This window comes from Microcebus murinus, chromosome 23, assembly GCF_040939455.1.
Source record: "Microcebus murinus isolate Inina chromosome 23, M.murinus_Inina_mat1.0, whole genome shotgun sequence".
In the NCBI taxonomy this organism is placed as follows: Eukaryota; Metazoa; Chordata; class Mammalia; order Primates; family Cheirogaleidae; genus Microcebus; species Microcebus murinus.
This window is the reverse complement of record NC_134126.1, coordinates 9,710,520-9,782,608: the sequence shown is the minus strand read 5'-3', so window position 1 is coordinate 9,782,608 and position 72,089 is coordinate 9,710,520.

The window sequence follows — 72,089 nt, the reverse complement described above, 5'->3', positions numbered from 1 at the left end:
CTATCCCTGCTGTTTATTGTTGTTCCTACTTGTGGGTTGCAATTATTTGCTTGTTTAGTGACTTATGTGAACGGATTTTGTAAAATTTGTGTTCTTTGTCATGTGTAGCCACTTAAGTATCTAGTGATTCAACTTAGTGATTAGTTAATGATTGGACAAAGTTTTCTTAAATTCCCAGAATCAATTAATCTCCCAGTCTTTGCCAAGGGGTTCTGTGACTGTCTGGGGCCATGCCTTCAATATGAGCCAGCAAATTATAATCTGCCTTAGCTTTTATAATCCTGCTTTTGCAGTCTCAATGTCAGTCAGAGGGGAGAGCCTAGGACCCTGTCAGATCTTTCTCGATCATGTACACAACCCTTTGACCGTGACTGGCCTTCTAGGGTCCCAGAAAAATATCAGAGTTTTTCAAAATCCCTGTCAACATCTTAATCAACAGCTTTTTATTTTAAGCTTTTTGAGTAGTTTATTGTTTGCCCCAACTCTTATCCATCACTCAGGTGGCTACAATGTCAAACTATGTGTCTATATTTTCTAAAACTTCCCTTGGGTAGAGGTTTTCAGAACAGGGTGCAGATCAAAGAAAGACAAACCATTCAAGAGTGGTCTTGCAGGGAACAACTACCCAGGTCAAATAGTGACAATTCATTGGCAATGATCATTCGAAAGAACTCCGGTTTCATGTTTCTTCCTTTAATCTGATTCTGGAAATGTGGACTTACTTTTAAGGCTACTGCTTACCTGGGGAACCGAAAATGGGACTAAGACACATCAAAATGCCACAAAGCCCACTGTTCTTACTGAGATGCAGCCGTTTTCTTGAATAAACACTCCCCAGGTTGCTACAAGCTTTTGATTAAATTTCAGGGTTTCACAAAAGCTGATTCTACCAATTTTTTTTATTGCTTTTATGGAGGGGCAAATTTTTGGACATCTTACTCTGCCATTATCATAATGTCACCAAACCATACTCTTAAATGTTAGTTCTATTATTACAGTGTTTGCTTTTTTCTTCAGACATTCCTATTACACATGTGTTCAATATCCTTTGATTGTGTTTTATACATAGTCCCTTCTCTCTGTCTCTGTTTCTCTTAATTTCTTCATTTCAAAATTTAATTTTATCTTCTCTCTCACTTATCTTTCAGTTATGTCTCTTTTTTCTTCAGACACAATTTATTATTTATTCCTCATATTTGAGATAATTTTGTCTTTTTCTTTTGCCTCTTTTAGGAGGTCTCTAAGTCCTCATTTCATATCTCCCTGCTGTTGGTCTATTTTCAATATTAGAATTGCAATTTATAATATGAACATATTTTATCTGTAATCACTTACAATTGTGAAAATATTATAGTTTACCTCAGGGTATTGTATTATAGATTTTCTCAATTTTTCTGTAATATTTCTGCATGCTTTTGAATGTCAAAGGATTTATATTGAAATTTGTTAGAATTTCCTTTTATGAGTTCTTTTGCTTTTTACTTACCTTATTGTTTGTTTGCATGTTATTTTCCTGAATCATCACTATCAGAAAATCATAAATATTATGACGTGGGTGGGCGCAAAGGATTTGAGGTAGCTTTTGTAGTTTCTGTGTTTAACCAACTACCCATCCTCATATGACATCTTCTATTATCCCCTGTCATATTGACCGTTCTGGCTATGGTGTTCCTAGAATATATCAAACATGATCCTGTCTCAGTGTTCAATGGCTTTATCTCCAAATAAATGCACTGCTAGCTCCCAGATTTCTTTCTTATCTATGATTAAATATCTGTAATGCAGAAAGGCCTTTTGTGGGCTAAAATAAAACCTTTCCCCTATGGTCTAGATGTTTAAGTGCTTCAAAAATTCATATATTGAAACCTAGCCTGCAATGCCATACTATTAAGAGATGGAATCTTTGGCAGGTGATTGGGCCATGAGGGCTCTGCTCTAGTGAATGGGGTTAGTGCCCTTATAGCAGAAACTCCAGAAAACTTGTTTATCCCTTCCACTATGTGAAAACACATAGAAGGCAACATCTATGAGGAAACAGACCAAGACACCTTCCTATTCACTATTTTCCTTATCAGGTGTGTGTTTTTGTGCGCATGTTTCTATGTGTGCATTCACCTATCAACACATGGCAGAAAACAATCAAATCATACATATATTTTTCTGTCTCTCTAAGTAAAAGCTTTATGGTGGAAGTGCCTTTATTTTATATATTGTTCCATCAAATCTAGAAGAAGTCAGGCACATAGTCAGAACTCAATAAATATTTGTTGATCAAATGATGAATGTATTATTTTATCTATGTTTAATAGATATGTTTATTTATTTTAATCAAGTATTGGGTTGAAAAATCAAAGATGGTCTTTCTGTGTACTATATTAGTAGCGTTTTTATCAAAGAAAATTATAGTAAATATATGTGAGTTCATATGATAGCAATTTTAATAGATGAACTATATTACATTGAAATGACAGCAATTTAAACATGTGTAGAGTGTTCAAATAGTCAGTGATGTGAAAAATTAAAGCTCTCCTATCTTTGTTTCTTATGGGTATAATTTCAAGAATAAAGCACTGACAAAAAAATGTAAGTTTGTACTTAAGAATCGGAGAGAAATTCTGTTTTCAAGTATCATCCTAGTTAAATATTTTTATTCACTTGGTCACACTAAACTGATTTTTCAGTTATACATTTCAATCTTTGCTCACATTAAATGATATGCTCTGTATTGTAACTCATATAATTATCTCTAAGTCATAAAAAATAGCTAACTCTTATTGCATGTTACAATGTTTAGACTGGTTTAAGTGCTCTATTCAACACTCTTATGAATGGGGGCTTTTGGAGACCCCCATTTTACAGAACAGGAAACAAGAACAGGGTAGTGAATTACTTCGTCAGCTAGAAAGACCTGTCAGCTCTAAGATCACTCAGGAAATTGGTAGAGCAAAGGCTGTGCTCAGACCACCAGACTCCGATGCTTTTTTCCCCTAAGCCTCTGGTGCAGCAGGCCTCTGTTACATCTGCCATATCATGATATTTGCGATAGCAACTGTTGCATCAAGCAAATGCATGGCTTATTTTTAATAATATAAAATCATATGTTCTAAAGTCAAACAACTCCCAAAATAAATTGTAGCTGAATTTAGCAAGTACGTTTAAGCTAGTGAATTATTAATATTTATAATCAATACTTAAGTTTAAGGCTTTGAATAAAGGAAATGCCTTAGAATATTTAACCAATGATCATATTTCCTTTTAATAAATACCTCAAATAAACTTACACAATAAAAAGAAAATAAGTTAAATTTAAACTATGTATAGGTCAGTAATTATATATAGTGCATAGATAAAAATGCCTACTGGGGACATATTACATCTCTGAAAAGTATCACTAATAGAGTGTCAACTGTGATAGTCATGCACTGAAAATGAGGCTAACTTAAGTTTTGTGTTAAATACTCATTATTGATAAGTAACACCACATCTTTAAAATAAAACTGTGCTGTTTGGATGATTTTGTGAGAATATAATCAGTAAAATATTAATGCTCTATGTAGATATAAAGATAAGTTTTTAGACACTAGGGCAATAAAAAGCTCCAAGGGATTATTATCCTGATCATGCCTTCTACTAACCATCAAAACTCAAATAAGATTTATTGGTAAAGTTAGTTTATATAAATTAGTTGGTATAACCTATCCAAACTTGAGTGGAATTCATAAACATAAAGACAATGCCGAACTATATTGAAATGATGTTATATGTGTAATTTCTAAATAAGCTTAAATCACATTTCCTGGTTTAAAGAAATGCCAATCAAAGCACCAATAAGAATATTCCTTTACCAGTCAACCAATGAACCCCCTTGTTCATAGATCACATATCTATCTATTCCTGTGGTCCCCAGGCCCCCAGTCATGGACTAGTACTGGTCTGTGGCCTGTTAGGAATGGGGCCGCACAGCAGCAGGTGAACAGCAGGCCAGAGAGCAAAGCTTCATCTGTATTTACAGCCACTCCCCATTGCTCATATCACTGCATTAAGTCCTCTTCCTATCAGAACAGCAGCAGCATTAGAGTCTCTTAGGAGCACAAACCGTGCTGTAAATTGCACATGGGAGGGGTCTGGTTTGCACACTCCTTGTGAGACTGTAACGCCTGATGCTCTGAGGTAGAGCTGAGGCGGTGATGCTAGCGCTGCAGAGAGATTTGACTGCACAATAAATGTGATGCACTGGAATCATCCCCAAATCATCCCCCTCTGCCATCCCCAGTCCATGGAAAAATTGTCTTCCCTGAAATGGGTCCCTGGTGCCAAAAAGGTTGGGGACCGCTGATCTATTCATCATCCACAATGCAGCCCGAGTGAATTTTCAGAAATGCCACTTCCTGCATGGCTGCCTCTGGTTTTCTCAATAATATCTAGACTGCTTTGCTCCTGGAATGGGTGTCATGTTTCCTATCATATTTATCGGAGTCTCGGATTTGCACAAATTAACTCTATTTTTGTATATCAATCTGATATTCTGAAATCCCACTGTATGTACTTCAATTCATTCTGCATTTTATTTGTTTATCCAGTGGCTTTTTTGATCAACTAATAAATGAAAAATCAGTTAGGTCCAATTAAAGTTTTGTTTTAAGCTTACCTTTTTTCTATTTTCTACTGGCCAGAACACTTATGCCTATGGCGTTACCCTCTCTAGTCCATGAAGAAAACATAGCCCTTCATTTTTGTGGTTGTTTCTTTGTCCTCTGCTATTTGACTAGCCTCACATCATTTTGTGCGTATGTGAAGAGGCGGGAGTGGCTTCCTCAATAACTGAAACTGTCCTCTCAACACAGGTGCTGTTTGCTCCTGGCTCAGAAAGGAAAAGACTTGCAGGTACTGTGGGTGCATGTTGGTGTGCAAAAGCGCTCTGCTGTTGACAATTCCAGGCTTACAGATTCTCATCCTGCCCCACTTCCTGTGCAGCCCTTGGAGTTGCTCCTTGACCAATCATTTGCTTTCTTGTGGCGGGCATATCTTACTTTCCTGGAAAGATTATATGCTGAACTTTAGGATCAAGGAAGGCTTATGGGGTACTTTCATGCTAGTTTCAGGTCCATGAAACCTGGGGCCCTTCCTCTGGGCTATGTCCTGTGAGACAATGGAGTCCCCATCATATTCAGCCTTCTTCTTACTTTCCTCATTCCTGAATCCTCTCCTCTCAGAGATTGAACAACTTTTAAGGTAATATTTATGAAACAATGGAGAGAAACTGTCCTCCCAGGCATATCTTCTTTAAAATCTCCTGCATGGAACACTCAGCCCTCCATATTTCACCAGAGAAGTCTACAATATGTCTGATTTTGTTTGCTGTATGTTTCCTACCAGCTCCATCCTTTTATTAATAGACACACCTTGCCACATGTCAATAGTTTTTATAGGTTAAAAAAAGCATAAAACCGTTACGTGTTTGATGTCTAAATTTAATAGTCTTTCATAAAATTAATAACTAATATTAATCTTATATCTTTTAGAGGCCAGGCTTCCTCAAGATCTGTACAGTATCACTCCCTCCTTACATGGGGAAGGGGGTAATACACACAAAACAGTCCAACTGTCCAGCCTCACTTCCTTCACTTCCTGTCTCAGTCTCCCTCTTTGCCCTTTGGCCATACCCAAGTACTTGCAATTCCCCAGAGAACTAGCAAGTCCCCAACATTCTGTCACTTAAATATGTTACTCTCCTTGCCTGTAATATTCTTGCATTTTTTTCTGCCAAATTAATTTACCCTTTTTTAGATTCTATGTAGAAAAGTCACTTTCCTAGAATTACTTCCATAATTTTCTTTTGTCCCTGCATCACTGGGTTACTTGCACCATACTGCACTGGTCTGTTGAGTTGTCTCTCTGCCCGTTAGGGCCATCATTTCGTTCTGTTATGTCCCCTTGTCTAGCCATGAAGCTACCCATGTCACAGATTATAGTTATTCTTTCACAAGGTAAAAAGTGAAGAAGAAATGCAATGAATAACAATGGGGACGTCAAATCAGTGAAAATTAAATCTTTGTTGTTATGAGCCATTACAATTTTGAAATAGGTTGTTGCTACAATATATCTTAGCCTAAAACAACTGATACAGCAGTAAATATATTGAATTGGTTGATTCACTTAGAAAACAACTTTAGAATATATTTTTAATTAAATAAAATAAAGTGCAATTACCAAAATATGTTAACATTCTTATACCATATAATAATTTGCCACGTCATATCAAAAATTAAGTAAACCAAGATTCACATTTTACATTGATAAGGTTTTTGAAGGCTGCTATAGACTCAATACAGAGAAGCAGAGAAAGAGAGACAGAGAGAGTGAAAAAGAGAGAGAGAGAAAGAGATGTCGAGAAAGACAGAGAAAGCTTGAGAACACTGATGAATTTCTAGGAATAAAATACTAATTTAAAAAAATTATACACTGTGAGAACCAAGAGGAATCTTAGGAAACAGGATGACTAAATATAATACGACATCCTGGGTGAGATCCTGGAACAAAACAATTCATGAAGTTAAAAGTATGAAAATATGAATAAATATATCTGCATAATGTGTGGACGTAAGTTAATAATAAGCTATCAGTAGTTGTTTATTACTGCTGACAAATACACCATACTAATGTAAGAGATTAATAATGGGGAGAACTGTATGGGACTTATATTGGAGCTCTCTGTACTGTCTTCATAATTTTTCTGTGACCCTATAATTATTTTAACATAAAAATAAAATTTTAAAAAGTTGAGGTACTAAGGAAAAAATAATTATAGAATATTTAAATACTTAGCATAATAGATCGTTTGATGAATACATTAGTCAAATAGTTAAATGTGCATTTAGAAAACACTCAAAGTATGTTTTAATATTTTTAAAACATATTCTTAAGAAAAGCTCCTTTCAGTTATTTTCTAAAATATGAACTAATGGAAAATATTTTCAAGTGAAACTAACTTGTGAAAATATCTTTTAAGAAAAAATAAGGGAAAATACTGAATGGTACCTTTATGTTTTGCATAACTAATATATACATTTTTTACTGGAGAAATATTTTAGTTGTTTTTAACAACCTCAATTAGTATAGTTCATATTTTTATAACAGGAGGGCTATAATCACTCATATTTTGAAAGTTTATAGCTGTACTGATAATTTTTCAGCCCACAGTATCTCAAAAAACCTATTTGGCTTGCAATATCCCCAAAGGACTAATTAAATGCAAAGTCAAATAACATTTCTTCTAATATATTCAAACATATATATAAATATTTCAGGTAAAATGAGTCTTTTAAAATAATTTGAAAAGTGAATTTTTAAATATATTAATTATTCCTTTCATTACATTTTTATGCTTTATAATGATATTAATTATTTGAGTTATTTTTTAAGTCTGGAATGTAAATTATATTACTGTAGGTTATATCTTTATTAGTTAGATCTTTTTTCCCCCTTGTGAATTGTATTTTTATAGATGAATCAAAATATTTTTATTCAAAATTTGTTTTGGGTGAGCTAAAATTTTCTTTATAAAATGATTTACATTGCCCCAAATACCCTTTTTCAGAAATTCTATATTTTAAATATTTATGCTGTCTATTATATTTATTTTCCTCTGTGTTGGTGCCTTATCAAAAATAATTACAGGTATGCCTGTTGATAACTATAGTAGCATAATAAAATATAAAATTTTTTCATGTTCCACATGGATTAAATGACTACTTAAGCATCTTTAAGCCCAGTGAAAACTAAACCATATCAGGAATCGGTGGCTACTTGGTACAACTATGGTATGATGAAAGGAGTTTGGCCATTTTCTTAGTAAAAGTGTTTGTACCACTTTAAAAAAACAGGATCTCTATTAAACGTCCTGAATTAAAATATATTTTTATCATAACATTTTGAGCTGAACAAATGCAAAGTAGAGCTTGTGAGCTTTGTATGGAATAAAGCGAAAACTGTTCTGAGAATCAAGTATTTTAAGTTTAATCTTCATCCCGTTTCTATATTACCATATGTAATATAGAAAATAACTCACCTATATTATCAGGTAAGTTATAGTCTCAGGGCATCTCTTTCCATTATGAAATGAAGGTGTGGGAAAATCTCATAAATGATCTTTTAACTCTATAAAATTTAACATACCTTTTGTTTTCCATTATTAGCTGTATTTGTTTACATATCAATTTTACTTTCTAACATAAATTATCTTTATACTCCTAAATAAATTACATTTGTCCCTTTTATCTTATAACTTTTTTATTAGTTTTTGTGCTCTGGTGTACTGCATGCTATTTTATGACTATCAAATTAATTCATCATTTAGCATTTCTTGCTAAATGCATTCTGATTTTGTATGTGTCCATAAATCTATTATAATTTACTGGTCAGAATTTAGACACATGGAAACACCTATTCTCAAAGGGAACTGGGAAATACAGTCTTTGGATGCAATTAGTATAGCCTAAAGATAAGAAATCTGTTAATTTGAGAGAGAGAAAAAAAGAATGGCTGTTATGTAAATAGTGAACATGCTCTGACATGTTTATATACCTATAGATTTGGTATTATAGCCTTCTCTAATAGATGGTAAAGACAAATTCTAGCATGACTGGTAAGATAACTACTTTACTATAGTTACCTCCTAAACATAAAACTAAATGTTATCCATTGTCACTAGGAATTTATCAGCATCTTCAGTAATTAATCTAATACAATCACACATGCTTACCCTCTTTTCTCCTTTGATCTGTCCTTTGACCTTCTAACCAAAAATTGAATCTATTTTGGAACTTCTTTGCATGAAGTAGAACCTAGTTTACCACTAAAGTCCTCCCAACTGAAGCTGTACTTTCTCTCACAAACTGCACATCCCAAGTCTATGATGTGGTTAGTTATCTACTTGTTTTTCATTGCCTTTTCTATACCATTACTATTTATTATTATTTAAAAAAAAATTAGCTTCCTCTTCCAGCCATCATATATTGGCAAGTATTATATTTACTGTTCTAACATTATAATTATAATGGTATCAAATCAAGAGGAAATAACAATCCTCTTATTTATCTATCTACTAATAGAATTTCATAGTGTATAAAACAAAAATTGGTATACACGAAAAGAAAAAGATATACATTTATAAATACATAATTATATTTGGAGATTTATAAAACATCTCTCCCAATAATTAATAGAATGATTCAACAGGAAATAAGTACAAATAAACTAGACTTGAATGGCATTATCAAAGAATTTGACATAATTGACTTTGTAGAACACTAAACCCAACGAAAGAAAAAATACTCTTTACAATTGCATTTGAAACGTTTATCATGATAGACCACATTTTTAGTCATAAAATAAGTCTCAATAAATTTTTAAGAATTCAAATCCTACAGCATAATTTCTATGACCCAAATTAATGTGAAGACACTATGAGAAATATAGCTGTAAAATCCACATATATCTGGAAACTAAACAGCATATATTAATAATTCAAAAATCAAAGAACTAAAAAAAATGAGACAGTAGTTTTGAACTGCATGAAAATGAAAACACTTCATATCAAAATGTGTGAGATGTAGCTGCAGGACAATTTATAGCATTAATTTATTTCCCCCCAGCTGTATTGAGGCATAATTGACAAATACAACTTGTATATATTTAGAGTATAGTTTTTTGTGTGTGTGATGAGAACATGTAAGATCTACCCTGTTAGCAAAGTTCAAGTATACAATGCAGTAATGTGCTATATTAACAAGGAATGAATTCAAATTAATGGCATAAACTTTAACCTTAAGAAAATAGAAGAAAGCAAATTAAGCACAGAAGCAAGCAAAAAAAAGTAAATAACTAAAAAGGAGACAAATAGTGTAAGAAAAGTAAACTACATAAAAATATCTCTCATAAGCATAGACTCAAAGTTTCTTTTAAAAGTCTAATAAGTGAAATATAACAATTCAAAAAAAATCACAATGTAGAAACTGGAGTTTATCCTAGGAATGAATGCAGGATTGTTTTTACACTTGATAATCAATCAATGTAATAGACAACATAAAGTGTCTAAAGAAGAAAAAGAAACATCGTCGTATCACTTGTTATAGAAGAAACATTTGGTAAAATTCAATATATAATCAGAGCCACAAAATCTATAAACCTATCTGTATCTTTCTCCACATTTTCATTTTATGCTTCTATTAAAACAGATGCAGTTTCTCTCTATATCAACCACGAATCCCTCATGTCTGTTCTGGATCCCCTCTTGTCCTTGAGGACACACACATATATATAAGAAATCCTTCTTTTGCATCATTAACCTATTTTTTACAGGACTATTCCTAAATGCCATCTCACTTTCTTAAGTCTTTTTCTCTCCTCAAGAAATCTGTCCTGGTTTCAATTTCTCTATCTTCAGGTAGAATAATTTTCTCTATGAGATCTTAGCTCTTTTCATCACCTTTTCTAGGTCAGTATAGCCAACTCTTCCTATCCTATTTGAAATTATGTCCACTAACCTCTTTTTGTAGATATTTTCTTTATAACATTTCTTATCTGACATACTTTATGCTTTATTTATTTAACTCTGGCCATTTTCTTACCATTCATTATAAAGGAAGTTCCAAGAGGCATATATTTTTATCCCTTTTCCCCATTCTTCTATCATTAGAGGTTAAAGAGTATCTTGTATATAGTGTGCATATTCAAATTAAATGACTATGATTTAACCTTTTAACAACTCTCAATGTACTTGGATACTCTCTTAATTTGAAACATTTCTTTTTTATGAGTTTCCCTTGCACCATGTTTTTTATGTCTCTTTTTAACCATCTTGGAAACTTTCTCTCTCATTTGTAGCTTTTTTGCTTCTCTCAAGTACTATATGTCAGAGTTCCTCTCTCCTCACATACACATCCTCCTTGGTTGATTACTTCAGATAATTAGACTTTAAATACATATTCAATACAGAGAATATCAAATTTTATCTCAATCCCAATCCTTTCCAGACTTATGTACCAAACCCCTCACTTACACACCCCACAGGCATCTCAACTTAGATATGTCAAAAGTGGAATTCTTGACTGTATTCTTATACCTACCTATCCTTTGGTTTCACCCTACCCATATCTTTTTCTCTCAGTCCTGTTAGTCCCAATAGATGTCAGCTCAGTTACTCAAAAGATATTCTTGATTCCTTCCATTCTTTCCATGTCTCCTGCTCCATGAAATAAACATGAATGTGTCTTCTTCCATCATTCTGTTGATATATTATCACTTGAGATACTGTCATCTGCCTGACTGCTGAAATTGCTTTCTTGTTTTTTAATAGCAAATTCATCCCCTATCCAATCCACAAGAAAATCAGATATTTATTTAAAAAATATGAAGCTAACTACAGTCATCCTGGATTAAAATTATTTGTTGGCTTTCCATTACACATCATATAATACCCTAACTCATCCACATGACTTACAAAATTCTGAAAGTTCTGACTTTAAGTATGTTTTCCAACTTTATCTCTTGCCATTTTTCTTTTGGATTATTACATGTTCCCTTGGACATCTTACTTTGAACACTCTTATTTCTACATTTCACATCACCTCTTTCAAATTCAGATCTCAGTTTAAGTAGTCTCAGAAAGGCTTAAGCAGTTCTTAACTGCTCAATTGAAGCAGTTCTTGCTACCTCTTAGCCCATCTCACTATTATTCATTCTCCTCTAACATGCTTTGATAATTTATTTCACATGTATAAAAATATAATTACCATATACATTTAATGGTTTATTATGTCTCCTTTCAAATACAGATTCTGTAGCCAGACAGCCTGGCTCTGAATCTTGATGCTATTACTTTCTGACTAGGTAACCTCATACAGTTTATTTAAGTCCTCAGTGCCTGGATTTTGTATCTATTAAATGAGAATTTTTGCGAAGAGCACAAGAGTTAATAGAAATAAAGTACTAAGAACTATCTATCTCACACAGTAGACATCATGTAAATCTTTTATAAAGGTTGCCACTGAAATCATACTTATCATTAAAAACTACAATCCTAATATTAGAATATTGGCAACCCACCAGGAACTCATGATGTTTTTTTTTTTAATTAATGAATATGTTATTCCACTTAAAGCTTGCACAACCTTGAAAGATGTGTTCTCAATTTTCATATGAGAGTATCAAGGAAAAAAAGTGAATTTCATTTATAGATTCTGATCAGTTATATCAAAAATTAAAAATAAAAATACATTCATTCAGGTAGTTGTTCCTTTAGGCAGAAAGACACACAGCAAGCCAGTGACTCAGGTGGCCAGTCTGTCAGCCCCTCAGTCACTCATTCGAAGGAATTGTGTCAGTATTTGAGGCTAAAGCTGGGGATACAAAGATAAATTCAGTGCTGTGTTAGACAATATCCTTTCTTCAAGTATCTCACAGTTTAGTATCCCATACTATCTCTAACACTTGTGATAAGTGCCTAGATGTACATATGAATAGAGAGTTAGCCGAGCCAAAAAAATATATACAAAATTAAAAAATATATACAAAATTAAAAGAGGCTACTGAGAGGACAGTAATAGCTTAGAAAATGCAGTTTAAGTGGACACTTGGAGACACAAATGACTGAAAATCAAATAAACTTCAGTACCTATCAAAGATGAATAACCGTTACTGGATTTACCTCAACCTGAAACAAAAAATCAGACAAACCTATAAACAATAGTTTTCAATATATTGGAAAATAGGCAATGAAAAAGTTATCCCTCTGTGTTATCATTGAATTGTGTTTCCCCCAAAATACATTGAAGTTCTAATGACAGTGCCATTGAATATGACTTTATTTGGAAATAGAGTCTTTACAGATGTAATCAAGTTAAGATTAGTCGTTTTACTAGTCATTTAGTCATATTATGCAGTCATTAAACTAGGGTAAAATCCAGTATGACTGGTATCCTTATATGAGGATAATTTGGACAGAGAATCTCAATGGGAAAACACAGCCATCTGAGAACAGATGTAAAGGTTGGAGTGATGCCTGTATACCCAGGGAATGCCAATGATTATTAGCAAACATTAAAAGCTAGATGAGGAGAGGAAGAATTTTCCGCTTCTGGTTTCAAAGGAAATGTGATTCTACCAACACCTTGATTCCAGGATTCTAACCTTCAAGATTATGAGGCACTAAATTTCTGTTGTTTTAATATACCCAGTTTGTGGTACTTTGTTACAGTAGCCATGGGAAACAAATACAAATTTTGGTACCAAGAAATGGAGTGCTGCTGGCAAAAATACCAAAAATTGTAGAATTGAATTTCGAATTAGTTTATGTGTAGAGGATGGAAGAATTTTGAGACACTTAATAGTAAAACCCTGGATTACTTCAATATATTTATAGTAGAAATATGGATGTTTGATCCTTTTTTTAACATGGCTGAGAACTTGGTTTAATTGTGTTCTTCTGTTTGATAGAAAGTAGAACTTATAAATGATGAACTTGGATATTTACCTGAGGAAATTTTCAAGCAAAATATGGAAGGTGTAGGCTGGTTTCTCCTTACTGCTTATAGTAAAATGTGGGATAAAAGAAATAAATTAAGAAATGAACTGTTCAGCATAAAAGAGCCAGAACTTCAAGATTTGGAAACTTATTATCCTATCCATATTGCAGACAATGGGAAAGTGTGCCTTGAAGAGACCACTAAAGTTGTGCCTAGACAACAATTTGCAAAAGAGATTAAATGTGTGATTCGTGAATCTGATCAAAAATACCCACAGAAAGCCACTCAGTCTGCAGCAGCCACAGGGGTTCTCAGGGGAGTTGTGGGATTCCCAGAGTTCTAATACCATACAAGCCACACCCTAGGCGAAAGGAGAGTGCAGCAGGCCAAAGTGCCTCTTGCGACAAGGGAAGCAAAAGAGCATCCCCACTTGGGAGCTCCCAACTTGGGAGATGAAGGTGTTTGTGCTCCTCTCAGCAGAGATGCAGGTACAGAGCTGGGTCCTGTAGGAGAAGAGAGTGGGCCCAACCCAGAGACCAAGCAGCACTAGTGAGTGGGAATGGACATGGAGACAGGGACTTCTTCACTCACCTCCCAGTGCTGCAGACAAAGCCACAATTCCTCCCTTGGGGTGCTGGTGGCCGGTACCAGGGGATGATCATTCCAGGGCATTTGGGGGAAGACAACATTTCCTCTGTTGGCATGGCCACTATGCCCAGACTTGCACAGGGCGTGGGGCCCACACCCTTCCCTTCAAAGAGTGGCAGTATTTCTATAGCTACCCTGCCCAGGAAATCTCAGCCCCCCATAAGGGGCTGGATCCTCTGCAAACATTCCCTAACACCTACTCAGGCTGCAGTAGCCGCAGGAGGCTGACAAGTCTCAGGGGAATTGTAGGATTGCCAAAGCTCTGATACTTTGGACAGGCTGCCCTGAGGGGGAAGAAGAGTGCAGCACACTGGGGTGACCCTTGGGTCAAAGGAAACGAGAGTATTTGCTCTCCTGCATTTGAGAGCTCCCACTGGTGAGCTGAGCGTGTCTGCTGTCCGCCCAGTGGAGATGCACTGCAGTGCTGAGCTCTGTGGAGAAGAGGACAATGACCAGGTGGTTCTGGTGCTCAGGTGCAGACGTGGAGATGGGGACTTCTCTCTTTCTGGGGCTCACTCCTTCTAATGCAGCCACAGCTCTTCCTGAGGGGGGCTGGAGTCAGTCCATGGTGGGGAGGGGTGGGGGGTCCGGCGGGAAGTCATTCCAGGGCATTTAGGAATGGCTTCACCCCTGACAGTATGTATGCACATTGCACCTGGGCTTGCAAGTGTGGTAGAGCCCATGTCCCTCCTTTTAAGCAGTGTCAGCTTCCTGCAGTAGAGCAAGGGTGAGCAGTGCAGCCGTTTGTTTTGGTCTGAGGGAAGAGCTTTGCCCCAGGCCATCTGAGCAGGAGCTGCAGGACAGGCATTTCCCACAGCCTTCAACAGCATTACAGCCTGGAAGAAAGGGACAGTGTCTAACTGAATTGAGAGGCAGGAGTCCTGGGACAGTGGCCCAACAGGGAAGTGGATCCCATGTCTGACTACCCAGGTCCTGGAGCTCGTCTGGTCTATCCCTCTTTATCCCTCCTGCCCCTCACCCCCAGAACCTCAGCACGCTTCAACGTCAGCTCCCCCCAATACCCCCATCAGGACTGGTAATCTACTCATCACTGAGACATACAGAAGTGAGCTTAGTGGTCCAGCTCCACCCAGATTTGTCTCCTCCTCCGAAGCTAAGCAGGGACTGCAGGGCATTGGGCATTCCACAGACCACCTCGTTGTCCCAGCAAACCGAGACCCAGCGCACACCCATTGGCTCTTGATGCAATGGCTCTTAGGCATAAGTGCCATCTACTGGCCTGGTGATTGAACTGCAGTTCAATAGACTAATACAATCAGGATCTGAGAAAGCCAATGCAAAATGCTATCTATAACCAACCAAGGAACACATACAGAGCCTTGGACCCCTGAAAGTACCCACAATTTAAGCAAAATTAACAAATACAACATACATAACAGGCGTACTCTCAGGGAAAAAAGTTAAAAAAATTAAGAAGCCCCATCCAAACAGATGTACTTTCAAAAATTAGAAGTGATACCTTAACCAGATGAGAAGGAATCAGTGTAAGAACTCTAGCAGCATGACAAAACAAACTGTTTTGACACCGCCAAATGACCATCCCTTTGCTCTCTAGCAATGGATCCCAAACAAAAAGAAAAATCTTAAAGGGCAGATAAAGAATTTAAAATATGGGTTGCAATGAAGTTCATTAAGATCCAAAGGAAAATTGAAAACCAACACAGTGAAACCAGAAAAGTAATACAGGATATGAATGAAAAATTTACTAAAGAGAAGTATTTTTAGAAATTTTAACAGGATGTCTGGAAATGAAAGACTCATTGAAGGAATTACAAAATGCAGTTGAAAGATCAAACAATAAAATAGACTAAGCCAAAAAAAAAAAAAAAAAGAACTTCAAAAGTTGAAGACAAGGCTTTTGAATTAACCCAGTCAGATAAAAATAAAGAAAAAAGACTTAAAAGAAATGATCAAAATCTACAAGAAATGTGGGATTATGTAAAGCATTCAAACATATAAGTCATAGGTATCCCAGAGGGAGAGAAGAAAAGAGTAAAAATGTGGAAAACCTATTTGAAAGACTCATTGAGGGAAAATTCCCTGGTCTTGCAAGAGATTTAGACATTCAGATACAAGAGGTTTGGTGCACACCACAGAGATACATTATAAGAAAGACTTCACCAAAGCATGTAGTTATCAGACTATGTAAAGTAAATGTGAAGGAAAAAATTTTTTAAATATCAAGACAAAAACATCTAATTACCTGTAAAGGAAAGCCCATCAAACTAAGGCAGATTTCTTAGCAAAAGACTTACAATCCAGGAGAGACTGGTGTCCTATTTTCAGTATTCTCAAAGAAAAGAACTATCAGCTACAAATATTACATCTTGCTAAACTGAGCTTCATAAATGAAGGAGAAATAAAGTCTTTCTCAGAAAATCAAACACTAAGGGAATTAGTCAACACTAGACTGGCCCTACAAGAAACACTTCAGGGCATCTGAAAGCAAAATATCAATACTTACCATCATAAAAACAAATAAAACCAAAAAACCCACAGGTCTTATAAAAACAATTTCACAATTGAGAATACAAAACAATTGGTTTACATCATTATGACAATAAAAGAATCTCACATATCAATATAAACTTTGAACATAAATGGACTAAATGCCCCACTTAAAAAACATAGGCCGGGCGCGGTGGCTCACGCCTGTAATCCTAGCACTTTGGGAGGCCGAGGCGGGCGGATCGCTCAAGGTCAGGAGTTCGAAACCAGCCTGAGCGAGACCCCGTCTCTACCAAAAATAGAAAGAAATTAATTGACCAACTAAAAATATATATACAAAAAATTAGCCAGGCATGGTGGCACATGCCTGTAGTCCCAGCTACTCGGGAGGCTGAGGCAGTAGGATCGCTGAGCCCCGGAGATTGAGGTTGCTGTGAGCCAGGCTGACGCCACGGCACTCACTCTAGCCTGGGCAACAAAGTGAGACTCTGTCTCAAAAAAAAAAAAAACATAGATTGGTGGAATAGATAAAAAAGAAAAAAACCAAGATATGCTTCCTTGAAAAGACTCACTTAACTGATAAAGACTTTTATATACTCAAGATAAAGGAGTGATAAAATATATTCTATGCAAATGGAAAACAAAAGGGAGCAGAAGTAGCTATAGTTATAAAAAGACCTTCAATCAACAAGTTATAAAAAAAGATAAAGAAGGTTATTGTATAATGATAAAGATATGAATTCAACAGAAGATACAATAATCCTTAATATATACACACCCAGCAATGGAACACCAAGATAAATGAAACAAATAGTCGGAGACCTAAGAAAACAGATAAAAAACCAATTCAATAATAGTGGGGGAATTCAACAGCTCACTGGCAGTACTAGATGGAACATTGAGGCAGAAAGTCAACAAAGAATCAAAGGACTTCAACTGGACTGTACAACAAATGAACCTACTAGTCATTTGCAGAACATTCTACTCAACAGTTACAGAACTTCTCAATAGTACATGGACCATTTTCCAAGATAGAACATATGTTCTATCTTGGAACAATTCTCAATAAATTATTAAAAATTGAAATCTTATCAAATATATTTTCAGATCACAGGAGAATAAAACTAGAAATGAATTATAAGAGGAATACTCAAAACTATAAAAATATGTGGAAATTAATTAATCTACTCCTGAATTATCTCTGGATCAATGACTAAAGACAGAAATTAAAAATTTTTTGAAAGAATGAAATTAGTGACGCTACTTATTAAAACCTCTGCAACACAGCAAAATAATTGTTAAGAGAGAAGTTTATAGCATAAACACTTGCATCAAAAAATAGAAAGATGACAAATTAAGAACTTAATATTGTACCTCAAAGAAGTAGAAAAATAAGAAAAACCCAAACCCAAAGCTAGCAGAAGAACAGAAATAACAAAGATCCTAGCAAACCTAAGTAAATTTGAGACTAAAAAACACAATGTAATATGTCAACAAAACAAAATGTTGTTTTCTTGAAAAGATGAACAAAATTCATGGGCCACTAGCTAAATTAACCAAGAAAAGAAAAGAGAGGATTCAAATGAGTTCAATCAGAAAAGAAAACGAAGACATAAAACTGACACCACAGAAATACAAAAGATCATCCAAGGCTATTATGAACATCTATATGCCCATAATACTCGAAAATCTAGAGGAAATGGATAAATACCTGGAAACATATAACCTCAATAACTTGAATAAGAAAGAAATAGAAATTCTGAACAGACCAAGAATGAGCAGAGAAGTTAAATCAGTAATAAAATCAAGAAATTCTAACACACTCTTCCTTCAAGAAATTCTAACACACTCTTCCTTTAATTAATTAATTAAATTAATCCTTCCTTTAATTAATCTGAATACAAGTTTAACTTGAGCAAAAACTTCTTAATTGGAAGCAAGCCGTCAGAGTCAGAGTAGGTGGCAGATGCTAGTGTACTGGTCAACAGAGACAGTGATCATGCTGACGTAGGTGGCAAAGCTGCTATCTCAAGCATTGCCTAGTGAATAGGGTGACACGGGTGGCAATTAAGGGGGAAACACCTATCTGACAGCAAGAGCAGTAAAAATGAACACCAGCAGCAAGATATAACATGAAGTGAAGTAACAGAGGGCAAGAGAGCTAGTTTCTAGAAAGAATAAACAAACTATTTTGCCTAAAATTACCATTGATCTTTGTTAATGGCTTAATAAAATCCACTAACAATGATAGTTTAAAGGATGATAAAGTAACACATTGCTGCAATTAAATATACAATTATGATGATAATTGTTAGAATTTAGTGTTTGATCGTTTTATCTTTCAACTACGTCAGTAGCATATTCACAGCCCTGTGATACTATGAAGCTGTTCAGAACTCTGTACAGGATTACAACACACAGGCAGTATTTTTCTCCATTGCTTTCTTCAGTCACAGAACATCAGGGCCCACCCTGAATTACAAGAAGGAGATGGACAAATTCCTGGAAACATACAACCTCCCTAAGTTCACTCAGGAGGTAACAGAATTTCTGAATAGACCAATCTCAAGCTCAGAAATTGGAGCAGCAATTAAAAGTCTCCAAAAACAAAAAAGTCCCAGACCAGATGGCTGCACCTCAGAGTTTTACCAAATATACAAAGAAGAACTCACACTTATACTATAGAAATTATTCCACAATATCAAGAAAGATGGTATGCTTCCTAACTCATTCTACAAAGCCAATATCACCTTGATACCAAAGCCAGGAAAGGACACAACAACAACAACAACAAAATTACAGACCAATATCCCTCATGAATATAGATGCAAAAATCCTCAACAAAAGTTTAGCAAATAGAATCCAGCAGCACATCAAAAAAATAATTCACTTTGCTTTTCATTTGTGTCAGTTTAAAAATGCATTTTGTGTCTTCTCTAAATGGTAATCCCATATTTATATCTCTTTTATTTATTTTCTTTGCTTCAATTTGTTACTACATACCATCTCGTGCAGGCCTAACAGATTTTGGTGAAAAATAGAAGGAATAATAAAACTTTATACTTGTAGAAATATTCTCAATTACCATCAGTCTTAACAGAAAACTACAAATAATGTAAGGCAGGATGTATTATCCTCATTTTATAAATGAAGATCCAAGTGCTCGAAGAAGTGATATGTCCTGCATAAAGGAATACTGTTAAATTTTGCTATATTTTAAACACAAAAAGTTAATAGAATCCATGAAAGTCTCAGCACAAATTTTATCCAATTCCACTCGTGGAGCTTCACCTACCATCACTGAGATCATGACCTGCCTTCATTTCTCATGGGTATATATATATATACATACATATATATATGTGTGTGTGTGTGTATATGGGTATGTATGTATATATATACACATATATATATGTATATATATATATGTGTATATATGAATCAAGGTACTTACTACTAGGCAGTATAAATGAATCTTGTGCTTTGATTCCCTTTATACTGCCTAGTAGTAAGTACTTTGATTCAACATGGACAACTAGATAAAGAGAATACTCTGTCATGGACATAACTCTTACCTTGCTGAAAAACCAAATTGCTAATTCCTAATGAAATGTGTATGTGTGAGTGTTAGAAATATGTACTAGAAATATATTAGAAATATATACATACATATTTGAATACACACATACATATTTAAAGTACTTGAACTTTTTCAAAGTGCACCTATAGAGAGAACTGTAGACTTTATTTCATTAGAGTAGAACAATTTTATATTCTAACAACTAACACACTCTCTCTATTTTTCTGATATCTAAGCATAATTCAAATTTAATTATGAGAAATTTCCCTGATTTATCTAAGTTCATCCCAAAGATAACTCCTATACATTAATGGTGTCAGTACTCTCAGATATGGGCTGAATTGATTAAGTCATTTCAAAGGAAATATGTTTCTTTGGAGAGTTTGAAAAGACCAGGCTAAATTGGAAAGAAATATAATAAATGAAGTTTTCATACTATTTATATCTCCTTTTCTGTAAAATGTCCTTTATAGAAGTAGTAGATCTAGTCTAGGTACACCATAAAATGTCTAACACCCATTGCTGAATTAAATCAAAGCCAAATGACCATATGGTTAGGTTATTCACCATGGAATACTGCTTTTTAAAATTCTTTTTACTTAGGCTACAGCAGTCCCCAGCCAATCCTGATGCATTAAGAATGTCTGACACATTAGCATATTTTATAATTGGGCTGAGAAATGATGTTACTATTAATTTATTTTTGAGATATTAACTTGCTTTTAAAGAAAGTACTATGAATAAATGTCAGAAATATTTATGACAACACTTATGATTGTTATATCAGGTATGCCCTTGAAATTCTAAGCCACATTAACATGAAGAGTACTGTGCCTTTGAAGAAAGTTCTCTTTGTATTACATCAAGGCGAATTGTAGTTTGAATCATGCTATGGGCCAGGCCGATATGCGTAAGTAAAAAATGGCACAGACCTCCCCAAAATTTACTGCTGCTAATATAATATAGTTAATGTAATGTAATTATTAGTAGTATAAGAAGAATAATTCAGAGGAATTTTTAAGTAGTCATTCATACTGATTTTTTTATGAAACTGTATTACAATTTTATTTTATAGAATGGTGCTTAGCATTTAATTATGCATGGTTAATGTTTTTACTGTAATGATTCTACATAAACTTTGTTTTCTTCTAAAATTTCAAATTATTCATGGTAGGGAAATAAGCCACATACACATCCCTTTCTTGTAGTATCTACTTTTATTAAAAACTTAAAATTATCTTTTACTTTACTTTTTTAAAATAAAGTTTTAAAGTGGCTTAGATAATACCTGTTGATTATTAGACTATATCCAGGAAAAAAGTTTGACACCTTAAACATATGAGACACTAATAAATAATTTATCTATCAATATAGAGTCTGAAATTTATTATAGGCATGCCTGTGGACTTATATAATCTATTATAATTGACAAATTAGATTAAATAAATCAAATATACAGAGAAATGGCCATTGAGATAATTAGACTTAGGTCATTAGAGAGATTTACTTGACTCCTAATATTTGGGCACCAGAAATAATGCTTTCCATAGCTTATATCTTATATGTTTTTAAAAACATACATGCACACTCATTTATAAATCCTTGATAATTAAGCCAGAATACTAAATAAAACAACATTTAAGAAAAATAAAAGTTTATTAAAATAAGAATTTTCACATTTTCATTGTGAATACACAAGGGAAAGGGTTGGGTTGAATAAAGTGGAGGTAAAGAGAGCATTTCTTGTGGTCTTCAAACACACTATTTAAATTTACTATTTTTTAAGAGCTATAGAAAGACTAGTGTTTCCACAGAACACTTTTTAGGAAATGATGACCTAGGATTTCTAATGCTACTGTGCTGTTTGGAAAAAACCCATACTTTTCTTTCTTCTGCTTCGATAGTTATAGACTCAATGGTCTCATAAAATTGGAAAGAATTTACTTATTACATTACAACCCAGAATGACAGATGTTGGGGGGGGGGCAGAGAGAGAGAGGGAGACAGACAGAGAGAAAGGGTGCCCCTGGAAAAATGATGTATTAACCAGAGGATCTTACCCAGTTTTAGCTATATATTTTTTTCTACTCAACAGAACTTTTCTAATGACCTGTCAAATAATTAAAGAAAAAGAGATAACAATGCATAATATATAATGCACATAAAATGCACTTCATTTTGCTTTGCTTTTTAGATCATAAAAGCACCATTGAAGGACCAGAGCATTTTTTTCTCGTCCATGTCCATGGCTTGTAGCACTTTAAAACAATGCTGAAGATCACATTAGTGCTTAGGAGAGTTTTGGACTTGCTACAAGATGCCTAGTTTGGGATATCTATAAAGGAGATTCTGAGGTAAGAGGGAGGTGCAAGGAGCAATGACCATGGACTGGGGAATCTAAAACAAAGGGGGGAAGCTGTCATTAAAGGATGTCTTATTTAGTAAACATCCACTGTGGGTGACCAGAGCTTCAACCCAAAGGGAAACTGTAGGAAATGTAAATTACATGTGTCAGAATTATCTCACTGGATGGATGGGGGAGCTGAGATTTTACACATCAGTCCCTTTCAGGCATTAATTGTGGAATGATCTGAGGCCTGTTCATTTCTAGGCACTTAGGACCTGTCATGTGCTGATTGTCATCTTCTATGGTTGACAAAAGTTCTTAGGCACAGAGAAGAACATACTTGCAGGTGGAAATCCACTGAAGCAAGTTGAAATTTATGAGAGGTTGGAGTGTAGCACTATCAGCCTCTCGTTAAGTCTATTGCTTTCAACACTCAAATCCATCTGTGGCCCATCTTACATTCTTTTCATCCTGTTAGTACCTCTTCAAGGTCATGACCAGTCACAATTTCTAAGAAGGATACTTAGAAGGATTAATGGGCAAGCCATAGTTCCCCCTAAGGCAATGAGTCCTGAGGTCAAAAATAATATTCATTATATCCTCTTCTACCAGACATTTCAGAGTCCCTTTGCTTTCTAACAGAACTTTCCGTGATCTAAGTTGCTTGCCAGTGGGGTACCCCTAGTGAAGTGCTGACAATTGCTTCACTGCTGGCTCCCCAGGTGTCCTTCCAACCTGAATGTTAGTTAGTATGTTTTCTTATGGTTTGTAGACAGATAAGACAAAAGTGAAACTGGAAAACATATCAAAACTTCACTCATTTGTCAGCGACATGAATAACATTTTTGCTGAGTCAAACGATAGTTTTTTAATGCTGGAAATATGTTCTCTCCATTATTTGTACTAATCGCTATGTAGCAGTTATAGACCTCACACATGCTGAGATGTAATCTGGACTTTTGACATTTTCTCCATCAGTTTTTAAAATCTAGACCAAGGATCAGCACACTTTGTAAAGAAACAGAAAGTTCCTTGTTATATTTTCAACTTTCTTGGTCACCTACAGTTCTGTTACATATTGTTCCTTTTTCTTTTTATTTTTCTTTTAGTTTGTTTTTAATAAACTCACAAATGTAAATATCATTTTTAGCTCATGGTCTTTAGAGGAAAAAGGTCACAAGTCAGATTTGGCCTGTAGGCTATAGATTGTTGTCTGTTCCAGATAATCAACAAAACAAAAAATCAAGCTCTGATTTGTACATTTACCAATTTCCATGGTGTAAATACCACTACGGCCAATTTCAAGTTTATCTTGTAAAATTGGAAAGAGAGGTATAGTAGCACCCCACTATATACTATTTCCTGATAAATGAATAAATACATAAATGGATAATGATCTCAGAAGCATAGATAAGATGTAGTGAAACAATTAAGATTATCAGTTTTGTGTATTTATTATCTTTGGTCCTTACATAATTCATTTAATTGCAAGTTTATATGATTTAGTTTTTAGACAATAACTATGTTTAACAACCAGCTCAGAAATTCTTACTATTTTAACGATTCTGTTTCACAAGCTAGTGTGAGCCACCTGCAGCACATTACTGGGAAACCCCAACCTTCATCTGGCTGCAATTTCCCACTTATGTTTATCTGCTGATAAAAAACTAACACTTGCTTCCCTCATGAATCCCTTTATTTTCAAATTTCTTCTTCTCTGTTCTTATCATGTAATAAAAACCTTATATCATCATAATAATCCATATCAATGACCCAGCCAGTGGGTTAACTGTTTTCTTTGCCTATTGGTTTGTTGGCATGGGAACCCCATCTCTCTTAGATAGTAGTCATACTCTTAGGTGTAATAGAATCCTTAATGTTCTCATTATAGAAATGTCTCTCCCATTGAAAATGGGATTTCCAGACAAGTTGTAATTAAAACTGAGGTGACAGGAAGAACAAATTCCCCAGCTGAACTGCTGGGATTAACGGTGAGACAAGCAACTCCAGCTTTTACTCCTTGGTTTCCGGCCCAAGCACTGAAGTGGATATATATGATGGTTAAAGTATATACCATAGTTTGTATCTTGTAGGGCAGTGTACCAATCCCACAGGGGATCATCTTAACCTGTGTCCTTAGAGTAGTGTTTTAATCAGTTTGGGCTGCTATAATGAAATACCATAGATGGGATGGCTTAAGTAACAGACGTTTATCTCAGAGTTCTAGAGGCTGGAAAACCCACGATCAAGGTGCTGGCCAATTTGGTTTCCTGATAGGGGCCCTCTTCCTAGCCCCCAACTTCTCACTGTATCCTCACATGGCAGAGAGAAAGAGAGAGCACACACACACACATGAGCTCTAGTTCTCTCCCTCTATTATAAGAACATTAATCCCATCATGGGGCCACCAGCCCCATGACTTCATCTAAACTTAAGGCCCCATGTCCAAATATTATTTAAATACTATCACGTTGGGGTTTATGGCTCTGTCATATGAATTTTGGCGGGGGACACAAATATTCAGTCTCTAACAGGAGGACATTTCAAAGACTATCAGTGTGGAAGCTTCTGAGTGAAAGAATTTGTGGTAAAACCAAAGGAGAAACCATTGTTACAAGTCCTCCACTGAAAGTGGGTCACCTTGTCTGTGGTGATTCCCAAGCAGGATCCCAAGGTGATAAATAAGACACACTGGTAAGCCCTCAGATAATGATCTGAGTGAGACTTACAAGAAAGGGAGGCGCATTTATATGCAGAACAGTAAATATATATCACTTCCTTCTCCCTGTTGGAAAGACTATGCCATAATCAACCGGTTACCACCTGGCAGGTTGGTATCCACAGTGTCAGGTACAATATCCCCGTCTTAGTCTCTATATGTCTCTATGGTTTAGGCATTAAGTGTCAACAGTAGCTAGGTCTGTCTTCATGAGAGAAAACTCAATGTTGTTGGCCCCATGAATAGCCTCTTTCCCACCACTGAATGTCCATTATTTTTTCACCATTGCTGCTCCATTCATGGGGCCATTATGCCATTACTTTTGTATTAGTGTTAGTTCAGACTATGTATCTAAAGGCCATGGAAATAGCTGGAAATTCCCTTTTATCCAGTAAATGATTCTCTGATAAATGGCTGTAGTTACTTTGGGGGAAAGGTTGGGAAAATTTCTGTTTTGTATGCTTTCTGTGGTGTTACAAGGTCTTTTTTCAAGGTCATCTGGGCTCCACTTAATGAGCTCAGGTTCTGATTTTGGTTCGTGTCTAGAACTGGCTAAGATGTTATGATTTCCTCTTTGATTGACATTGGTTTTAGGTTATATAGACTTCTCATGTGTCTTTGCCCCTAGGAACACCATGGTATATCAGCCAGCTGTTACATCAGCCATGGTATATCAGCCAAATCTTTGAGGGTTACTTTTTCCCCTGGCTTTCATGTGTCTGCCTTTCTTCTGAAAGTAAAATGTTGCTACTTGGCCTCTGCTACTGAATAATCCTCATGCATTCCTAAGAGATAAGTTCTATAACAAGTTCACTACCATCAACTCTGGTGTCTCAGTGATACTCAAGTCCCCATAACGTAGCCATTATCGTGTGTTTTATTGAACAGAATGTCTCTAGTGCTTCCCCGGAAACATGATTAGCTGTCTGTTCTATGGCCTTATGTAATATATTCACACTAGCATGCTCACCCCATTGAGCCTTTTGATCCCTTTTTAATACATTGCCAAATTAATTTTATCATTTCTACCTTATTAATTTTAAGCCATTTATTTTTTTAGGCTCCAAATAGAAATTCCAGCAGTGTATTGGGACTGGCTCCTGGTGTACTTTCCAGTGCATAAAATCCAGAGTTATGGGAGAGTGTGTTTCATCAAGAAATTCTCCTTATCAATCATTATATTCTCCTTCTCGTGCAGCTCCCTTAAAATCCACTCCTAGGCATGGCTCTATAGGCTCAGGAGACTTACCTGGGATGTGAACTATATTTTCTTTTCTGTTCTATTGCTCTCATAATCAGGTTCTGGAAATAGTGTTTCAGGCCAATTTGCCTTCCAGTTGAAGGAAAGGAGATTCTTGATATCATAAAGGCTTTCTGACATTCTTACCATGCTTGGATACAATTGTTGGTGATTTAAAACTGTAATTTTCTTTTTTCGAGGCATTAATGATACCTAACAACAACCACCCAACCAACTTCAAGGTCATACTTACTATTGCCAGCTTATCTTTTAAATGCTAGAGATATTGAGCATTTTTGTTCTAATAATCAATTATGTAGATTTTTACCACACTGCACATTTAAGATTCTTAGTAATCTTGAAATTATAGCATGTTAGAGACTGCCACCATCAGCAATGTTGTAGTTTTTGTCATCAGTTTGGTCAGTTATTCAGCCTTATATGATAATATATATGTAAGCAATTTATTTGGCAGGTGAGAGGAGCATAAGTTTGGAGTGGGGGACTGATAAATGAAGGAAAACAGTCAATTAAGGCAATAAAGTGATCATTATTAAGCTAGTTATGACTATAAGTGATAAGTTTATATCGGTAAGGAGACTCTGGGAAAGCCATTTAAAACCCATGGATCAGCATTCTTTCATCAGAGGAGAAATGGTGGTGGGATATTTATATACCAATTTGTATCAGTCACATTTGAGGGCTCTTCCCAATGTTTGTTAATTCCTAGTACTTTATGCTTGCCATGCTCACAAAAACAGAATGATTTTACATAGTGTTGGGAAAAACCTCAGGTACAGAGATGCATATAAAATACTAACAATATATAATTCTAAATAACTTCTTGTTAATATGGCCCACTGCTACTTATAAATTGTCTTGCATTAAAAAAGTTTGTTTTGCTGAAAAAATAAATAAATAAATAACAATAAAAAGCAAAGAGATGGGCAAAAGTGCATCAGGCAAACAAATGCGAATGAAAAAGATTTATTAATTTTTTATAAAAAAAAGTTTGTCTTTTTAAAAATTCTCACATAGGGTATATCATCTCTTTAAAGCATCTGTCCTTAAAAATTACTTTTGTTACATATAAGTAGTAAGTAATTTTATTTATATAATTATTTTCAGAGAGAAATGCATAATACACTTACATAATGTATATTAATAGAAAAATATGAATATATGTGCAATCTCATAAAAACTAATATTTTCATTATTTTTATAAAGGGATACAGATTTATGAATATTATACTATTCTACTGTGAAACTGATGATTATTGAATATAGTTGCATGGTTTCTGAGATTTCTTTTATAAAAACTTAGAATACATACAAATACAAACCTGTATTTATAGATATTTTGCTGTAATCTTTATTGTCTTTGAAGTAAAATTAGAATAGTCACTCCCATTTTATCAAAAATCAGATACATTAAGAAAAAATATTTGTTATATCTAAACTTACAATAAATTTTTCCAAGATTACTTGAACTAAGTGAAAATAAAGAATTAACTAAACTTTTCTTACTATCGCAGTATGACAGAAGTCTTTCAATATATTAAGATATTTTTTAAAAACCCATTTTCTAATTTCTAGGCATTTTTTTTGTTCCAAATTTTAGTTCTTTAAGGTAACAATATCTGAAGCATTTTGAAGATAAACACAAAGGCAATTCAATGATTATGACTCCTTTTTTACATAATGGAACCATCTTAAGGGATTTTATCCTAAAATGCCTCTTTATATCCTTAAGCATTTTAGTTCTTCTAAAGTTTTCATTCTTATAAAAAAATGAAGAAATGCTATTCTTAGACCTTGAGGAGCTTCTAGCATTATAATAGAGAAGTAGTATTTTTAAAAACTTTAACACTTTAGCAAAAATGACCTAGGGACATATTTTATGAATGTCGCATCTCCACCATTTGTGTTCATCTACCAGGAAATGTGGCTTTCAAGGAATTCATAGAAAAATAATTAAATTTGATATATTACTATGATATATCCTATTATATAAGATTTTTGTTGCAATTTAATGAAAAAATAATTTCTTAAATTTTAAGTTCATTGCTCATTATTACATACTTCAGTGAACTACAAAGAATTATGCATGTTTCATGAAAACACAATTACTGCCTTTCTATTTGAAATTTATGACGAGAAGGAGAAACATTTTAAAAGAAATTAAAAAATGTAAAAGTTGACTTAATCTCTATTGTGCTGCTAATGTACCTGAGACTGGGTAATTTATACTGAACAGAAATTTCTTGGCGCATTGTTCTGGAGTCTGAGAAGTCCGAGGCAGAGGGGCTGGCATCTGGCAAAGGCTTTCTTGCTGCATCACAGCATGGTGGAAGGGCAAAGAGAGAGCAAGGAGAGCAAGGGGCCAAACTCATCCTTTTATAAGGAACCCACTCCCATGATAACAACGTCACTCCTGCAATAACAGCATTGATTTGTTAATGAGGGTAGAGCCTTCATGGCCTAATCACTTCTTAAAGATTCCATCTTTTAATACTATTACATTGGGGATTAAGTTTCTAACCATGGATTTTGGGGAACACATTCAAACTATAGCACAACATATTTTTGAATATGTAAAATGAGCATACTCAGAGTTAAATAATTTTGGAGAAGATATCATTAATTTTTTTATATAATGAGTTAAAGATTATTTTTTGTTGTGTCTCCTTGGGTAATCATTTTTGTACACACATATAAATACACTAAATAACTATTCTCATCTTGTGAAGATGTCAATTCACTAATTGCTTGTGTATGTATAGACCCATATCATTCACAACATCAAATATTCTTTGATATCTTTATTCTAACTAGGGTCTGACTAGGCAGCACTCAAGTAAGATTTGAAAGAGGAAGTAAAACAAAACAAAACAAAAAACCCTGTCTAGCTGTGGATGATAATACTGGTCCCAGTGTCACTTTTGTTAAGGCTAAAGCAATGGTATTAACAATAGCAGTTCCTCAGGCAGCAGTAATTATAATTTCATGGGTCCAGCTTGGGGGAACTAGTAGGTTTATATACTCTGGACAACACTATGATCCCACTTTTGCCCTTTGGATCTATTTCTAAAATAATTTTTTTTCTTTTGTTCTTGACACTGATTGATACACGGAGGTTGAGAAAAAGCTTAATGCTTTTTTTTGTTTAAGACTAAGGTTTCCTTTGTTTTTTACTTCTTCCCTCCTTTCATTTTCCTTCCTTCCTTCCTTCCTTCCTTCCTTCCTTCCTTCCTTCCTTCCTTCCTTCCTTCCTTCCTTCCTTCCTTCCTTCCTTCCTTCGTTTCTTTCTTCCTTCCTTCCATTTTTCTTCCTTCTTTTCAGAGGATCATATATATATATACACACACATATATAAAACAAGAGGTTTGCATAGGGAATTATATATTAAAACTTGGTGTATGCTGCCCACCCTCAAATTAGTGGGTTTATGTCTTCAGATAATATCCATGCTCAGTTTGTTAGTCGTGTTTCAGAAACTGAATGACAAATAAATAAATAAAATAAGATAAAATTTTCAAATTGAAATATATTGTAGAATATAAGAAGAAAAAGGGGACTCTGGGAAGACCCGTGAGCTGGGGTGGTGGAGAGTTGATCTTTACTAATTGCTAAATATTTTCAGAAAATGTAAGCATTTTAAATACTGTCTTGGAAAAGATTTTATATTGTAAATATTTTCCAACTTTGCAGTAAGCAATTTCTACCAATTAAAGTTGATATTTACAGAAATATGAACATCTGGAAAAATTTTAAGTCATTATAGTAAAATTAAATGTGGTAAATATTTCTGTTTCATTATTTGTTTTCTCTGTTTATTCCATTGTTGCAATTTGTATTATAATCTCTGGTTAGGAACACTAATGGTTTCCTAAACTGTGCTTTGTTTCTGATTTAGATGACAACACATTGCATGAATTAGTGAAGGGAATTGGTGAATAAATTATAAACTATTTCAGTATTCACATTTGATTGTAGAATTTGCATTTAAATGTTGTATATGCATTGGATTCAGTTTTCTTCCTACTAGATTTTTATTTTAAATCAGCTATTTCATTTAATTTTATAAAATTTATTGTCAGTAAATTTACTCCTTATATCTATTTTACAGAAAAGCACAGGAAGTTAAGTAACAGCTAATAGGTAGAGAATCTGAAGTGAAACCTTTGCAGTCTTGCTCCAGAGTTTCTTATTCAAGTACTAAGCATGAAAGAAACTAAAAAGAAAGGAAAAAGAAATAGAGAGAGACGGAGGGAGGAAGGAAGGAAGGAAGGAGAAAGGAAGAAAGAGAAAGAGAGGAAGAAATAAGGGAAGGGAGGAAGGCATGAAGAGCATGAAGGAAGGAAGAAAGGAAAACAGAAAGAAATAAAAAAGGAAGAAAGAAAACATATTGAAACAACACATGGAAAATATCCTTAAAATAATTTCAAATTATTAAATAACCAGACATTCAGTAAATATAAATATAATTGAATATGGGCAAGCAAACTTGTCAATGGAATGGATCTTTCAAAATTTGAGTCATTTTTCCAGGTAACATAAAATTTGCTTTCAAATAGATTAAATTTTTTGCTAAGAACTTAATGAAAATATTTTTTTAAAAAAGGAATATGAATTTGAGGAATGAACAATGCCCTTAGAAATCTAGAACAAATTGAGTTGTGAGAGATGCTAGAGGTAACATAAAAGGATTAACTTTGAAGAGCAAGATCTGAAAGGGAAAACAATGCTTTCTGTTCAGCAGAGTGAGAAGGGGTCCCTCAGTCAGGCATAAGCAGTCTCCTTGTTTATTTGGAAAGGCCAAAAATATATATGGTCACATGACCAAAGAGGGCACCACCATGATGCACAGGGCATTAAATGAAGGCAGATGAGGCAAGCATATGAGAATGATACACCTTTCACCTACTTTCAGTAATAGAAGTCATCACTTTGTATTGTTATTATTGATTTGCTTCTCTGATAGCTCCAATGTGTCAAGCTACAAAGACAAGGGAAAAATATTTCTTCAACATATTGAGCTTATTTGTGAATGAGCAAAAGAGGATTGTAATTTGGAATGCACAACTCTGACAAGCCATAGGTGCACCAGGAGAGGGAAGGGAAAGAAAGTTTTTATCGGCAAAAAGGAAGAGTTCATGCAAACTACTTGGAAACAAAATTCATTTATTCCAGAGGCTCAAAGCAAGATTTGGCATCACTTCATTGGTGATAGTGCCATTGCTGAATAAGTGTCCTTTTGAAAGCATGTTGTTGGATTTCTGCAGTCTAAGGAACATCTAACAGTAAACTTTGTCATAGAAATATGTGCAAAACAAGCAAATCATGTAAAGCATGGGATGGGTGAAGAACATGAAGAAATTTTGCATAGTTCTATTTTTTTTTTTTTAAGTCCTCAAGGGAGTTCTTATCTCAGCCATACAATTATGAGCTCCCCTCCTTCATGGACTCCCAGTTTCAATTTGTCTGGATCTGACAAGAGTGACTTCATTTTGATGTCCGAAACTTTCATAAGTGGCATAAAATGTGCTCATTAAGGACAGGGATTTTGTGCCTTACTTATTTCCAACAGCTAGTATGGTTAATGATTACTACATTTTGATTAAAAAAATAGGTGAAAGATTGCATAATTAAAATTTATCTAAAAAGGATTACACTAAGGAAAAGAAGAGAAGAAGAAAGTATAAAGAAGATATTTAATATTAAATACAAAATTATATACATGTATAATATTTCTGAAAACAAAAGTACTAGCATTTTGAAAATTTTATATAATGGTTTATGGATTTGACTCATTCTATGAGAGAAAAAAATATTTCAACTTTCTGGCCCTATGTTTCCTCATCAGTACTATGAGGAGGCTGAACTGGAAAAACTTTAAATTTTCTTCAGCTCCAAATCTCTCTGGTTTCATAATTCATTTTCAACATACTACTATAATGAGCTAGAAATATAAAATTATTGAATAAGGTCTTCCCCCACAAAGGCAAATTTCTATGTTTTTATGCCTAATCTTCAAAAGTCATGTGAGCAAATGAAAAATCCAAAAAGGAAATTAACATGACAATTCTATTTTCAATACCATTGAAAAGAATAAAGTAATTAGGAATAAACTTAACCAGGGAGATGAAATACTTCTATAGTAAAAACTGCAAGACATTCTGAAAGAAATTAAAGAAGACAGAAACAAATGGAAAGACATCCCATATTTATGGACTGGAAGTCTGAATATTGCTAAGATGGCAAGACTACCCAAAACAATCTAAGATTTAATGTGATTCCTGTCAAAATCCCAATGGAATATTTTTGATAGGAATAGAAAAAATTAATTTAACAATTGATGTGAAATCTCAAGAAACTCTGAGACAATCTCAAAAATAACACTGATGACTTAAACTTCCTGATTTCAAAGCTATAGTAATCAAAATAGTGTGGTACTGGCATAAATATAAACATATAGAACAAAGTAATAGAGTAGAGATCCTAGAAATGGACCCTCACATATAGGATAAAATGAGTTTTGACAAGAATTCCAAGATCACTCAATAGGGATAAGGCAGGTTTTTTGTTTTTGTTTTTTATAATTTTTATTTTTTTAACATATGGTGTTAGAAAAACTGTATATCCACATACAAAGAATAAAGTTAGATTTTGAACTTACAACACACCAAATGGACCTCAAAATGGATAAAAGACCTACATGTAAAAGCTAAAACTATAAAATTCTTATAAGAAAAAAAATAGGGAAAAAACTTCACAACTTTGTATTAAAATTTCTTATATGCCACTCTAAAAGCATAGACAATATAGAAAAATCAGTAAATTGGACTATATCAAAAATTAAAACTTCAATTCACTAAAGTACACAATCAACAGTGTACTGAGAGTATATTTTCATATCATGTACCTGATAAGGGTTTAGTATTTATAGTGTATAAAGAACTTCTATAGCTCAACAACAATAGTAACAAAAAGCCTGCTTCAAAATTAAAATGGACAAAGGACTTAAATAGACATTTCTCTAAAGAAAATATACAAATGGATAACGATCACATGGAAAAGTGCTCAACATCACTAATTAGGGAAATACAAATCAAAACCAAAACAAGATAATATTTCACACTCATTTGAGTGGGTACTGTTCTCCAAATCATAAAATAATACCAGTTTCAGTGAGAATGTGAAGAAACTAGAACCCGTGTGCCTTCTTGATGGGAATGGAAAATGGTGCAGCCCCTATGGAAAACAGTTACTGCAGTTCCTCAAAAAGTTAAATACACAATTGATATATGATCCTGTAATTCCAGTTCTAGGGATATGCCCAAAAGCAATGAAAGCAGGGTCTTGAAAACATATTTGTATACCTATGTTCATGGCAGCATTATTCACAATAGCCAAAAAGTATAAGCAACTCAAGTGTCCATTGATAGATGGATGAATAAACAAAATGTAGGACATGCATACATACACTGGGACATTATTCACTCTTAAAAAGGAATAAAATTCTGACATATTCTATAACATGGACAAACCTTATAGGCATTATATAAGTGAAATAAGCCGGTAACAAAAAGATAAATACTATGTGCTAATCATTCCACTAATATGAGATACCTAAGTAGTCAAATTTATAGAAACAGAAAATAGAATGGTGGTTGCGAGGGGCTAGGAGGAGAGGAAAATGGGGAGTTTTGTTATTTTTAATAGGTTTGGTATTTCAGTTTTGCAAGAATAAAAGAGTTGTTGAGATTGGCTGCACAACAATGTGAATGTACTTAACACGAATGAACTGTACACTTATAAATAGTGTATTTTATCTTCTCTGCCCTGGTTAAAAATAATAAAAAATCCTAATAAAAAATAAAAGTTGTGAAAGTGATTTTTTTCTACCTTCTGTTATTAGTTACATTCATTTTTGTCAAATCCAGACATAATTTTAAATGAAGTAGATGTTTTCTTTCTAATGACAATCTGCTCATGTTCTTCTGACCTTTTTCCAATTTATGCTTTGAACGGTGTATGCTAGCTTAGGTTCAGGGTTAAATTATCTGATATGTTTAATCACTTTTTCTGTTTGAAGGGTGAGCTCATACACTGAGGAGAGGCACAAACACTGGGATTTTATGTTTGCTGGTTCCACTTGGCTGAATGTGACCAAGACACAGGCAGCTCTTTCATGAGTATAGGACCGAGACTGGGCAATCTGGTTCTGTGGGGGCCAGAGCCCATCAAAGACAATGCATTGCTTTATGTCTTGGATGGACAGTTGAGGAGCAAAACATAGACTACTTGGAGAAGCGGCGGTTTTAGTCAAAGCTCTTCAAAAGCCTTCAGTGAGTAGAGGGGGAAATGTAGCCCCCCCCCCCAGGACTTCCCCCTTGTATTATTAATGAAGTGGCTTCTGATCAGCTTCTTGAGTAAGGACTGAGCAGCTCTTTTCCCTTCCTATTTCTCTGCCCTTTCTGCACTAGTGTTGTTCTTGACAACAGCACCGTTGGCATCTGGCTTATTTTCTCCTTCCCTGAGGCGCGAGGGATGGTCCACACTGCAGGGTTGAGAGTGAGAACCTCCCTGGGCGAACTCGCCAGACAGTACAGTGAGATCAAGGACTCCAGGGGTTAATGGCAAGCCCTAATGGAGTAATTTTTAGCATTAAAATTCGAATAATGCTTTTTTTTTTTCCACTTAAAAGATAATAGGCATTTTCCTGATTGTACAAAACCTTCTGCAGTTTTCAAAGGGAAGAGCTCTAACAAGTCGTCCCGGTAGGGGACATGTTTTCCGGTCGGGGGTCTTCTCTCTGCATCTACCTGGGGGAACCACGTTAGCATCTCTCAGTGAGTAATTAGCATTCTCCCTGCTGATTTACAATAATGGAAACCTCAAATAGAAAAGGTCAAAATTTGAAAACAGATCATATTAGATTTTAAGCTTTCTTTTGAAAAGCTTCATTCTTTACCTTGCACTGGCCTATGAAGAAATGAGTTGCTCTCATTTCTAGTATTCACACTTTGGTGGAAAATCAGGACGAAAATTAAATCATTAAATCAAATTAAGTTATTTTCTTAGGATAGGTGGCATTTGTCACAAAATTAAGTACACTCTTGAACATTTATGTCTATAAATACTTGTGTAAAATATACATAAATAAAATATCATACTTGGTTCTCTTATACAAAATCTTATCAGATTTTCATTTGAAAGCATTTCATATATACTTAACACAGAACTTATATTTATCTTACATATTAAATAATGCAGAAAATATAAAATTATATTATGAAGCCAAAGATAATATATGATTTTTAAAAACAAGTTATTGACTTGAAATGTATTAACATGTTACACGCTTTCATTAACTAAATAGCATGATAATGCCAACTCATTTACTTTGTTTAAAAAAAATTGCTAAGCACTGGTCATGTACAGAAATGTATGTGAGGAGAAAGATAAAATTTTGTATCTGATTGTCAGTCAGGATTTTGTCCAACGTCTTTCACTGAAATAGCGTAGACTATGTTTATATTCGTGTTTATTTTTCTAATATTAAACTCGTTACAGTTTATTAACATGCTGCTGCAGTGTAACATATATTAACATTCTTCGAAAATATTTAGCAAAATATACATTAGGATTTTAGATTGCTACGACAGGTAATGATGCAGTCTGTCTTCTTTAGGTCCTTTTCTTGAGCCAGTATAAATGATAAATTTGCTTCAGTAAAATTCTTATTTAGTCCTCATAACAACCACTGAGGCACAAAGATTATCATCCCCATCTTACAGACGAGGAAACTGATACAACATGGATTGGTGACGTGGCACACCCAAGATTATAAGATGGTAGACCTCAGCTATTCCAGCTGCAGAAGCTGTGTCGTGAATCACTACATCGTGCTGCTCTTTTCTAGGAGCTAGAAAAGTAAAGAATGTGGGCAATACTTTTCTAGAAAAAATGAAAATCATAAAGTCCTGAGGGTGGGAAAAATCACTACTCTTTGAATAAATTTAATCAGTAATGTTAAGCCAAACAGACATATAAAACCTTATAAACTACACTAAGAAGATTAGATTTTAGCTTTGCAGCAATGGACTTTGCAGAGAAGACATATTCTGCTGTCTGGCAGTAGAAAAAGAAATGTGCCATAGTTAAATTTCATTAAAAAGCAAAATTGAAGAAGGTTTAGAAAAAGGGCAAGGCTATGAACAATGGGTATATTTGGTAAAATATATCTCATTTATATATGTGGGAGAATGTGGCAGAATCAATCACAGAAATTACAGTGAAAAAGAGAGGAAGTACATGCATGCAAAAGATATTGGTGAGGTGATATTTAGGGACTTAGTGACACATAGGCTTAGGAAATGAGGGAGGGAATGAGCAGCAAAGGGTGACTCTTCTTTGCTACCTTGGGAAACTGTGGTAGTAAAGATATGCGTAAGGATCTTAAGTAGATATTAAGAGCTCATGTTCTAGCTCATTCAGACCTGCTCTAATCACAGGTAAGTTAATTAGGCAAGTAACTCAAATTCTTATCTGTATAATGTAGTTATGTTACTAAATATCTTATAGTGTTAAAATGAGAATAGAGTCAGATACTCTATGTGAAGTGATTTACGTAGAATCCAACATGAATTATACAGTGAATATTTGTATTATTAGTACTGTCCTTATTATTATTTTATAAAAGAAATGAATTTAAGGCTTAGCAACTTACCAAAGCCACACAAAAAGTAACCTGCCAAGCAAACACTTGAATCCTTATCTGTCTGAGGTCAGTGAATGAATTGTAGCTATTGATCTGCCTGGATTAATGTTATTTACAGATCAAATAAGATATAAGCCCTTAAAGCTAATGTGATTGCCCAGAAATACACTCTAGAATTTTATAAAAAGATCCCAGGACAAAAATATAAGAAAAAAACGAAATTTGGGAGATGAGAGGAGGAAAGAATATACAAAGCAAATTTATGGGTATCCAGTGTTGTAAAAGGAAATCTAGGATCTTCAAAGATTAGTGTTTCATGAGGAAGGGAAGTGTCATCTGTGTCAAAGGTGAATCAAATAACAAGTAAAATAAGGTTTTAAAAAATATCCATTACACTTAAGCAAGGTTATCGCTAATCTTGAGAGAAATACTAAAGGATACAAAATTGATTACAAAATGCTTTCTGAATAATGATACAGCACTTAAAAGCAGTACTGTCTATTATTTGAGAAGTGAGAATTTATGTGAAGTAGCCAATATTCAATTATAATGGAGAAAAAGCACTTGAAAAATGATTGTTCATATGTCCAAGAAGAAGTTCAACAACAACTTTATTCACGAAAGTGTGAAAATGCTGTTTCATTCTTATTAAAAAACTTATAATGAAAAACTGAAAATAAAATAAAGAGACTTCATCTCGGTGATAATGACTGGAGAGTCAGACATAGTAATATCACATTTCCAATTCAAGTCCTACAAATTAATATTACATATTTGCAGCCATCTGCAGGAGTTGAGTGGCTCAACTTAATAGACTTTATTGTAATGTGTTGTACACATTCAGAACTTCAGATAACTATTTCACCACATCTAAACACTACTGTCAAAATACAGAACACTTTTAAACATATTCATTTATTAAATTAATTTTCCAAGTTATAGATTGCTGCTCTTGAATACTGAGACTATAATTTATTTATTGAATTTCAGAGCTTTGTCAGTCTTGTTATGTTTTTCTTTGTTGCCTTATCAAAGTTGATTTGCTCCTTCCCAGAGGCTATCATCTCTAGCAGAATATATTGATTCTTTCTCACTAGAAATTTTAATTCTAGATGAAATTCTGTCTCTGTTTCATAGTTCTCTAGCTGACTATGTCTCAAATATTTTTATGGACCAGAGTCTGGGTTGTTGATTTTATAAACACCAGTAAGTATAAAGTTTTTCATCATTAAGTATAAGCTTTTTACAAAAGCTACATGCTGACTTACTTCTGATCAATGTAGACTAGTGTGATGCAGATGTTAAAAAGTAAATCAGGTTGCTATATTTATTATAAAATAGACTTTACATTTTAGAACAGTTTTAGATTTACCCCAAAATTGAGAAAATAATATAGTGCCCTTATGTTCCACACAGTTACCCTGATTAAAACTGTATATTAGTATGATAAATATGATATGCATTATTAGCCAAAATTAATATATTATTATTATTAATACAAATCCATGTTTTATTCATATGTATTTAGTTTTACCCAATGTCCTTTTTCCCAATGTCCTTTTTCTGTTTCAGGATGCCTTCCAGAATACTACATTACATTGCTACCATGTCTCCTTAAGTTTCTCTTGACTGTGACAGTTTCTTTGACTTTCCTTGTTTTTGACAACCTTGGCAGTTTTGAGAATTCCTAGTGAGTACTTTATAAAAAGTACTCGATTGGTATTTGTCTGATATTTTTCTCATGATTATAATGGGCTTATGTGTTTTTGGAAAGAAGACCTCAGAGATAAATGTCATTTTCATCATATCACGTCAAGGGTTCAAACTAACAACATGACGTTACTGTTGATTTTGACTTTGAACTAGAGCTATCACGTTTCTCCACTGTAAATTTACATTTTTCTTTGCTCTTTCTACGCTGTACAGTTAGCCCTTCATACCACCATATGCCTGGATTCCATACCCGTGGATTCAACCAACTATGGATTAAAAACACCCACCCCCTGGAAAAAGGATAGCAGCATCAGAACTGAATACGTACAGACATTTTTTTCTTGTCATTATTCCCTAAACAATATAGTATAACACCTATTTACATACCGTTCACATCGTATTTGCTGTTCTAAATAATCTAGAGAGGAGTCAAAGTATATGGGAGAATATGCTTAGGTTATACTCAAATGTTACACCATTTCATATAAGGAAGGGACTTGAGGATCTATGGATTTTGGTATCAGCACAGGGTTCTGGCAGCAATTCCTCGTGGATAGGAAAGGGTGACCGTGCTCTCTGGTAGGAAACCACGATGAGAAGTCCACTCTTGAGTTGGAAGTTATGCTTGACCTCCTCGAATGCTGGAATTCTTCCATAGTAAAAATTTGTCTTATCTTTCTTATTTATTTGCTCATTTAATCCTTTATTTATATCAGTATGGACTCACATATATGTATTTTTTTAAATATTTTGAGCTCAAATCCAATACTACTTTATTCTGTGGTTCAAATTGTTCTAGCTTTAGGCATTGTGAGCTCTTTCCCTTAGTTCATTGGTTTCTTGATCTCTTTGACATATTCACATCACTGATTTTTATTTTCTCTTTTGAGTACTTCCTTACTTTCCAGTCCTTACTGGCCCAGTCCTGTAAGAACCCCTGCCTCCAACTCCTACAATTTCTCCAAGGAGCATAGGGCCCTTTAATTGGAGAATATTATTGGAGGCAAGGTCTAGGTGTTTTTTTGGTTTTTTTCCTACAAGGCTTTTGTTGCTTCTAACTTCTCTTAGCTGACATAGGAATAAAATATATGCGTATATGCTAAAATGTATATATACACATATCAATACATATTTCTAAATATTACCAACTATATCTATAATAAGCTAAGCATGAGTTTATGCCCATATGTCCTACTTTATTATTACATGAATCATTCTAGCTTCCTACCTTTACTCATCTGCACACACCTACTCTAATAGTGAGAAATAGGTCCCAATTAACTGCCCTTCATTTACTTGATTGTTCAGTTAAAGTATACATATAGTTTACTAGAATTGTTAGCCAGTACTTAAATAGATTATAATTTTATTAACTAGATTTTCTTCTTCTTCTTTTTTTTTTTTAAACTTTTCAACTTACTCCACTCATTTCCAAACTTAATTAGGGCAGCACCTTTTTCTCCCACTACTTTCAGTGAGTTTGTTTTGTACATACACTTGTAAAGGAATTAGATTCTTTCTTCACATTCTACCTTCCATTTGGGATCCCCTGATCTTCTAAATGAGTTTTTAAATAAATTTTACATAGTTAGGATTACTCTTCATTCAGTAATATTCTATAGATTTTCATAAATGCATGATGTCATGTATCTACCATTACAATATCAAAAGAGTAGTTTCCTCACCCTAAAATGTTGCCTGTGCTTCATTTAGTTAACTTTTTCTCCTCCTTGTGAGGCTTTTTTCAAGCTCTAATCCTTTATATATCTGTACTTTTGTCTTTTGCAGAATGTCATATAGTTGGAATTACACAGTATGTAGCCTTCCTTACCACACTGGCTTCTCACACTTTATAATACGCATTTGTTTTATCCATATGTTTTTGTGACTTGATGGCTTATTTCCCTTAATTGCTGAAGAGTATTCTACTGTGTGGATATTTCACAGTTTGTTTATCCATCCTCTTTATTTTGTATTTGTTTTCATTTTTATTTATGGTTTGATGAAAATTAGTTTAAGAGAACATTCTAGTAGTTTCCTATGGCTGCTGAAACAAAGTATCATACGCTGGGTGACTTATAAGAACAGAAATTTATTCTCTTGCAGTTCTGGAAGCTGGAAGTCTAAAATCGAGGTGTGGGCAGGACCATGCTTACTCCAGAAGCTCTAGGGGGAAATCTGTTCCACGCCCTTGCCTTAGCCTCTGGCGTGGCCGTCAATCCCTGACATTCTCGTGTCTGCCTTGTCTCCTGACGTGTCTCCCCGTGTGTCTCCTCACGTCATCTTTCCTCTGTCTTCTCTGTGTCTGTGGCTCTTCTCTGCTTATAAGGACACCAGTCATACCATGTTAAGGACCCCGTCCTACACAAGTGTAACCCCAACTTATGTCTTTTTATCATGTAGACTTAGAATATGATTTTGACTCTTTTTGTCTTTTATTTTTAAAGGTTTTAAAGGCTCCAAACTTCCTTTCATGTATTGTTTTACTTACATCTCGCACCATTAACATGCAACAAACTAGCTGTTTAACATTTACCCACAGGATATTAGTAGAAAAATGAAAATTACAATATATTTAATTCTCAATGTTCTTATTTTTTCATCTTGATCAGCAAAAGACCCCTTACTTATGTTTTTTTCATGGGATATTTATGGAAATTGACAATAGTTTTAGCAACATGGTATCAGCATGTTTCGTGGGATAAAAATCATACAGTGTAAGTTCTCTGATAATAATGCCATGATTAGGACCATAACTAGAAAAATTGCATATCTGGAAATTTCAAAATACACTTCTAATTAACCCTGCGGCAAAAAGTAAATCATAAGAGAAACTATTGAATGTTTAAATGAATAATATTGAAAAAAGTGATTGCTGATTGCTTTTAGATATTCTTTATTATACATAGTTTAAATATGTTTAATAGCAGCTTGAAGATAATAAAACAAGCCTTATTCATCATAAACACCAAAGTTCAAAAGGCTTGTTTTATGCACATTGTGTGTAGATATAGTAGCATATAAGCAACCATGGAAAGAAATAAATCAATGCTATTTTATTGTACAATTTCCAATTAAATCAACTACAAAACCAGAATTGCAATTCAATGAGTACTTGCCATTTTGCTTGAGCAGTACACCTTGTAGTCAGCAAGTTGTTTATTTTCCACGTAAATTGCTTTCTTGAGTGCTCTAACAGCATATATTAAAAATAAACAAAAACAGAAACAGAAACCTCAATAATCATAACTTAAAACAGTGGAAACTCTGAAATATTTTCAGGAATTGCTTTTAGTCTAGCTCACATAAAATACTCTTTAATTCTGCTTTATTGCACTTTGAAATGTGCTACAGTGTAACTATTAAAGGAACTTCATAATAGATATTGAATTGAATAATATGAGAAATGCTGATTCAACAGTCATTGTCATTTGGGACATTTATTAAGTTCTAGATGATTTTTAAAAATTGGGCATTAGTCAACCAACCTCTAGTTTTAAAATACTCATTGACTTACATTTTCATTATGTACAAAATAGGTTTAAACTGCTTAGTAAGTGAAGGTTCGTTAATAGTATTGAGTGAATCCTATTTGAAATAACCCCCATTAAAAGATTAAACTTGTATAAGAATACATTTTCAGTGTAAAAAAAATGCTTTGAGAGAATGAAAGGTTTCAACATGAGTATAAGTGCTGAATATCTAAAAGCTAAAAGGTCAAGGAAGTTCACGTTTAAAATTAAAGTATGAGCACATTGCTAGCGAAGATGTTATTTGATGATTTTATTTAAGAATACACATTTTATTTTAGAACAGGTTTAAATTTGCAAGAAAACTGTATGACATCCCACGTACCACATACAATTTCCTCTATCATTAACATTGTACATAAGTCTAGTGCATTTGGAACAATTAAAGAACAAATACTGATACATATTTTTAACTATAGTCTATAGTTTATTCAGATTTCTTTAGTTTTTACCTAATATACTTATTCTGTTACATAATCCCATCCAGGTTACCACATTGCCTTTAATAATCATATCTCCTTAGGCTTCCGTTGACTTTAACAAGTTATCAGATCTTCCTTGTTTTTGATGACTTGGAGAGATTTGAGACGAATGGTCAGATATTTTGAATCAATTTGAATTTTTATGAATATTTTCTTATGTTCAGAATGTGTTATGTGATTTTGGGAGGAATACCACAGAGGCAAGGTACTAAGGTATCCTATCATATGAATGGTGCATAATATCAACATGACTTATCATTGCTGATAGTAACTTTGATCACTTGGCTTAAACAGTGTTTGTAAAGATTCAAAAATGTAAAGTTGCTCTTCCCCACTGCCCCATCATATATACAATGATTTTTTTTTTTTTAAAGAAGTCACTATGTGAAGTTCACACTTAAAGAGTAGGAGGTATGAACTTAATCCTTAAAAGATGAATATCAGCATAAATTGTTTGGAATTTTTCTGCAGGAGAGATTTGTCTTACCTTTCTCGTTTATTTATTTACTCAATCATTTATTTATGTAAGTATGGACTCATGGATATTTATTTCATGTTTTGATTATACTACTACTTTATTTATTTTCTTGTTCGAATTATTCTAGCTTTTTCAGTTGGCTCCTCTGTTCCTTTTACATACTCTAATCTATGTGTCTGTACGTGCGTGCGTGTGTGTGTGTGTGTGTGTGTGTGTGTGTGTGAGTACTTTCTTAATTTGTGGCACTACAAGATACTCCAGACTCATTTTGCCCAATTTCTGTCCCAGTCTTAGAATCAGGTATTTATTTAAAACACCTTGGTTTCTTTTACTGGAGAATAATATTAGAAGCCACAAACTTAGTGTCAGATGTTGTCATTGCAACTGGGTTGTCATTGATTCTAGATCCTCTAAATTAGGTAGGGAAATATATGCGTGTGTCCTAACCAGTCCACATACACATATCTATGCATATTTCTATTAAAACTTTGGGCATACATATTAATAATAAGGAAGACGTGAATTCATACTGATGTGCCCAACTCTAATTCATTGCCTCATAGATCTTCTAGCCATAAATCCTTGCTTATCTGTAGAAATCTACTCTATGTGCAGCCTAGTTCTAATCACTTGCCATTAATTTAATTAATTATTCATTTTTGGTATGTGTGGATAGCAATATCAGAAATGTTAACATGTAATCCTATCAGAATAACTTTATTAACTAGAGTACATTTTTTTTTTTTTTTTTTGAGACACAGTCTTGCTTTGTTGCCCAGGCTAGAGTGAGTGCAGTGGCATCAGCCTAGCTCACAGCAACCTCAAGCTCCTGGGCTCAAGCGATCCTCCTGCCTCAGCCTCCCAAATAGCTGGGACTACAGGCATGCGCCACCATGCCCAGCTAATTTTTTCTATATATGTTAGTTGGCCAATTCATTTCTATTTATAGTAGAGACAGGTCTCACTCTTGCTTAGGCTGGGTTCGAACTCCTGACCTCGAGCAATCTGCCCGCCTCGGCCTCCCAGAGTGCTAGGATTACAGGCATGAGCCACTGCGCCCGGCCTAGAGTACAATATTTTTGTACAATTTCTTGTATGTTTACTCTTTACTCCTTTCTAAAGTTACTTAGATCATTACCTTTTCTCTCACTCCCTTCAGTAAGATTGTTCATATATTTGTAATGTAGTTACATTCTTTTGTTACATTTTGCATTTCAACCTAGGATCACGTGACCTCTTTTAAATTTAATTTGTATACATTAAGAGTCACTCTTTGTTCAGTAGAGTTCTACATGTTTTCAGCCATATATAATGTCACATATCAATCATTGCAGTATCATTAGGATAGTTTCACAGTTCTAAAATATTCTCTTGGGTTCATGTATTTAACTCTTTCTCCCCACCACTATACCTTGATCTTTATGTCTCTATAATTATTTTTTCTAGAATGTAATTTAAGTGGAATCTTACAGCATGTGGCCTCTTAAGTCTGTTTTTATTGACATAGTAATATGTATTCAAGATTCATTCATGTCTTTTTTGTAACTTTATAGTTCATTTTATCACTGAATAACATTCCAGTGATTTGTACTGTGGTTTATCTATTTCCCCATTTAAGAACATCTTGGTTGCTTTCAGTTTTTGGATATAATGAATAAAACATCTATAAACATTCACCTACAGGATTCTATGTGGACATATCTTAAAATTCATCTGGGTAAGTAGGATCACTATTGTTGAATTGTATGGCAAGATTACATTTAGCTTTGTAAGGAAATGTAGAATTGCTTTCCAAGTGATTGTATCATTCTGCATTTCCACCAGAAAAGAAGGGGGATTTTCTCTTGCTCCATGGTATAGTTAACAGTTGGCCTTCACTGTTTTTGTATTTTAGCCACTCTAAGAGGTGGGTAGTGGCATCTAATTATTGTTTTAACTTGTGATTCCCTAATGTCAACCGATGTATAAGTATATTTTATATGAGTATTTACCACCAGCATATCAGCTTTGATAAGGTGTCTGTTCCTATCTTTTGCTCATTTTTAAATTAAATGTTTTGTTTCTATTATTGAGCTTTAATAATTACTTATACATTTTATACATAAGTCCTATTGGAGATATGTAATTTGCAAATGTTTTTCCTAGTCTGTGACTTGTATTTTCATTTTATTTCATACAGAGAAAGATTTTACCTTTATTAAAGTCCAATTTGTCATTTTTTCATTCATAGGTCATGGATTGTTTTAGTGTGTGTTTTATGTAAAACCTCACCACCAAACCAAAGTAAATGTACATTTAATTCTATATTTTTCTACACAAGTTTCATAATTATGCATTTTACTTTTAGGTGTATGATCAATTGTGAGTTAATAATTGTGAAATGTGTGAGAACTCTGTCTAGGTTAATTTTTTGCTTCTAGATGCCCGAATGTTTCATCATCAGTTTTTGAAAACATTATCCTTTCTCCAAGAATCATCTTTGCTTGTAAAAATCTTATTGACTTTATACTAAATTATTGTGGGACTATTTCTGGGCTATCTATTCAATTTCATTTATTTATGTGTGTACTCTTTTGCCAATACTAACATACACTCCCTTCATCTTGATTATTATAGCTTGTGATCACATAGTGTACATTCCCCAATCATATTCTCTTTAGTGTTGTGTTGTTTATGCTAAGATTTTGCCTTTCCATATAAATTTTTGAATAACTTTATTAAGATCTACAAAATTCTCTGCTAGGATTTTTATTCCAATTGTATCTTATAGATCATGTTGGAAGAAGCAACATCTTAACAATATTGAATCATATTATACCTGAGTATGAAATATGCTTTCATTTATTATAATTTTCTTAAACTTTTTTCATCAGTGCTTTACAGAATTTTTTGCATATAGATTCTGTGTGTATTTTCTTAAGCGTATACTTAAAAATCTTATTTTGTTTGTGCTATGGTAAATGTTTTTTATTTCACATTTCAATTTTTCATTGCTGATGTATGGGAATGAAATTGACTTGTATATACTAATGTTTTATCCTATGTTCTTGCTATGCTTACTTATTTTTCCAGGATTTTGTTGTTGTTGTTGTTGAGTCTTTGGGAATTTCTCAACAGATAATTATGCCATCTGTGCCTAAAGGTAGTTATATGTCTTCCTTTACAATCTGTATAGTATTTCTTTTATTTTCTTGCACTAGTTTCTTCACAACCAATTTCCTTCTAGTACAATGTCAAATAAGCATAGAGGACATAGGAGGACTCCTTACGTTTTCTCATTCTTAGGTGAAAAGTGTCTTATTTCTCATCTGTAAACATAAGGATAGGTGTAGATTTTTTGTTTTGTTTTGTTTTTGTTTTTTTCTGTAGATGTTCTTTATCAGGTTAAGAAGGTTCTCCTCTATTCCTTGATTTCTGAGAATTTTTATCATGAGTTGGTGTTGGATTTTGCCAATTATGTTTCTGAATATATGGTTTTCTTCTTTACCTTATTAATGTAGGTGAATACATTGTTAAATTGTCATATTTAACTATCTTTGCATAACTAGAATGACACTTGTTCAATCACACTTGTTTATCATGTTTACTTACTTTTATAAAGTGTATTCAGTTAGCTAATATTTTTTCAGGATTTTTACATTTATATTTATGAGAGATATTGTTTGTAATTTTTCTTTCTTGTAGTATCTTTATCTGTTTGGGGTACTAGGGCAATGCAGGCCTCATACCATGAGTTGGGAAGTGTTCATTTTGCTTCTACTTTCTGGAAGAAGTTGTGTAGAACTGAAACCAATTATTTAATGTTTGATAGAATTCACCCCCCCCCCCCCCGGTGAAACCATCTGGGTCTGGGGTTTTCTGTCATAAAAAATTCTTAATTTTTTATTCAATACTTTAATAAGTATAGGAATATTCAGATTATCTATTTTTCCTATGCATTTTTTGGTAGTTTGTGTCTTTCAAAGATTTGGTCCATTTCATCTATGTTATCAAAGTTTGTTGTGTAGAATTTTTCAAAATGTTTCTTTACTTTCATGGGATCAGTAGTGATAATGTCTCTTTATCTGATAGTGTTAATTTCATTTTTTTCTATCTCTGTAATTTTATTTACCTTTACAAAGAACCATCTTTTAATTTTGTTGATTTTTCTTATTTTTTTGCTTTAATTTCTTGTGTTTATTTTAAGGTTCAATTACTCTAATTTCTTTAGTGTTCTAAGGAGGAAATAGGTTATTGATTTTAGGTCTTTTCATCTTTTCTAACATATTTATTTAATACCATAAGTTTTCCTAAAATAACTACTTTTACTGACTTTCACAAATTTTGGCAAGTTATAATGTCATTTTTAGATTATTCAAAACATTAATTAATTTTTCTTGAGATTTTTCTCTTTGACATGTGTTATTACAAAATGTATTGTTTGATTTTTAAATATTTGGGGGAAATTTCCATCGATACTTATATTTTTGTGTTATTGAGTTCCTGTTTAATTTCGCTATTGTCTGGTAAAATAAAATATGATTTTCATTGTCAAATTTGTTCAAGTGGCCTTTATAGCCCCTAATGTTGTCTGTATTGTTGAATGGTCTATGTGAGCTTGAGTAGAATATATATTTTGCTGTTGTCAAAGGAATATTCTATAAGTGTCAATTCTATCATGTTGATTGATAGTGTTTTCAGGTCAACCATATTTTTATTGACTTTCTGTCTGCATGAGCTATCAATTAATCAAAGGAGAAATAGAAGTCTTCAACTCTAATAATAGATTTGTCTATTTCTTTTTTCAGTTCTATCAGTTTTTGCCTCAAGTACTTGGACTCTACTTCTGTGTGCATATGCCTTTAGAACTGTTTTGTCTTCTTGGAGCATTTATCCTTTTGTCATTACATATATCGTCTCTCTTTATCATTAGAAATTTTTCTTATTTTGAAGTGTACATTAAGACTTTTAAGTGCTACTTAAAAGCATAAATTATTATTATATAAATTTCTGAAAGGGTATCAACATAAAATAAACTATTTTCTGTTTTTGTTAAAAGGAAATTTTGTGACTAATTTTTTTCTCTCCAAATAAAAAAAAAATAAAAAGATAAAATATTTAAAAGGAACCACTGTATTCCACATACTAGACCAAGTTTAATAGTAACTTCAATAATTTTTCTTTTCCCTTTTCAGCACTTTTAAACATTCAAGACCCAGATGAATTTGATCTGCCAAGATATACCATAGTAAATTATGTAATAATGTCTCAAATAGTATAGAAATACTATTTCTATACATTTATTTATATATAATGTATGTATGTAAATGTATAATTCTATACATTTATATGACATTACTTACAGGTTTTTCACAGATGTTCACCAAAAACTTTTCATGGAGTTCACCAAAAACTCTATGGTTTTTATAACTTCAACGTCTTTCCCAGAGCAAATGCAAAAATATTTTATTTTTTGCTTCATAAATAAGGATTCATTTAATCTATATAATTGTTCTACAACTTTATATTTAAAGATAGATATTTATTTAAAATATGAAGTAATGTGCATGATGACTAAGCAAGTCACTGAAAATAGAAATAAATTAATGTATTTCTGTTTTGAATATTTGAAGGTATATCAACTATAATCTTTCTCCAAAATGATATATTATTTGATAGGATTAGGTAAAAGAATGCAACCACTGGCTCTAGCTCTATAATAAAGTTAATTTTTTTAAAAATGTCAATACAATATTTATGATTTTTATCACTTTAAATAAATTTTTAAAAAGTTGAGTAATAAAAATTGTGAGTTATGAATAGAGATATGAATTTAACAGATGTGTTACTTTCTTCTTTGAGCACAATTAAGAATAATTTATACCTCACAGAGAGGTTGTAAATATAAAATAACTAATATGGCATATTCAAAAAACATGGCATCTACTATGATATTTGATAAATATCAATTTTGTTATTTTAAATTTCTGTGTAAACATTTAATTTGTGACTTACCCTTGTTCTTATACACTCAAATGATACAGTTTTCCTTTATTTGTTCATTATATAAATTCATAAGAATATAATTACTAAATTTGGGTAAATTCCCCATGATTTCAGCTGAAAATGTTTACATGAGTACACAGCCATTTCAAACAAACTCTGCTCAATAAGCACTGAAAGAATATTTTCCAAGAATTTGGAATCAAATTAAAAAAAAAATGTAAGTATGAAACATAACTCTAAAAGCTACTTTTTAAATATATGAATAATAACTATTTGCTATTCCCAAATCACAGCCAGATGATTAATCCCAGATTTACATAAAAAATTTGTTCATTTAATAGAAATTGAGTGATTAGAAATCTTCTTGATAAGAAATTCAAAAGAATATTAATATAGGTCCATATTCTATATTATGTTAATTACTGTGTTTATCTTTGCATACGCATCTGCAGAGAATATTTTCCAAATAATAAATTCATTTTTAATGAAGATTTAGAATGCATCATCACTAAGCAGTGCAACTTTTAAAACAATTATAAGGAGGGGAAAAAAACATTTGGTAAAATTCATAATATCACAAAAGTAAGTACTATAGTTCCCATTTTACAATTCAAATTATCCATGTAATAAAGGATTTTATTCCCCCCAAGAACTGACAATTACCTAGTAGGAAAATTCATATTTATAATTTTTGAAAAAGTATGATGCAGAACATTACATAATGCCATGTGCAAACTTATTTTATCACAGAAAAACCAAATATTTTTGGTTTGGTGATTTTTTGCCATTGTCACTGCTTCACTCCTTAGAGGCATAAACTTTCTGGCTTTCCTGTTGTAATAAACTTTGAAATCAAAAGGGTTTGCCTTAGTCCTTTACATGCCGGAGAATGTGATACTTCCCACATTCATAGCACTTTCAACTTAATACTGAAGTGGAAGGCACGTGCCTGCAGATGACATGGGAGGTCCTTGTACCTATCACTGGCAATGGACATACTGAGGTGTGCCTATTGAAAAGGGTAGGAAGTGTCCCAGAGCATTTCAGCATCAGAGGAACATGGCTGTGACAACATCTAGCTAATTCATCCCTTTGTCACATGCAGTTCTAAATAGATCCTGTGACTTGCTTCTCAATTCTATTTTCTCATAATTTTCTTTCAGCCACAGATAGACATTTACAATAGGATTATTTTGATTTGGTTTTTAGAAATTTTGCCCATCATTATGTATTTTTTTTATTTTTGGTAACATTTATTTACTACTTAATATGTCCCAAACCACGTGTCCATCTCTCCTCCTCTTCTTTAGCACAGTCTGTCAGTCTCCACAATGATCCATGTGAGCTCGCCCTACGTACCTCCATGTATTGGCCCGCTCTGCCGTCTCAGGCTTGGGTCAAAGGCAGGTTTTTGTACATCCAGGTTTCTCTCTGCTCAGGGAGGGGAGGAATGTCTGGCAGTGAAGTCAATGCTCGGCCACACAGAGAGGGCTTAACCATCATTCTTCCTACAATATGCAAACACAATAACATTTTATCATGTTGGATTTCATTTTTTTCTGAAGATTCCATAGTATATCTTGGTTGAAAGATATGTTTTTACTATTAACCTGACTTTGATCCTACCTGGGAGAAACACAACCAGGGTCATGTTTTGTTAAGTGTATATTCACTGCATATTTCAGATTGTTGTCTTTACAAGGAGCAGCCTTCCTGGGTCAGAAGGAGCCAGTGTGCAGGGAATCATTCCCACATACTTGCAGTCTGCCTTGTGAATCTAAGTTCATTTACTCCAGATATGTTCTGCGCCCGACCTTCACATCATGCCTAATAGGGAAAGCAAACAAGTGCTGCTTATTCAGTGCAATGTAGCCAAGCCAGAACGCCTTATGAACTGGAGCCAGATTGTCTTTTTGGAATCCCTCTTTCCTTTAATGGATCCAATTTTGAGCAAGTTCTTCATCATCTCTGTTGTTCATTTTGCCCATTTGTATAATTTCAGATAATAATGTGTACATATGTGGGTATACATTGTTCCAAATATACATGTATATACATGTAAATGTCAAAATATTATATATACACATACATAAGGTTTTCTAATGTGTGTTCACATACATGTTCACACATGCACTTTGAGTCCTTGTTTTTAATGCCTGCCATATAGTAAATACTAGATAAATCTTCATACACAAAATTGCCTGATAATGGAAACATTTATTAAAAATCATAAGAATTCTGTTTTAACCATTTAACCATGCCATAAGCACAAAATGTAATTACCCTCCCCACAAAAGGCTCCCAACTAATGGGACACTAACCATAGTCAAAGAATGTCTAATGAACAGGTGCTATTCAGGAGAAGAAAAATGCCGTTATGAACATACAATCCAGGAGAAGAAATGACAAAAGAAAGCAAAGTGTGTGTTAAATTAGATATGGTACATTTGGGGTATCTATTTCTTTAATTCAGAGATTCTTAAACTTTAGTCCCCATCAGTCATCTAGAAGACTTGTTAACACCCAGAATGAAGGATACCACCCCTAGACTAATCATAGATGTGGACTGGGCCCAGCAATTTGCGTTTCTGACTGCTTCATACTGGATTCTAACGCCGCTGGGCCTACACAGCAGACACGCAAGGAGGACGACTGCTCTAACCACGGCTAAAGATGTGGTCTGGTGGTAACACTGTAAAAGGAATGGCAAAAACATTGAAGAAGTTGCACTCACCCAAATGAGTTTTAAAGATCCATGCACTTTAGGATCTAGAGTTTGGACCAGGATATTCACCTCAATTTATATGATTATCTCCATTCTCTGTTCTCTCACACAGGTATAAAATAACTGATTTCACAACTAGAATAGTAGGCTTCTCTATTACTTATTTGGAGTACTTTGTGATATTTTCATACAAACATATTGATGGAAGCACTACTCTTATTACTCTAAATTAAGGATAAGTTAACATCCATAGTGATTTTTATTTAAACAAGTTAAGACTAAGACTTATCCTCCTTAGAGACCTGAAAATATCTTATTTTAATAACTGACCATCAGATTTTTTGATATCTTTTAAATAGAAATGATGCTTTTTAATTTAGACTTGAGCATAATACAGGCATGTTTAATTTACATATTTTAAATTGCATGCTTATTAATAAAAATTTCAGTTACTGAAAATGTATTTCAAAAATGAGTTAAGATATTTGTAAAGGGATTTGAAGTATGAGTTTTGGTTGACTTTAGGAAACAAATTTAGTATAAATTACTCAAAACTTAAACATAAGACACTTCAATCTGTAATTCAAGAATGTCGTGTTCAGAGTGACGTAACAATGTACCATAGAATGTGCGGCTTACAAACAACAGAAATTTATTTTTCACAGTTTGAAAGATGAAAGTGCAAGAGCAGAGTGTCAGTGTGGCAAGGTTTTGGTGAGAGACCTCTTCCAGGTTCCATACTGTTGTGTTCTTATATCTTTACATGGTGGAAAGAGGGAGAGAGAATTCTCCGGGTCTGTTTTATAAGGCTACTAATACCATTCATTATGTCTCAACCTTCATGACCTAATTTACTCCCAAATACCCCACTTTCTAATATCATCACTTTGAAAGTTAGGATTTCAACATATTAATTTTGAGGGAACACAAACATTCATTTCAAAACAAAGTGTACATGTATGTTCACTAATAATTCAATAAATACTAGGTAAAAGGATATTTCTCTATGAAAAAAACATAGCAGTTTTACTGAGTACTGGTAAGCTTAAATAGAAATTTCCATAAGAATTATATGTAATATATAATTCATTAATATCAATGTATGAATATAAACCAATTCACATTAGTTAAATATAAATAAAGTTAACATTAGGTTTCCATTTTGTAGTGATCATAATACAGCTCACATTTGCTACCTTGCTAAAGGAAATCAAAAAATGAGACATCTAAGAAGAGCCTTCATGAAGCAAAAACCAAACAAAATAAACCTGCAAAAAGCCTGGCCTCAGTGTGATCATGAAAAGAGACAAAGAGCCCTTCAAAAATGACTACCATCTTCTTTTTTAATAGATACTTCATTATATAAAGTAATAATTATAATATATTGGGTTTGTAACATATATAAATGTAACAAGTATTATAATAACAGCATTAAAAGGGAGAAGAGGTATTAATATATAGGAGTAATATTTTGATATCTCACTAGAATTAAATTAGTATAAAGCTGAAGTAGCTTCTGATAAGTTGAAATGCATATGGTAAAGCCTAGAGTAAATACTAAGAATAAAAAAAATAAAAATTTTATATATATATGCAAGGAAGAGTGAGAAAAATAAACAGACTATGAGTTAATTCAGGTGGAGTAAGAAAAGAAAATGTTCCTTGGGAAGAGTCCCATACTGGTAGTTGCAGTCTATTGTCATATTGAACTTTTGTTCTTAGCAGCGGGTCCATGGATTTTTATTACATTATTTATGTAAGAAATTCATTAGATGACTAATAAAAGTGGACTATTAAAAACTCAACAATATGGCCGGGCGCGGTGGCTCACGCCTGTAATCCTAGCACTTTGGGAGGCCGAGGCGGGCGGATCGCTCAAGGTCAGGAGTTCAAAACCAGCCTGAGCGAGACCCCGCCTCTACCAAAAATAGAAAGAAATTAATTGACCAACTAAAAATATATATACAAAAAATTAGCCGGGCATGGTGGTGCATGCCTGTAGTCCCAGCTACTCGGGAGGCTGAGGCAGAAGGATTGCTGAGCCCAGGAGATTGAGGTTGCTGTGAGCCAGGCTGACTCCACGGCACTCACTCTAGCCTGGGCAACAAAGTGAGACTCTGTCTCAAAAAAAAAACAACAAAAAAACCTCAACAATAAAAATGTGCCATTAAAGAAAAACAGTAAATAGTTCAGTTATCTATAACTGAAGTTTTCTTAAACTCATTAAAAGAAACAATGGCAGAAGAAAATAATTTTCTAATTTCTAATTTTATATTGAATTCAATTTCTTTTGATGTTTCTCTCTCTCTGTTTCTCTGCATATAATAGCAAGAAGTAATAAAATTCCATAGTCTGATTGCTCCAGTGAAAAACAGATGAATTTTACAATTAGATGAATGGATTAATGAAAATTTTGCAACATTAATAATTTTTTTGACCTTTCTGTTTTTTACCTACATATTTCAGTTAGTACATATAATTTCCTTACTTCTAATTGCAAATATTATATCATAAATATTACTAAAAATCATCACAAACATAATTTGAAATGCCACATGTCTAATTAAATGGACATAATTTATTTTATTATTTCATATACACCCACTATATAATTTCTACTTCTTTACATGATCAAATATGCTACTGCAAATAATTTGTCTTAATTTTAGATACTTTGTCTAGATTATATTTCTATAACTACCATCACCGTGACAAAGAATATGTACATTTCTAAGGCTCTTGATAATGGAGATGCATGTTAAATGGTTGTTAAAATCTGTAATCGTGTGTAAGTAACAACCACATTGAGTTAAAATACCCCATGATGTTTCATCAGGAATTTGCCATCTTGAAACCAATTTAACCATTTCAAATAAGTACAAAATGATCACTTTTCCTTCCAGTGTAGGAACAAATAGTTATTTCTTAGGCATTCCAAATATACACTCAAGCATAAACTTATCAGGAGGTATGATAATAGGACTGACAATTTTTTAAATTGTGTTCATAAGGGCTAAATAAATTAGTATTCAGAAAATGCTAAAATAATCCCTGAAGCATTGTAAGTGACTTTTGTAACATTAAGTGTTATCTATTATGATATTAATTATTATTTGTTTTTATTAATGCAAGGACTAGGTTTAACAGAGTGGCACCTTGTCTGCATTGCAAAAGTGGAAGAGCAAAGTAATAAAAATACTCTTTGTTGTTGTGCTGAAATAATAGACAAAAATTATATATGTATGTTGATAATCATTTGTGTTATGGATGCTCAAATAAAAATCTTCAATCGTTCCTCTAAGATAATACATTCATAGCTGTCCTTTTCCTATTTCATTCTGATCTTTCACTTTTTATTTATAGCTTTTAGGTCAGAACAGTAAAAAAACAAACAAATTAAAAAAAACCACTTAACCAAACAAAATCTAGTTGTGTTATTTTTTTCCTAAATCTTATCAAATAATATACACCTAATGGTTTTGTTTCCCACTCCTGTGGAATATTCTCTCTGCCCTCCTTCTCCTTATTAGAAACCCACATGTTCTATTTTAATTATGGCTTATTTTTTTTATCTCATATTAACCACAGTTTTATATGATATTTCACATGCTTATTATGCTCTGTCTTGAAGTATCTTTTTTTCTATTTGAAATTATTGGCGAAAGAATTTATCTATGTGAAATTCATCTTACTAGTTTAAGGTAGAAAGTCATTCTCTTTTACTTTATTCTCTTTATAAAGTCTTATTCAAAACAACTCTCAAAAATTATACACTTATTTAATAAGTTATTTCTCCAAAGGGATGAACTCTCTCCTATTCTCTAGTATTATTATACACTATTCTGATGTGACATAATTGAATATTTGACATTGTATTTAGGTTATTAAGTAGGAGACGTCCAATTTCCTTAAGTACTAGGTTTGACAATTAATAGTTGTGACATTTCACTTTGACATTCCTTATTTTATTTTTATTGTAAAGGTACATTATTATTCTTTCCAACACACATTTTGACTTGTGATTATCTTTCAAATTTTTTAGAACAATTTTTGTACAATCATTGATAAGTCAAAAATTCGTATTATTTTCAAATATGATTTCTGCCATAAAAGCAATACAACACGGCTTAAAATATCAGTGAAGTGTTTGGAAAGGATGTGGCTAATCAACACACAGTACACTGATGGTTTAAAAAGTTCCATTCTGGTCATTTTAATCTTAAAAATAAGCCACGTGGATGACCTGAGACCAAGGTAGATAATGATAAACTAAAAACTGTAGTGGAAGAGAATTTATTTCAACCTATGCATAAATAACACCAAGGTTTGACATTGCTACTGCAACAATATTTGACCACTTAAAATAAATGGACAAGGTAAAGAAGCTAGATGAATGAGCACTACATAAATTAAACAAACTTCAAAAGAAAAATTGTCTTGAAGCTTGCCTTTCTTTGCTGTCACAACTAAAGGCAAAACATTTCCATACCATATTGTTATGTGAGATAAAAAATAGATTCTTTTGACAATCACAACCATTCAGCACAATGACTGGATAAAGATGAAGTGCTGAAATATAGGCCAAAACCAAGTATTTATTTTAAAAAGCTAATGGTGCCTGTTTGGTAGTCCAGAACTGGTATTATCCATTACAGCTTCATGAAACCTGGTCAATCAATTACAGTAGATGTCTACTGCAACCAATTAGACAAAATGATGAGGTTGCTTGCAATTAAGCAGTGAAGATTGGTCAATAGAGACAGGCCAATCTTCTTGCAAGACAATGCTCGATCACATGTCACAAAAAAGGCTGCTTCCTTGAACTATAGAGACTGGACTTATAAACGTTCTGTCATCCACCATGTTCACCAGACCTTACACCAACCGACATACCACTTCTTCCAGACTTTGGACCACTTCTTACAGGAAAAAATATTCAATTCTCAACAAGCTGTGGAAAACGCCTTTTGCGATTTCATTGTCACTCGCTCTCCAGACTTCTTCACTGCTGGTATAAGCCAGCTATTGTTAAGATGGCGAAACTGTGTGGGTGGTTTAGGCACATACTTTGATTAATTTTACTGCTTCTTCTTTAAGATATAATAAACTACACTTTTGATTCAAAATCAGCCATTTCATATTAGTGACCTAGAGATCCAAAAAAGAGGTGCCCTGAATTTTATTTTCTGACGTTATCCCAAAACTCAGTATAAATAATCATCATTCATCAATATTTTGTAATTTTAATGTGTTATAAATACATTCATTATTGAAACATAAGTCTTTAATATTTAAACTTAAGGGAAAAACAGAACCACTTCTACGTGGCAAATTTTAAAGACTTTTTGAAACTTAACAGGGAGAAAAAGATGCCAATTTAAACCAATTAACTCTTATAAGCAAAACAATTGTATAAAAGAATAGATGATTCATTAATCAACATTAGAAGAAAATAGGAACATAAATATAAATTAATAAGAATTAAATAGAATCCTAAATAAAGTAAAATGGCTATAATTGCTTCAAGTCAAGATATAATGAATAAATGATAAATACACATATATTCAAGTATTATTACAGTCAGTTTAATAGAAAGTTATTTAATTTATAATTTTAATAAAATATTTTGCTCAATTATCAAAGATTATTTCAATAGAATATCCAATATCTGCTATTCATTAGATATCAATTAGGTATCATTAGATATCAATATTATATTATTTTATGCTATCAGTGATGCTTTTATTCAGGGAATATAATTGATTTTTATATTCTTTGCCTCTACACAGCCACAGTTCTTCAGAAAACTTTCCTTGAAGTTTGTACATATAAGAATAAACTATATGGATGGCCTGTCATTTAATCATTTCCAAGTATGACATAATATTTGCATAATTTATTTATAATATACCATTTTACAGATTGAGAAACTGATTTGAAATAAGTTAAATAGGGTCAGGATCTTTTCTCAGAAAATTATGTACCATCACTGGAATGCAGCCTTAAAGCCTTACCCCTTTTCCTACCTCATTTGACTCACTCAAAGTCATAACACATGTGGCATATACATTGTGTTTCCACACCATGCTAAGTAGTAGTAAGAAAATATCTGTCAAATAGGAAATATTAATAAAAAAGATAAAAATTATAAATAAAGAACCAACTTAAAATACTGAAGATGAAAAGTACAATAACCAACTAAAAATTTTAGTAGAAATCTGGAAGATTTGAACTTGCTGAAGAAAAATTAGTAAATTTGAAGATGTGTCTATAGAGATTGTACAATAGGAAGTAAAAAATGTTTATAAGAATAAATAGAAAATTAAAACAAATAAAGAATATTGAATAGGGCCTCAGAGAAATGTGGGACACCATTAAGGACACAAAGACATAAATAATGGGGAAAAGAAGAGGTAGACAGAAGCAAACAAAAATAGTCAAAGAAATAGGGGCTGAGAACTTTATAAATTTCAATAAAATCATTTATCTAAAAATTCAAGATAAGCAAAGTCTTAAGACAGATAAAAGTAAAGAGATATACATTCAAATATGTCATAGTTATGATGTACAAGATAAACAAAATTTGAAATCATTAAAGAATATCAACTCATACATGGGAATCCTGATAAAATTAATAGGCTATTTCACATTAGAAAAAACTGATGTCAATAGGCAGCGATATAGTCACATTGCTAAAACAAATGAAAATGTTAACCAATAATCTTATGTTCAGCAAACTATCATTTATGAGGGCAAAATATATATTCTCAGATGAACAAAACTTTGAGAATTTTTGGCTAGCAGGCCTTCTTCATCAGAAATACTAAAGGACATTCTTTAGGCTTCAAGCAAGTGACCCTAGTCAGTAATGTGGCTCTACCAAAAGAACTCAAAGAATGCTGCTATAGAAAATTATATATGTAAATTTAAAATAGATAATAATTGATTTATTTCATTTAAAAGACAGAAGATGTTGTCCATATTTCTCTTATCTTTAAAAAAAATGAATAAGCTGTTATGTGTAAAATTATATTGCCAGACTTAAAACATATAAAATATATTTTTGAAAATACCAGGACAAAAGAGGTAGTATGGACCAACATTATACTGGAGTAAGGAAATGACATTAATGATAGCTCGAAAGAATTGAAGAAGACCAAAACTAGATAGAAATAAGATATATAGGAAAATATAAGATATATATGCAAGCTCTCCTTTCTATGCTTAGCTTTATTAAAAGATAAAATATTACATATAGTAATGACTATAGCAATGTGTCGTTAGGTTAATAACATATATAGATTTAATGTGCATAATAATAATAACGTAAAAAGAAGTAGAGGGAATAGATCATTATGGAATTTATTTATGTGTGCATGTGTATGTATATATAACGGGATTTACATTTATGTATATGTATATATGAAGCCCAATGGCAGAAGAAAGTTAAACCCTATAAATAATAATATTAATTGTGAATAGACTAAATAATTTAATTAAAAATTAGGAATTTTCACATTGGATACGAAATTAAGACCCAACCATATGCTCTCTATAAGAGATACACTTTAAGACACAAATATCTTGAAAATAAAGATTCAAGAAAGATATACCACGTAAACAGCAACCATAGGAGAACTAGAGTAGCTCTACAAACATCAGACAGAGAGACTTTAAAACACACACATAAAAAATTTTATAAGAGCTATTAATGTACATTTTATATTATAAAAAGGTCTATCCATTAAGAAGCTATAACAATTATCCATATACATCCACCTAACAGAAAATCCCAAAATAAATGAAGTGAAAATTAGTAGAATTAAAGGATGATATAAACAGTCCAATAGTAAAAGTTGAATATTTAATACCCCACTATCAATAATGGATTGAATAACCATACTGCAGATTAACAGGAAATAGAAAGCTTGAACAACACTATAAACCACCCAGACCTAAAACACATCTATAGCATGCTTCTCCCAATAATAGATGGATACAAATTCTTCTCGAATGGTCACATGGCATTCTCCATTTTATACCATATCATGTAGCATTAAAACAAGCCTAAATAAATTTAAAATGATTGTAATCATAAAAGTACAGAATTAAATTAGAATTCAGTAAGAGAAAGATTTAGGAAATTTCCAAATATACACTCCTAATTAGCCAATGGGTAAAAGAAGAAATCATAAGAGAAATTAGAAAATATTTTGAGATGGATGAAAAGGAAATACAACATATCAAAATTTTAGAATGTGGTTACGGCATTGCTTAGAGAATAACAAGTATATTAAAAAATGACAAAGACCTCAAATCAATAACATAAACTGCAACCTTAAAAAGCTAGAAGAGCAACATAGAAGGCAAGTAGAAAAAAGAAATAGTAAACAACAGAGTGAAAATAAATAAAATAGTATTTATTATTATTGATTGATTATCATTAAATAGAGACTATTTAAACAACAAAGAAAATTAACAAAACCAAAAGTTGTTTTCTTCTTCTTGGTGAGCAAATAAAATAGGAAAGCACAGAGCTAGAAGTTTGTTTCTCAAATCGTCATTCAATAAATGGTGCTGGGAAAATTGGATAGCCACATGTAGCTCTCACCTCTCACAAAAATCAACTTGTGATGGATAACAGAGACTCAAATTCTAAACTAAAATTATATGAACTATCAAACAAAATACTCATTTTAAATTAGGCTTTCCAAAGTAAGTTTCTTTTATAATGATTATTGGTTCTCTTCCTTCATATATTCATCTGATCATATAATGCTTAGATCTTTTAAAAAAATATTGCATATAGCCTAAGATTATGCAAGGACATCCACTGCAGAATGAGAAAAAAGAAAAAAAAAGACTGTGGAGTGCTGATGGATATTTTTTAGTTTATATTTCCTTGCTCTAATTTAGCTGACTATGATCTCAAGCTGCCCTACACACTCAGAAACCTGTTCTCAATATTGCTTAAATTAGAAGACTTTTTTCTCTAATTCACATCACCCAGCTCTCCTGCCACTACTTCTAACTTTTGTGCTCAGTCTGTGAACTCTGCCCCATTCCCTGGTTTCACCATCAACATCAATAATCAAAGCTCTTAAAGACTTAACTCTGCAGCATTGTAAGAGTTTAGCTGTGTTAGACAGCTACTCACACACTGAACAAGTCAGTTTTATTGACTTCAATTGTGCCTTCAATTTCACAGAAATAAGAAATCACAGCTTTTAATTTCTTATACTGATTTTCTAAAATATTTGGTGAGAATTGTATTTAACAAAAAACAGATGAAATTAAAAATGTTACTCTAGATTTCAGCCTCTTAATAATGCTTGGGAAAATATTTAAATCATAATGACAATCAGAATAAATATAATACACAAAGATCTAGAAAAAATTATTTTATATTCAAACTATGCATTATTGTTAGTTACAAATTTTCCCCTAATATTACTAAAAAATAATGAGAAGAAATTGCATTTGTAATCACTTAGACACATTTAAATATTTATGCTGAAATTTTGTTCACTTCATTTATGACATGATTTTTATAGGAAGTTAAATTTATTTGTTCTTTACAGTGAATTCTATGGACTTAGTCAATTAAATCTGTTACTATATAAGTTGTATGGATCTACTTCTTAGTTGCATCTCAATCTGTGTGTAGATAAATGTGGAACTATTATAGTCCAATGGAACAATAATCATTCTCTCTACTCTCAAAGAAGCTTTTTAGTACTTTTCCCAACTATTAACATGATATAGTTGGGTTGCAGTACAGGGGATTCTAGTCCAAAGATTTTGTGCAGCTTAATTACTACATAGTTCTTCAGCTACGCTAAGTATTTGATGTATCAATTACAGTATGTTTACTGTGCCTCTGAACTGAAAAGTCACTGTAATAGATCTTGAACAGGTGAGATAAAAGCAAGGACTAAATCAAAGTCATGGAATCCAGTAGTTGCGTGTTCTTGTGTTAGAGGAAGCATTTGTGTATATATGTGTCTATGTGTATGTGTGTGTGTGTTTATACATGCATGCATGTATATGTGCCTAATAGTTGTTGAGGTGAATAGTTTGGAGGAATGCATACATTTTATTAATCAAGACAGGAAATGGTGCTGTAAAACTGACCAATTTATATTCATTTATTAATCAATAAGTTAGTCCTAAGAATGGGGAAATATTATATTTGGTAGATATCATTTCCAATTTGCAAATACCCATGTAAATTGTACCTAGAAATCTTATTATTTTTTTCTTTAGTAGAGTAGTTGTTTTGGCTTATGTAGAGAAAGTAAAAAAAAGGTTATCTGAAATAAAACTGCGGAATTAAGAGGAAAGGAAAACTAAATATATTTTAAATACATTTTATTTCAAATGAGAAAAGAAACAAATCTGAGAAATGCGAGCAAATTACCTATAAAAAAGTATATTATGCAAAGGAAAATGTCTTTGTCCACTTTTTCATGGTCTTACCTGAATTCACAATTACTTTTTAAAATTTCAATAATTATTATTCTGAATTGAATGGAACAAAATGTTATTGAATTCTCATTATATATTATGTATAAGTGGATACACAAAAATCCTCAAATATGTCAATTTCCTCTAGAATAATTTTAGTGCCTAATTTAACACAGTAATTATAATGAGATATTTTAATTCTAGGATTATATTTATTTATTAAAAAATATTAGTTCTCTATTATATACTAGACATGGAATGCTGTATTTAGTGCTAAAATATAATTTTCTAAGGGAGTTGAAAGTAAGGTACATTGATAATGTTGTGTGTATTATATACGTTACATACATATACATCCTATGGATTTAGGACATGCTCATTGTTTGGAAAGTCTTTAGAAATTTCCTATTTTTATTGTTTATTATTTATTTTGTTTCCAAAATGTCAAATATTCTTTCTTCTTCCTCTTAAAGGTGACTAGCAAGACTCATTTACCATTTTCATGATTTTTTTCTTTGAAGCAGCCATAATTATTTTAAATCAGTTTAAATTTTACTGTTTTAGTTAAGACATTCAAATTGAGATGTCAGCACTGTTAGCTTTGGAACCAAATTATTAAAAACATCAAATAAAATAAAACTAAAAAAATCCTCCCTTTGATGTGTATGGCATCATATTGAATTACATATGCTATTCTCTTTTTAAATCATTTCCTCTACCATTATTTTATGTACTTTTTATAAGTTACTTCCAAGGAGTCTCATCAAAATGTTATCAGATACTGCTATAAATTCTACAAATAAGTAAGGTAGTATTGAGCTCCATTTCCATATGAGGAAATTCAAAATTGGAGGTTAAATGACAAAAGCTGTGTTAGAAATCTTATCTTTACTTTTATTCTATACCTCCTTATGCGGGAACACACAACATTCATGTATGAAATATATGAAACTTTCTGGTGAAATGAAACAACTTGAGACTTCTATTTCATACACATTTTGAAAAGTATATAGTCAGATATCTTGCATGTCACCATTTCTTAATGTTCACAGCCATGACAGTAAACTAAATTTAGTGGTGATTGGTAGTTCTCTACTTACGCCCTAAAAAATATTTGAGGAGTAACTAGATATTGAAGAGTAAAGTTGGAATGTAAAGTTCAAAACAACAAGGTTTTTAAGGATATTTTCCCAGCATAATTTTTAAAAGCAAAAGTTTACTAAAATTACAATCTTTCAAATTATCAAGCTATTTTAAACTAACGGTTTATTTAAGATGTTAAATCATAATTTAAATGTGTTTATAATGTTTATTTTTGTAAAATTTACTATATGCTTATTGTTAAGCACAATGAAGACAGTGGTCGTTTATTGAGTAAATGCTTAGTAAGCATCTTCTATTTCACTTTCATGGTCTGGGTCTTCAAAATGCTCAAGATCCAGGAAGTCTTGAAGTCATGCATGCCTGTGACTAAGAATTTGTATCAATTTTTTTTCCAGATAAGCTTTGACATTGATGGAAGACTATTCCAGAAGGCTGAAAACTATGACATATTTGCAATTAATGTGATAGGACAGATTTTTAATTGCATCATAGAAATAAATAAAAACTAAACAAAAAGATATAGGAAAGCACTACATGCATATAAAATGTCCAAATTGAAAGAATTGTTATTTCAAACAATAGATAGTCTGTTGTTTCCTAAAAATTCCACATGTTCCACTATCTACTCTGAAAAATTCATTACCAGGAAAAAGTTATAAATAATATATCAAATATATGAAACACAATTGATTTTGGCCCACCTGTTCATAGTACATTAGGACATGCTATTTGCTAAATGGGCTGGAAAAGAAAGTGTGTTATGCTAATATGCAAGAAGATATAGTTGTGACATGTTTTGCATGTAAAGATGTATCTAGAATGAAAATAAAAAGTAAAAACTACTGTTGCTTCTGAAATTAAACTTTTGTCATTCTGCAGAACATTTAAGTCTGAGTCAATCTTATAGATAGGCAAAGTGTAGCAGATGGTCTTCAACAATTTATATTCCATTGCCAGAAGCATCCTACATATTATAATATTTTGAATTATTTGCTAATAGAACAATAGAGACCAAACCTGATTTCTCACTCACATTAGCCATGTCTACTTATTAAACTGAAGTTAAATAAAGGAATATTAAAAGTGTAACTGATCAATGTGTATAAACTGCATTACTTTCTAAGCCCATTTTTAATTATCACTTAAAAAATACATAAATATAACCAATTTGATGATGAAAATATTCCATAATTACTTCTTATCATGACATTTAATATGGAAAAAAGCCAAACAAAACTGTTCACACATGAAAGACCTTTTATCCAGCTATCACAAAAATGTTCCTCAACTTTCACATTCTCAATCTTCTAAAAGTTTTGGAATGTGTATTTTCTTAATGACTCTAGTAAATACATAGATTCCTTGTGAATTACCTGTTTAGGTATCAATTTAAAGCATTTTCAATCTAAAGAAACAATGTCCACCAGCATCAGAAAAAAAATAACATACTTGTTTTTAGTAAATACACTACACTGCTGTAATATTATAGTTAATTTTTTAATTCACAACTGCAAAATAAAATCTCTACAATAACCAATGAGAAAAGAATACCAATGTATTGACAATAAAGTCTCTACACAGCACCATTATAAAGAACAATGAAAAACAACAGTACCAAAAACGATCTTAACTGTGTATTGAGTGGTAAAAATATCCATTTCATAAGCAGACAGTGCTTGTCAACCAAATATAATTTTGGTAAATTCTTTCAGTTTAGTGTTTCTGTCCTTGAGAATTCACGCTCTATTACGATATGTTCCCAATACTATTACAAGTCTGAAAGTAAAGTGAATGTGTCAAAAAAATACTAGCAGTAACTTTTTATACTCTCAAGAAATTGTAAAAAAAAAAAGAAAGAAAAAAAAACCAAAATTCATGCCTATTAAATTAAATAGGATTTTCAAACTTTCAGTCTGTTCCTCCATTTTATTTTTTTATTTTTTATTTTTTTTTTTTATTTTGGCATATTATGGGGGTACAGATTTTAAGGTTTCAATAAATGCCCATTTCCCCCCCTCCCCCCAAAAGTCTGAGTCTCCATCATGACCATCCCCCAGATGGTGCACATCTCACTCACTATGTATGTATATGTTCCTCCATTTTAATAAATACTGCATCTCTCTACTTTTAATATAATATTAGTCTTTTGCTCTACTTTCAAATGGGGAAAAAAAGAAGAAGAACAAATTTAACAATAACGTGAAACTCTGAACTCAAGTACCCAAAGAGTCAAACTAAAACATGAAAATATGTCCTTGGATTATAATTGCCTAAAGTTAATTCAGAGGCAATTATCAATGGTTTCTTGACCTCTAAGGCAACATTGCAGATTAGGATAGCCACAAAATTCAACTGAATAAATACAGGTATTTGCGGATAACACGTTGGCCCCAAGAAATAGAGATGCAAAATTTTCCCTCACAAATTGATTGTCAATGACTGTTTTGTTTTCCTCATTGCTAAGTCATGGTCTTGCTTTTTTTCCTGCTCTCTCTTCTGTTATCTGTTCCCTGTCAGTCCTTCAATCCCAAATTCTTGTTCCTGTAGGTAATCATGTTATTAAAGCCTTTATCTTTTATAGTGAAATGCATAGCATTTTCAGCATGTATTCTTACATAAAGAATTGTCATGTTGCCTTATTCATTTTATTAGGTACTACAGTGAGTTTTCACCTCTTATTATTATACATTTTTTTAAATTCAGAAAACCTTTCCATCATCATACAATTTAAGCCATTTTTCAGGAAGATTTCTTATATTTTGTTATTGTCATAGAAGAAGCGGGAGACCTGGTTCTAATATTAACTGGCTTAGTTTTCTGAGTTATTGTGAATAACATTAAATAGTGCTGGAAAATGTATGAGACTCTGGATGTTAGTATAGTAAAAACCACATTTGATATTTAAAATTCATATATTATGTAAAGGATGTCTCACCTGGATTATGAGTTGTGATTTATTTTCTGGAAAAAACAAACATGCTTTATTATATAAACTTATAAACATATTTGGTGGTTTACTAGGTTATCGATTAATTGATAAGTCGTTAAAGTTGCTTTGATAAGGATATAACTACATTGCTCATAAGAGAAAAGCACAGGCTAATTAGTGCTTAAGATATAAAACACAACATTTCACCCAGTAAACTCACCCTTGTTTGTGTGAATTCTAAAGGCAGTAATAAGAATGATGTAACCTTAGGTTAACCGAACGTAAGTCATGGCAAAAACACCCATCTGGCATAAAAGTACAGCCGGCCTCACTAGCATTAATAAAAACAATATCAGTCTCTCTGCGTTTCCCTGGAGTGCACTAAGCTGTCTGTAGACCATCTCACTATGTCATAAAGTCACCCTAGCCCCATTAGCCTCTTTGAGATAAAGAACATTCATGAGCAAAGTATCATTTTGGTGCACAGGTCAAAAATAAAGAGCAGTCAAAGGCACTAGACAGACTATCAAATCATGGAGCAAAGGTAGTGCCTGTGTTGCCTCTACTGGCTTGTGAAGTCACTTATTGGTACTCAAGCTAGTTAAGGAGCTGTGTTAATCAGGTGCATGGCTCCTCAACTGCTTGATTGATGAAATTATTTAAATAGCATCTTGAATAAAAATGTATATGTGGCAAGCAACAAATTATTTGTAGTTTTCTTGGTTGCTCATTCATTCAGCATCCTTGAAGCTGGTTTTCCTTCCTTTTGTACCAAAGCTTAAATTCAAAGTGTTACTCAAACGCTCCTCATGGAATTGGATTCTAGGTTTATCCCATTGTGGCCTGAGAAGATATTTGACATGAATTAGATTCTTTAAAATTTATTGAGACTTGTGGCCTAACATATGGTCTTCCTGGAGAATGTTCCATGGCTGGCACAAGCAGGGGCCCTCAACTGGGGTCGAAGGGCAGTTCCTTGGCCACTGGGGCAATATTTCAGGGAGGAGCAGAACCACCCCTGATGCACTAAAGAGCCCGAAGAGGGACAAAGAGGAAGCCCAGTCTGCACAGCTCAGCAGACTCTGCAGGGAGATCTACCTAGCTCCCATGCCCTTGACCCAGTGGGTCTCCTACCCCTAATCCATCATTGGCAGCAAGCCAAAACAGCCCGCTGTGTCCCAAGCAGTCTGTACTCAGATTGCAAAATTGCCCCAGGCTACAAGACTCCCTGGAACAGAAACCACAGCTTTCAGGCCACACCCCTGAAGTGGGGGTGGGGGTGGGGTCACTCCCAAGCCAGCAGCAAGAGCCCACTGCCCACGTGGCTTTCAGTTATGGCTGTGGCAGTTCATCCCCACTTGAGGTTAGATTGCTAATCTCAGTCGAGAGTCTCTCCCAACCTGTGACAGCTGCGCAAGTGAGCTGGCAGATTTCCGTGAGATCCCCTACGAGTAAGGATAGGATTGGCTTCCTTCTAAGGGCACCAGGGTCTGGGAAGCGTGCAAAGCGCTTTCCAGAGTCGCTTCCTCCCACAGACTCCCACAGACATTCGCCAAGGCAGGCCCAGCGCTGTGTAGCCCAAGGAGGTCCCTAGTGGCCTGGGTTGCACAGCCCCCCGGAGGGTGTGTATGGCATGGAGACCGTCTATGGCCCTTTCACAATCTGAAGACACAGTTTGCTGCCAGACCCATGCTGCAGGCTGCTGCCCCCTGCTTCTTTCAAAGTATCCAACGTTTCTTTCACTTTTTCTGTTAAGCACTCCTGTTTTGCCTCGGACAGGAGTTCACAGTGTGAATCTCTAGACACTATTTTTCTCTATGCAAGTAGATGAGATGTGCTCACAAAGCCTCCAAGCCACCATTGTGGAAAATAAAAACAGTGAACTTCATTTCTCACAAGTCTCTGATCAATGGTTACCTGGCCAATAAGCCTTGGCTTAACTCTCCCACAAGAAAGAGAAAACCCACTCCATTCTCTGGTTTTCCATATCCACGTTACCCTTTTTTTCCCCCTTAGTAGCTTTTATTATCACTAGTATATTGTATGCACTTGCTTATTTGTTCGTTATATGTCTTTCTGACTAGGAGGCAAACTCCATGAGGGAGGGGACTATCACATTCGCTGCCGTGTTCCAGACGCCCAGCAGAGCACATTCCTAGCAAGTGCCCAAGGAGTAATTGTTGGTTTAATACGTGGTTTATATCTTGTCAGATGTCCAGTCCAAGACAGTCATGATAATTTCAAGTCCTATAAAAGGACTGTTTCAGAAACAGTTTTGTAATACAAATACAGCTAATATTATACAAAAGAGGTGTCTGGGGGATTCTGGGAATATTTACTTTTTCTTCTGACCAAGAGACTTCACAAGAGACGATTTTCCTCTGCCTTTACTCTCTCTCTCTCTGTGGAAATTGATATCTGGAACAGCTGTGGTCATCACTTTACAGATCTTTATGTGCCATGAACGCTGATGAGCTCATAGAGGAGAGTTAGAAACAATCTGCAAGGAATCTGATGTCAGTTTTTGTCAAATCAATCATTGTGGAGGATGCCCTCTCCCTCTCGCTGAGCTTCTTGTTACATGAGAAGACATCCCTTACTGATTGAGTTTGAGTTAGAGCTCTGGCCTATTTGTGGCCAAATCATTATTCCACTGTAATCAAGGGTGGAATCTATTTTCTTAGCTTATGAACCCAAGCTGGTTATGTGACTTGCTTCTTCCAGTGATACTTTATAACTGTGATAAAAGCAGGAACTTAACAAAGCACTGGGAAATTGCAGCTTTCCTGCTTCCTACTTTAGGCCCCCTGTACCTGTATCCAAGCTAACCTCCTTGATGAGACACACTGGACAAATCCAAGCTAACCTACTTGATGATAAGATACACTGGATAATGAGAGACGCGTTGTTACCATTGAATCAGCTAACAGCCAACTGCCAAACGTGAGTAAAGCCATCAACTGCTAGGTTAATGAGGGAAGTCAATCCCAGCAGAATTGCTGCCTAGCTAAATTAAACCCATATTTCTGGTCCACAGAATTTTGAGCTAAACACTTGAGTGTCATTTATACCACTAATTTTTGGGGTAGATTGTAACACATCAAATCTAAATGATGTAGCATCTTGATAATATATACAGTGACAAAGTAGGGTTTATTTGCTTGCTTGCACAATTATTCTTCCTGTACTACCAATGTAATATCATCCTCCCTGTCAATAGTTTTATATTCCAAACTGACACATCTAGACAAAGATGAAGTTAAAAAGAGGTAAATGGGCATAATGAAAAAGACTGAAGCAAGTATATTTTTATTGATTATGTACAGACAGACAGACTAGGTTGCAATACCACGCTCAGAATTCTCTGTTAGAAATTCCATAAATCAAGAAAACTTAGAAATAATAGTTCTATTCTTCACTTTACTATGTTGAAGGCACCTTTTTCTGTTAGAGACGCTTCTTATGACACATTAATTCCAATGGGTCCTGGACTACTGCTTTCAGGTTTGCTGGTGCATAAAAACTTGTTCTTATAGATGAAATGACATCTTGTAAAGGAAGCTGCCTATATGCCTAAGCATCTTGTCATTTGGTAAACTTGCTGACCTGTAACAAAATTACAAAACTCAATCTTGAATATATAGAATAATGCATGAGTTGTTCAGCATGCTGATCTTGTTTCTCGAGCCTGGGCTGACATGCCCGCCCTGACTCACCTCTCTGGCTTGCTCTAGGGCTTGGCCCACGGATGTTCTAACTTGATTAAATTTTTTGACTTCATTTTATAATTGCTATGCTGAGGTTAACTCTCAGTTCTTATTGTTTTGTCTGAGATGTGGAATAACTTTTCTTTTCTCCATTTCAGAATATGTTAGAGAGAATATCCATCTTGGGTCAGAATCTATCGATGGTCAGGCTCTTTAAATATTTATTCTGGGAAAATTTGAGTATTTCAAAACTGAATTAAACCACATATATTATAGAAATTGTTTTCTAGACTTAATGAAAAATATTTGAGTAAAAATTAAATTAATATACAAATTTGGATGGAATTGAATTATCAACTATATAACAGAAATGGAATCATTGCCATCAGTTTTAGTTCTTGATAATTTTTAATAGAGGGATTTTTTAAAATTCTTTGAGTTGCTATTGTCATACCTCTAAAATGGGAGTAATAGTGGTGTCTAGAGTAACTAGGTTGATCTTTGGCTGAAGTAAAATATACAAACTTATACTGAAAATTGGTTAAAATATCAAGGCATTCCTTAATTCAACAAATAAAAAAAACCTTTTTTGCATATTTCTAATATAATTCCAACAAAAATTATTTAGGTTATATGGGAAAATGACTCACTTGCTATAGTAAACATCAAATTGTCTGAAACAATTTATGTTCAAAAGTTTTGTTTAATTTTTCTTAGCATGTTTGGCTTAGTAAATTCAAATCTTCATATACCATTCTTATATTTTTATAACTTGAATTAAGAGCTACTTAAAGGAGATAACTGTAACATACTTTGCTTTGGTGGGAAAAAATATAGTCCAAATAACTTCTTCTAATAAGATGCATTATTTGTTGTCCAAACAAGATTTTAAAATTTTACCATTGGTTCTAGCATGGTTATACTTTACTACTAATAGACACAAAGAAGTATGAATTTTATCTTTTAGGAGTAATTTTCTAATTTTGACTTCAAAAATATTTTCATGTTCGAATAGCTAATTAAAAAGATAAATTCCTTATTCACATTATTTTATGGTTCTAACAAATAAAGGAATTTATCATAAAGAATAACCTATCAATAAAAATTCCCTTAATTATTTCTGCTTTACAAAGTTGTATTTAATTTCAGCCATTTATTAACCACTTAAGGTGCATTTCAGTGATTTATATTCTAAGAGATTCATAATTCTCAAGTGACCTTTATTTATTAGTTAGAAGTACCCATAAGAAACAGATAATTTATGTCTAGCTTATGAAAAAGTAAATCATTATGATCTTTAAGAGATGTTAGCTCTGTTTTTTTTTCTTTTTTTTTGCAGAATATGTATATGTTCTATGTGTTATATATATTGTGTTATATATGTGTTATATATATTGACTACTACTATTGTGTGGAAATGAATAATGTACAAATTGTGGTTGGGTGATCTGTGAGCACATATATTAATAGTACACTCAAACTAGGTCTGTTAATGTTAGCCTGTAAGTTTTAGGCCACATATTTGTATAATAAGACTGCATTTCATTCATTAGTATGGTCTTGAAGGAAAAGAGGATTCCTATTTTGTTATCTGCTTCTCATATTAATTAATAAATTACTAAATATTAAACGAAAATATCTAGCCATAATTTGTGGATAATTGCTGAAGTTATTTTTATAGGGTTATCATTGTAATTTCTAAAGGGTAAAACAATAT